We start from the raw sequence: 71,282 nt of genomic DNA, 5'->3' as shown, positions 1-71,282 counted from the left end.
GATATCTTCAATTAGAATCTTAAATATTAATTATATTAAAGTATTTAAAGAAATTTTTTGATCAAATAGAAACTCCTACCAACTCAAATAATATTGTGTTATGGACAATAATATTGGTCTTAGAAAAGAAAAAAAAAAAAAAAGTTTACCGATAACATAACAGGGTCCAAGACAGCCAATCAGAATTTAATAGTAAAGGAAACGTCCCCAGCAAGGAGAGTGGGTGCCACGACCCAATCACTACCCATCACACTGGGCCCTACTCCTCGTTGTTCTCTAGTACTAAAAATGCGCTTATTTCATTTGATAGTGACAGCGACGCTTTCTCCTACCGCATCGCACTGTGTTCCTCACCCTCCTTCCCCAGCGCGTCACGCTCTCCACGCAACTCACTTTTTCATTTATCTATTCCCGGCCTCGTTCCCCTGCGCCGCCACCCACGCACCATCCAATGCGCTCGTGATTCAGATTCTGCCACGTATGCTCCCCGTCCCGTTTCTATTTAGGATGAACGGGGAGTGCATCGGATAACGGTGGGTAGCATGCGTGCGAGCTAAATCCGTGCCTTTTTGTTGAATGCATCATCTCCTCGACTCGTTGTTGCATTAAATAACAGCTCCAGGGTGTTTTCTAGAGAGAGAAAGAGAGAAAAGGTTCAGAAGAATCAGATAGGTTAGATTTATATTTATATACATAAAGAATAGATACACTTGGAGTTGGAGTTACACATTATTCTCTCTCTCACTCACACTCAGAGTGGTAGCTAGACAACAACGAGAGAGAGAGAGATGGAGGATCTCGAGGAGGAAGAGAACGGAGCGGAGGAGGTGTTGGGGTCAAGCTTGACCATGGAGAAAGTGGCGGCTGCGAAGAAGTTCATTGAGAATCATTATAGGGCTCAGATGAAGAACATCCAAGAGAGGAAGGAGAGGTACCCAAATTTGTTCTATTCATTTTTCTTCAGCTATTTTTGGACGCTAGTGTTTAGGGAACTTGCTCCTTTGTCTTGAAATCGAGTACAATGCTAATTCAGGGTTAGATCTTATGATTTAATTACCTTTCTCAACTTCTCATGCCTTGCTGGCTGAGGTAATCTAGGTATGAATCACTGTGTTTGGGCTTCGTAGGCCCTGCAACTGACACTTGCTTAATTTAACTGATCCCGGTGTGAATCTGTTTGGTAACAATTTCGCAATTCACACTCCATATGCTTTGTTTGGAGTTTCTGATTCTTGAGTTTAACTGAAGGCATAGAGTATTTGAGACACGGTAATCAATCCATCTACATACCCGGTGTGAGACTCGATGGAAGGATGGGTTTTATTTGGTCGTCACAGTATAGAAACTTGTGTCTCTCAGTTTAAGTAAACGTCATGGTGTATGATCCAGGCTCTTAATGATAATCCTAACCTTAATTGCCCAATTCTTATCTTCATAAGTTGCAGAGAGTACGTCTAGATGATATGTTACATCTGTACTATTGGTCAGTGAGGAGAAGCCCGAGCGCATCTTTGAGTATCACATCACTCCTCAACTTGATATATGTATGCTTGCCTTGGTTGGATGTTTTTTCTCAAGCAGTAAATCTATAAATCAATTACATCCTCTTTTTATGGTTAGAGAAGGACCGAGCATGTTCTTTTTTACTTTTTACCATCTCTTGGTCATGAATCGTAATTTATATATTTGTTAATTTGTTAAAAATGTCTGAGTAAGATTTATACTATAAGCCCTGATCTACAAAATTATGGGCCAGATTATATTGATTGCATTGCTTAAAAGACTTAAGATAATTGATCCCATAATAATATAATATGATTAGAAAGAAGAATTAGAGTAAAAGGGAAAGAGAAATGAAGAATAGAAGTATGAATATTTTCTGCATGATTCCCAAAAACTACTTCTGGCATTACTCTTGATCCTTATTATTTTGTTTACACTGCACATCCTAACAAAATTTGTTACTAACGGTTACATTCCCCTGTAATCTCTAAATCTCATTGGCTTGCTAACTTCACGCCTTGCCCTGCTCTTAGCAATTGAAATCTCTTCCTTAGTTTATTGTCAAGTTCATGTGTTGGTCTGATCTGCCATGTCAGCATCTTGGTGAATGCTTGTATCATAATCATACAACCGTTTCATATATGTGTTAGGTTTGGCGTCTTCTCAGCCACTTTTTCCAAAATTCACATCCAATTCACTAGATTACGAGGAAGCAATTAATAGTTGCTTCAAGAATGACATGAATCCAGACCCTTGCAATGCGCATCCAAACACAGCGATAGTAGTTTTTATATTTTATTTCTACCAATAGGTGGCTTTTCATTTTAATGCCATTTGGTAAGCATAGCAAACATCCACACGAGCACCTGATATGGTAATTTGATGGCAAGGACCAAATTAAACGGGAACTAAAATTAAACATTGATGCAATGAAGAGACATGGCTATACTAAATAAGAAAACATATGTCTCAATTTACCTAGAATCATAAACAAGGACAATGATATCTTTATGCTATAGATTGAGTTTTCTGGTCTCTGTTAATAAATTAATTGCCTTCTCTTTTTAGAGTTAGACAACTTGAACCATGCATGTTGTTTATTGTTCTTTTTTAATTTTTGCCAACTCTTGGTCAACCCTGATCTACAAAAATATGGATCATATTAGATTGATTGCATTACTTAAAAAACTGAAGATAATTAATCCCATAATCATATAACCTTTTCATAGTAATTTTTATATTTATTTTTCTATCAACAGATGTGTTTCCATTTTCATGCCATTTAGTAAGAATAGGAAACAGCCACACAAGCACCTCTTGTGGTTTGATGCCAAGGACCAAGTTAAATGGGAACTAAAATTAAAGGACAACATTGATGCAATCAAAAGACTTGGAAGGGATAAACATATATCTCAACCTACTTAAAATCATAAACAAGGACGGTGATATGTTTATTCTATGGATTGAGTTTTCTTGTCTCTTTTAATGATTGAAGTTATTGCTTTGGAATTATCTTTAACACCATGGATGAAAAAATCATGTATCTCTTTCAATTTTCTCTCTGTTTTTTTTTTTTCATTGGGTGGTATGTCAGTATAACATGATGCTTGTGTAGCCATTAGTAAATGAAATCATAATATTTGCTGACTTGTTCATAAGAGGTATTTGTCACCTTGTTTGATATAGTTTGGGCTAACTAATCTGGTCACATTGAAACAACCTACCACATGTTCTTCCTTTTGTGAGTTTCATCTGAAAAAGAACCAGCTAAAGTTTATGTTGGCCTCTCTTCTAGTGGCCCTGCTTATGTCTTTTCCTAAAACAGTCTCTAGACTGGTGCAGATCTTTTGTTCACCTAGTGTTTTGGAGTTGCTGATGCTGACAATTTTTTTTTTATTCCAGGCGCTGGGTTTTAGAAAGAAAATTGGCATCATCAGATGTGCCAAATGAGGAGCGGATCAACCTCATCAAAGATTTAGAGAGGAAGGAGACTGAATATATGCGATTGAAAAGACACAAGATTTGTGTTAATGATTTTGAACTTTTGACCATCATTGGAAGGGGGGCTTTTGGGGAGGTCAGTACTGTCCCTGGCTTGCTTATTTGTGCATGAAAGAATCGTTGTTGGATACGACGCAATACATTATTATTGTGTTTGGAAATGGCAAATCTTCTTTCTGCTTACTATACAAGGTTTTTTTTCTAGTATTATTTTATGCCAACTTGTTCAATTACAGGTTAGACTGTGCCGGGAGAAGAAATCTGGAAATATTTATGCTATGAAAAAGCTGAAGAAATCTGAAATGCTTAGGAGAGGCCAGGTGAGAAATATAGACCATGCTGAGTAGAACAAATCTTAGAAATTACTAATTGATGCAAATAACAGACATGACATGTGAATGCAATTTACTATTCTTCATATTCCTTTAAAGTTTCGTTATGGCTGAAATGTATTATTCCAAACCCATTAATGAGTTATACATATACTGTCTCTATTGAGGATGGATCACCCATGTTATTGGATGACTGAATGTCTTGAAGAATGCTTAGTTGTTATTTTACTTACATGAGCTCTTTTTTCTTTACAGGTGGAACATGTTAGAGCTGAGAGGAATTTGCTGGCCGAAGTTGCCAGTCATTGCATTGTGAAACTTTACTACTCATTTCAGGATGCTGAGTACTTGTATTTAATTATGGAGTATCTGCCTGGGGGTGACGTTATGACTCTGCTGATGAGGGAAGACACCTTAAGTGAAAATGTTGCTAGATTTTACATTGCACAAAGTGTTCTGGCCATAGAATCTATTCACAAACACAATTACATTCACAGGTTCAGTTTGGCTGTACTTATAAAGTTGTTGGCTTAATTTGTTATGTCAGGGATGATGGTTTATTGGGTGCTGAAATGGATTGACTTTACATGCTAAACAATCATATTAATAATTGTCAATTATCATCTATTTTGCAGAGATATTAAACCTGATAACCTTCTTCTGGATAAAAATGGTCACATGAAGCTCTCTGATTTTGGTCTCTGTAAGCCTCTGGATTGTATAGCCTTGTCTACACTGCATGAAAATCAGACCATAGATGATGAAACTTTGGCAGAACCAATGGATGTTGATGATGCGGACAATCGAAGTAGCTGGAGAAGTCCACGTGAACAGCTTCAACATTGGCAGATGAACAGGAGGAAGTTGGTATGATTTTGTTATTTAAAATTAAGAACACATGTTCATAGAGATGGTCCAAGCTTTCTTATATCCTGTCTCTGTCATTGGTTTCGTAGCCTGGCTTCGCATTCTGCAATCTAAATCAAAACCTTCATTGATATTATAAGATTCCTTTTCTTTATTTGAATGATACAAAAGTAAACAGAGCTAGGACCTAAACATTTATTTATCTTATTTATTTTGTCTTTTGGGGGGTGAGGGGATAAAATGATTAAGAGTTCTTTAGGAAAAAATTACATCTTTGAAGGATCCAAACTCACACATGTTTATATTATGATTGTGGGGAAGTTTTAAAATTTTGAAACTTTGGTCCTGTCTCATTGTAGTTTGTCTCTGTCCCTATATGCAGACTTACTGTATGACAGTATGGTTCTGGATAGTGTAACTTGGGCTACAATACAAATAACCTCTTTTATATGACCTTAGTACTTGATCACGGCCATTATCGTATTCATTGCACATAAATTATGCTTTTCAATTGCATGGTCTACAATTACTACTGCACTTGTTATTCTAATATTGCCGAAATGAGAAAGCCTTTCAGTTCACTCAGTTCCCTTGTTTCTTGTTGCAAGGCATTTTCAACAGTGGGGACACCAGACTACATTGCTCCTGAAGTACTTTTGAAAAAAGGATATGGGATGGAATGTGATTGGTTAGTTCTTACCTTATGTTTTAGGCCATGTAAATCTATCAGCCGTGAAGCATGGTTTTTTGTTGTATTTAATGTGCAAGCAATAGTTCTGCTTAGTGTGGACTAACTCTTGGCTGATCATTTGAAATTTGTAACTCTTTTTTTTCCTGTTGTAAAAGAAATTTGTACAATTTTAATTAGCTTGACAAGTTTTATATTTAACCTACCCTATTCATAAAATTTCACGTGTAATATTTCATAAAGGATGGAATGTGATTGGTTAGCTCTTACCTTATGTTTTAGGCCATGTAAATCTATCAGCTGTGAAGGTTGCTGCACAGTTTTTTGTTGTATTTAATGTGCAAGCAATAGTTCTGCTTAGTGTGGATTAACTCTTGGCTGATCATTTGAAAGTTGTAACTCTTTTTTTCCTGTTGTAAAAGCAATTTGTACAATTTTAATTAGCTTGACAAGCTTTATATTTAACCTACCCTATTCATAAAATTTCATGTGCAATATTTCATATGGACAGGTGGTCACTGGGAGCAATAATGTATGAAATGCTGGTTGGTTACCCACCATTTTACTCCGATGATCCAATAACCACATGCAGAAAGGTACCATCCTTAATTGGCTTAATGGCTTCTCATAAAAAAATAATAATTTCTTGCATCTCATTTGTAGTTTAATCTGATGGTGACTTAACACTTAGTGCCATTTCCTATTGTTACTGCTTGTGTTCTTTCTGATACTCAAATATTCTACTCCTTTACCGTATCTTCTAATGAAATCCTGGAAAAACTAAAGGTAGACAGGCAGTTTAAGCTGATGTATGACTTGGCACTGTTTCCTGTTGTTAGTACACGTATTCTTTTCAACTCAAATATTTTATCCCCTCTCCCTATTCCCCCCAATAAAACTTGACAACTAATAAAATTGGGGAGAGGTGGGCAAAATCCTGGGGATAGTTGCTTCATTCCAAGGTCAGGGACACTGTTTGATCATTTCAGTTAAGCACTTGAGCCTACCCTCATTGGCACAATAATATTTAAATTAGACAACAACATGCAAAATTAAATAAAATGGATGAGTTTGGTGATGGAAGGGGATGCTTAATATTTTTTTTTAAATTGAGATTATTATAATATATTAATAAAAATTATAAGGGATGGTCGAAAGGTTACATGTTGGATGTAATAAAAATTCATTTTCCTTCACCTAATAACTCAAGCTTTTGGGAGATGTGATTTCTGACATGGTAAAAGATCTTTTGCACCAAAATGATCAAGATTTTGATCTTAAACAAGTTGTTGATCTTAGCCACCAGCATTCTTTTAAATAAAGAAACAAAATTGAAGTTAAGCTCCAGGTAATTGGACCTCTATCATCTGTGTTTCAAGCACATGGCGCTCTTGTATGAGGAGCATGTTAGAGAAGTAATTAAACCATTTGTGTCTGCACCTAATAGCTTAAGCTTTTGGGAGAGTTGGTTATTGACATTTCATGATAAAGATCAGTTTAATACTTCTTACTGATTTCCTAGACATTATTTGACCATCTTTATGACTTCTTACAACTACTGTTGATTATTTTTATCCACAACCATATTATTTTAGACCCAGTGTTCAAAGATTCTATTCTTTTTGGTTGACACTAAATTCACTGATTGTTTTCAGATTGTTCATTGGAGAAATCATTTAAGATTTCCAGATGATGCCCAGTTAACACTTGAGGCTAAGGATCTAATTTATAGGTTGCTCTGTGATGTTGATCATAGGTTAGGTACTCGAGGGGCCATTGAAATAAAGGTAAGGTGTTCATTTTTTTTTTATTATTATTATATTGCCGTGATGCTCTGTCAGCTTTCTTTTTGTCATATACTTTAATATACATTCTGTATATACCAGGCTCATCCTTGGTTCAAGGGTGTGGATTGGGATAAACTGTATGAAATGGAGGCAGCATTTAAACCTCAAGTCAATGGGGAACTGGATACCCAAAACTTCATGAAGTTTGATGAGGTATAAAATATGAACTCATCATGCTATCCCTATTATTATACCCTTCTATATTTTCTCATACAGCAGAACTGCTATTAACTGTTGGAACTTGGAACTTCAAATATCTATTTTTGCGTATAATCATTTGAAAAGTGTTGCTTCAATATTACCAGCAATGAATAGCATTAAGATTTTCTCATTGTATTCTTTTGTGAATTGTTAGGTTGATCCACCAACAGCAGCAAGAACCGGGTCTGGATCCTCACGAAAGGTACACATGATTGAATTGGTTTTGTTTGCATAATTTTCTTCATTAAAATATCTCCCTATCAAATGTTATATGTGAAGACATACTAAATTGTATTGCAATTATATCAAATTATTGTTCTTGTTTGGATCAGACTTTATTTAGGAATTTTTTTCTGAAGGCCTGGCACTTTAAGATTTTGGTTAGAAGTTGTTTTGAACTTTAAGCCAATTCCAAGACACGTGTGGGAAAGAAAATGATAAAATATATTATGCTAGTATCGAAGATTCTTTCTCCTTGGTTGTCATACTTTCCTTGATATTTGCTGTCATTGTGATTTGTGACACTTTTTCAATACCATTTCTGATAATTGATTACAATTTTTGAAAATTGTTTATTTATTGTTCTTTATATCAAAGATGATGAGTATTGTTTTCATAGAATTGTAAACTAAACTACCCTTTCAGCCTCTTCTTGAGATATATTTACTTTGGTTTGTGTGTAATGACTGAAAAATGAATTTGTTATATGGTTTCCTCCTATCCAGGGTAATATTGAACAATTGATACAAACTATGTTGCTTGTATTAAGCTTTATTTGTGCTAAGCTGCTAGTCCAAGAATTGTTTATTTTTTACTTTTCCTAAAACTGGGGAAATAAATGACAATTTTATTTGGAAATTGATGGGGCTCAACACAAATAAACAAGGCATTGAGTTCTCCAACTACCATTGCCAGCTTTTGTGGTGTGGTTCTCCCAAGATTTTTATCAGTAGGATTTGATCCCAAGTCCATCCGGTCACAACAAAAGACTTCACCAGTTGATTCTGCTGACATCTTATCAATTTGTTTTGCCCTGGTGTTTTACCATTTATGGACATGACTACAGAGTCAGAAGTCTTTATTTAATTGTTTTGGTTCATAGTAGGGGAGTGTTCTCTGATTTCAATAGACATGCACTATCAGTATGAGTTTTTATACTATTAATCAATAAAAAATTATCTTCGATATGATTTTTAAGGTAATTATCATAACAGTCAACAAACTTATCATACATGCTGGATTTTTTTATTAGATGGCAGTGTAAAAGGCCTTCCCACTGTCGGTGCATTAATTATATATCCTTATCCTGTCTCCTTTTCTTTTATGTAGGATATCCATTAAGGCTGTGTTTAGTTTAGGGTAGGAGGAGAGAAATGGGAGAGAATGTACTGTTCGTGTAGGACTCACACCTTTTACACTTTAATTTAAAATTTTCTCTTCTATTTCCATTCTCTAAACCAAACACACCCTAAGTATGTCATTCAAAAAATTGTTATCTTGAGTACTTATTGTTTTAAGGTATCTGTCATACATCTTTCTGTTATGGCTAGACAAAATGGCATGATTTGATGTTTCAACTTCCACCTAATTCCTGCAGATGCTAACTACCAAAGATCTAAGTTTCGTTGGTTATACTTACAAGAATTTCGATGCTGTAAAGGAAGGGCTCCGTCAATCTTTTGGTATGTAATGTAGACCAACTTTTTGTTTTGTGTACAAGACTTTAAGAATTTAGTGACTAGTGAGTACATTCTGTAGCCATAAGAACAATTCCTAGTTATTTTCCTTAAAGTTAGCATCCTTCTCTCCTTTTCAAACCAGTTGACTGTTGAACATGCTGGGTCAAACTAGTTGTAGTGTTCCTGAATAATAGTTGGCATAGGGATCAAACCCAAGGACCAGCACTAATGAAAATTTAAGTTTTGAAGAAGCACTAAATCGGGTCTAGCACGAAACCATTTGAACGAAACGTACAGAGGAGCTAGACCAACCCAACTGTAAATAAAAGTTGACTAAAGATCTAATAACTATTTGTAGGTGATTCCATGCAAGAGTATGCTTCTAAACGGGCAGCTGAAGAAACAAGTTTACAAATGCTTGCATCCTCTGGAGATCCAATGGTTCCATAACTTTGTGCAAATTGAAGTCCATCCTGTTGGGTTTTTGTGTACTTGCTTTGGCTTTAAATATTCGGCCAAGAACATGTATTATGGTGTACTCCAATTCCTATGCCATTTGCAAGAAAAATGTGTACAGCAAGCAGTTGACAGCATTGTCAAAGCTTGTAGGGCAACCCCGCGCGTCTGTATTTGAATTTTCAACTTAGGAACTGAGAGTTGTGCGACTGAGTGCTCCTGTCCTGGCTGCCCAGGTTGGCTGAGGAAGACTTGCCTTCTCTAGTGGCAGTTGCTGGTTAAATGTTAGTTATGGACAAAAATTGCTAAGGAACTATTAAAGCATCCTGAAAATTATTCGATGTGATGTGTACATTTATTGGAAGATAGCATAAATTAAACTATTAAAACAAACTATGCTTGGGGATGGAGTGTGGAATTGTCTTTAGCAGCTCAGTTGCTTGCCCTTTTTCCCTTTTTATCTATTTCATGTGGAAAAGTGCAATTAGTGACGTCAACCTCACTGTCCTGGTCACTAGCTAATGCTTGATTGAATACAAACAACTTTTTCTTAATTTTCCCAACACCCCCCATTTAGTCTTTATGTAACTTCCATATAATGAGGATTGAACTTGAAGCGGATGGCCAACCATTTTGTGGTCAGTTTATCCATCGTGATTACTTAAGATACAAAATGTTTGGTCGATATAGATTAAAGAAAAAAAAAATTATAGCTTACTTTACATTTTATTGGTGGTTAAGGAAGGAGATACAAAATGCTTGGTTGATATAGATTAAAGAAATAAGCATATCATCATTCCGCCTATAAAAATAAAATAAACTCGTCTACAAGGATTCTGATTGTGTCTATTCTAAATTTATAAACGTGAGTTACTTCAATTTTTCAATTTATTGTAATTCTTATTTAATTTTGTAAAAAGTCATTTTTGGTCTTAGGTTAGGGATCACGGTCGTCTCTTAATCTATTAGGTCAAAGATCAATGGTGTTTTCCTAGTTTATTAGATCGAAGATTAATCTTTATCGTAGTATGTGATTATCGTTGATTTAAGAAAATTTTACATAAAGTAGGAATTAGACATGAGTTTTCTTGTTAGATAGGTCGTTTTCAACCCTTTGGATTTTGTAAAAAGTCATTTATTTGGTAAAAAAAAATATTTTTAGTTGAATAATCAAATAACAAATGCTTCGAATTAGTTTTTCATTACCAACTTCCTCTTTTGGTACAGTACAATAGGCCATCCGGGTGAGAAGCCGAGGTCTGGTTTTCATCACCAGTTTTATACTGATTTTGAAATTAGGTATTAATTTTTTAGTGTTTATACTTTCATTTATTTTTAAATTCATTCAAGTTGTTTCTTGTTATAGAAATTGTACTATGAATATAAAATTATTATTAATATAAATATAGGGAGTAAATAAAAATATATGGCATGCTTTGTTTAATTTGTATATTATATTATAATTCAATAACTAAATAGTATATTATATTATAGTATACACGGAAAGAAACAATTTAAAATGATTAGACGTATAAAAATTAAATTAAAATAAGTGCGATATATGATTAAAAAAAACAGAATTAATTTTGACTAGCTGCCTGTGTATTTGTTCGTGGATGACTAATGTAATGGTGGGTTGTGGGACTCCCATTTCAATGGTGGGATATCCCTTTCAAATAACAAAATAAAGACAACGAAAAGTCTATTGTCTCATCCTATTATGATGGACACTTTCCAATGAAAATGCCGAAAGGTTATTTTTGTTGGTTAAAATCTTAAAATATACAGCAGGTGGTAAAAGTAACTATCAGCTCAATATGTGATCATACATTTTAACATTACGTATTTGCATAGCATTTTCTTTTATACGGAGTGCTGACTTCATTGAGCTGAAGATGGCAATACGTCACAAACAAGATCAATGATGGATCATCAACAGAGGCTTTTCCACACTGATCCTTAGGGCATGCGTTTTGTTTTTAGGTCAATCTGTTTGTGCATGCCAACTTCAAAATAAAATAGTCATTCGTTAAAGGCTAGACTTTAATTTTTTTTATTATTTTAATTTTAGTTTTAATGTTAAAATAATTTGTAATCGGATGAACCCGTGAACACTGATAAGAACATTACTAACACTCTTTTTAATATGATTTTTCAACAAATTTTTAATTATAATTTTATTAAAATTGAAAATTATTTTTTATATTAAAAATATATTATTTATTGCTATTTATATTTTCTATTATATTTTAACAAAAAAATATTTATTTATTATTATTTTTCTACCCTTAACTAAAATTAATCAAAATTCATGAAATGATGAGTCTTATTCATAATTTCGTGATTTTAAAAAAATAAAATATATATATATTGTTAATATTTCTCATACTAATATAGATAGAATTAAATTTACCACTTCAAAGACTTTGAATTCTGAAGTCTGAATTAAGACATAATTATTTTTTTTTGCAGTTTTATTCCCAAGTCCAACTAAATTTCTTCCCAATTGAAATTTTTTATAGAAAAATGTTTTTATTTAAGAAAAAAGATTTTTTAAAATATGTAAATTAAAATTACATTGTTTTTTCTCAACTAATAATGATTGTGGATCCATTCTTTTTGAATTTTGGTATAATTAATTTTGAAAAATAATAATTTTGGTAGAAATAACTTTATTTAGTTGATTAATAAGAATTTTTTTTAAAGAAGAAGAATTATTTTTAGAATATAAACAAAATATTTTGTGCCCTATACCTACAATCAATTCTATCCAATAAAAAAAAGTTAACTTTTTTTTCTAAAATTAATTCTACTCACATAAGAGATCTTGAAACGTGTAACTGTAGGAATCAATTCCAATGATTTCACCTAAATTCACATGGACACAAAATTAAAAGTGGGAGTGGGAGGAGAAAAGAAAAATTCAGAACAGGGAAGGAACTCCATTTTGGGAATGGTCATTCAAGTGAAGGGTTTCTTTGTCCTTGTTCCGTAGAAAGGCACACTTTTCTTTCCCTGATTTGAAGAGCAAAGTTAAGCAATAATAATAAAATACTTAATAATTTAACTATAAAGATAAAGAATCTCCTTATCTATAAATTACTGTATTAGGAATAACAAAACATGTGTTACATTAAAACCATGATTCCTTTTAGAGCAAAAAAGGAAAATTATAAAAATAGGTGAAGATTAGATTGGATGGCGAAAAGGAAAGGTAGGTTGGGAATGGATGGACGGGTGGAGATGCTTTAATATGCTCTTCAAGATTTGACATCTGTCCAACTCCATTCTTTTCTCTCACACAACACTCTACTCTTTCCTTTTTTCTATATTGCCCCTTTCTCTTTTCAACCCATTTTTCTTTCATTAAAAGTTTCTTTCTTTCTATTTTTATTTTTGGTCATTTTCTTCTCTTTCTTCTCCACTCCCTTTCTCGCGCTTCCAACACACACCCCAACACACTCAGGTATGCTTATTATTTCTATTTCTATATCACACCCTGCAAAGCTGTTAAATTTGTATTTAACTAATAAATGGTTATTAGGATTAAGGAAAGTTCATGTCTTTATTTCTTCTGTTGATTCTTTTTTCCTTCTCCAATGATGGGTCTCAGGTGTCACAATCAGAGGACAAGGCAGTGAGAAGAGAAAAGAAGGGAAGGGAAGGGAAGGAAGGAAGGAAGGAAGGAAGAAACGAGACTCTACATGGTTGACAAAATTTGGTACTTTCTTCTTTCTTTCTTTTACCTTTTTTCTTTCTTTCATTTTTATGATTATTATTATTAGTTATTATTAATTATTATTGGACGAGGTTGAGATGTGTTGCCTCAGATCCAGGCAACTCATGGTATAGTGTGAAAAAAGGGTGTTGTCTTTTGAGGTCTTCCTTGTGATTCTTGAGACTTTGCTTTTCCTGGGTTTCTTTCTCATGACCCTTTTTTTTAACTCATTCTTTCTTGTGTTTAGAGATAATGAGTGTTGGCTTTGTTTTTCCTCTCTCCTTTAATTTTTGTGGGTTTTATCCTTTTTTTTTTGTTTTTTGCAGATAAAGTTTGTTTCTTTCAAGTTTTGAGCTGTTTCTCTTTCACTAGAGTTGACGGAGGTAGACAGAGAAGAATATGATAATGGTTGAAAAAGGGTGTAGTCTAGCTAATTTTGCTTGAAATTTCCACAAATGGAAATTCGGATCCATTGTTGTTGACCAGATCTGACTACCCCAATTTCATTTTCACCACCTTTTAACTAGTCCATGATTTGCATAGGTTGAATTTGTTTCCTCCTTTGGGCTTCTCAGACATGGGAAATGGTTTTCTTAAATCCGTGCTTTGCATTCCGGGATCGTTTTCAATCAGAAAAGGTGATAAATTAGTTAAAACGTGACAGGCTGTGATATCAGTAGGGTGGGAGGGTAACTTTTTGTACTACATAGACAAGGATTTTGATGGAGGAGATGTCAACCACGGTTACAGTGCCATGGAGAGTAGGTAATTCAGTGTGTGATAAGCCAACCATAGCTACCCACATGGATGTATCCAGAATTAAGCTGATGGCAGATGCAGGGTTGTTATCCAATTCTATAACTAAGGTTTCCGATGAAACTTTTATAGGTTCAGATGAGAATCATGACAGTGGTTGTCATGAGGATGAAATTGGTATTACAGCAGTCACAGCTCCAGAACAGCAAAGAGAAGGGGAAATTCCGATGTTGGATATGATATCCCAAAATATAAGCTCTCTGGTTGTTGGTGATGAAGTTTTAACCCCAGAAATTGAGGAGGATGATTTGATATCACTGGAAGGTGATCCAATTATTGATAGCTCTTCACTTTCAGTAGCCAGTGAACATAGTAGTATTTGTGGAGATGAGTTCATCAGTTCTGAGGTTTCTTCAGATTTAGGGACAACAAGTTCCAAAGACATAGGAAAGAGCATCTCCACTGTCAAAATTGCAGCCAGGGCTACTGATTTGAGTATGTCAAATGTAGAGGCAGATGTGGCAGTGAGCCTTGAAGAGACAGGAGTTAGATCTGGCTCAAAGCCTACTACAGGTGTTTTTCACCAACTAACTCTGGAAAGATCTGTGAGTGGAACAGTAGGTAGAAGTGTTTTTGAATTAGATTGTACCCCACTATGGGGATTTACATCTGTGTGTGGAAAAAGGCCTGAGATGGAAGATGCAGTTGCAACTGTTCCTCGATTTTTGAAAATTCCTATTGAAATGCTAACTGGTGATAGGTTACCTGATGGAATAAACAAATGTTTCGGTCAGCAGACAATACATTTCTTTGGAGTCTATGATGGGCATGGTGGCTCTCAGGTAAAGTCTTATTTTGCTTTTTATGTGATTCTTTTGTCCAATGATTAAGCATTCTTCACATGGAGGTTGTTTACGTCACTCAGGTGGCAAAGTATTGCCGTGAGCGCATGCATTTGGCCTTGGCTGAGGAAATCGAATCTGTCAAGGAAGGTCTATTAGTTGAAAATACCAAGAATGATTGTAGAGATCTGTGGAAAAACACTTTCACCAATTGTTTTTTGAAGGTTGATGCTGAAGTTGGGGGGGAAGTTAATCGTGAGCCTGTTGCCCCAGAAACTGTTGGATCCACTTCTGTTGTTGCTATTATCTGTTCATCTCATATCATAGTTTCAAACTGTGGTGATTCAAGAGCGGTTCTGTGTCGTGGCAAAGAACCCATGGCGCTATCTGTTGATCATAAAGTAAGCTACCTCCAATATAGTTTTGCATCTCCTTTGAAAAAGAGTTTTAACTAATTAGAAGAAATTTATGTTTGTTTGTTGCATGGTAGCCAAATCGAGATGATGAATATGCAAGAATTGAGGCCACTGGAGGCAAGGTGATACAATGGAATGGTCACCGAGTATTTGGTGTTCTAGCAATGTCAAGGTCTATTGGTATGTACTTAATCACAAATTTTACTTTATTTCCTTTGATCTAATAATATGAGTTTCTTGGATGTCTTTTGGTGAGCATGGCTGATTACAAGGACTTTTTCTCAACACACTTGTTAGTATTTTAGTTTATGAATGTAAAAAGTGGACATTGGTTGCATTGTTTATATATGTACTCTAATCTCTGATAGAAATGATGTCCATATCAAGATTGTGAAAATTACTAATTTCTAGAATTTTCATTTCCATACTATGCATATCGCTTAGAGTAATGTTATATTTTCCTACTAACCCTCCTAATACTCTATAAATAAGTATTAAATGAAAAAGTGAATGCATTTAATATCTTAGAAATGTAAAATGCATTCATTTCTTTCTACATTCTATAAGTAGGAAGATGTTGTCGGAGGATCTACAATTATTCTATCACTTCTTTACACATGAATCATAATTCTTATAAGTTTCATTGCCATAATAGGATTCCTTAAATCTTGAAGGCTTTTGGTTTAGTTTTTATTTTTTTTCTTCACACCAGTTCTCTTTATTTCTTTTGGAAAGAAATATTATTAGGATTCAAGAGTACATTTTCTTTTGGTTTAGTCAACATTCAGTACACTTTCTTTTTCGAAAAAGATCCAAAATTTCCAAAGTTAAAAGCTTTGGCTTGAGTGGTAATTAGATAAAAATGTTTATTTCACCATTTTAATACCATAAAGCCAGAAGGTCTTGAAGTGAGTCCAAATACTCCAATATCCTTGCTTTTTACAACAACAATAGAAGCCTTAGCTCACTAGGTGAGGTCAGCTAACATGGATTACACAATGCTAGTCAGTTTGGTTAAAGACCAAATCTTTAGAGTTATTATTCACCATGAGATCTCTCTTAACAACTTTCTCCAAGTTCCTTTTTGGTATCCTTCTCCCCTTTTCCATGGGACTAAAAACTGTGCAATTTATTCTTCTCACTGGTGCTTCTAGTGGGCCTTCTTTGTACGTGTTCTAACCATCTTAACCAATTTTGTCATCGTTTTTGTCAATCAGTGTCACACTACTATCTTGTATGTTATCATTGTGTATCCTGTTCTTTCTTATGTGGTCACGCATCTGTCTTAACATTCTCATTTCAGCTACTCCTACCTTTTTCTTTCGATATTTCTTTAAAGCTCAACATTCACTACCATAGGGTACAGTCGGATGTATAACAGTACAATAAAACTTTCCTTTGATCTTGAAAGGTACATTGCAATAACAAATAACCCCTGATATCTTTCTTCATTTTAGCCATATCGTTTGTATCCTTTGTGTGACACGACATCTGCATTAATTTCTCCATCATTTTGTAATATTAATCCCTGATATTTAAAATTAGAAACTTGCGGTATAACATCTTATCCCATTTTTACTTCTAAATCATATTCTTTGACTTTTGCTAATGTTGTAATGCATATATTCTATCTTACTCCTACTTGAGCAAAGAAAACTCTATGTTTTCAAACTATATTTCTAAAGCTCAAGTTTGAAGTTAATTGCTTTCCTTGACTCCTTGATTAAAACTACATTATTCTATCTTACTCTTTGTTTATATTGTCCGTTTGACTTTTAGAATATCTGTTGTTGGGTTTGGTTCAGCTAATCCTGACGACATGCAAGGGGAGCAATTCAAATGAATAGTGTGTTTAGCTATCCAATTGATTTAATTGCGAGTATCTGCAGGGTAGCTACTATAATAAAACTAGTGTATGATTTTGAATAATGCTGGTTGTGGAAACTATGAATGGTTGTTGCTTTGTTTATGATATTTCTCTTCGTTGCATTCTTTCTGCCTGTAGTTTGGTCATCTGTTTCATCCTGTAGGCGTGTACTTGTGCACGATGTTAGGTTGCATGTCCTTGAAAAGTTGCTCCTAAGACCTGTGCTACTTGCACGGTTAGTTTGTCCAAAACTGTTTTTGTTTATTGTTGCCTTAATTTATACAGGTGATAGGTATTTGAAGCCATGGATTATTCCAGACCCCGAGGTGACGTTTCTTCCTCGTGCGAAAGATGATGAATGCCTCATTCTGGCCAGTGATGGCCTGTGGGATGTCATGACCAACGAAGAGGTGTGTGACATTGCTCGGCGGCGCATACTTCTCTGGCACAAGAAAAATGGCTTGGCATTGCCCTCAGAAAGGGGAGAGGGAATTGATCCTGCTGCACAAGCAGCTGCAGAGTACCTATCGAACCGTGCTCTTCAGAAAGGAAGCAAAGACAACATCACTGTAATTGTGGTGGATTTGAAAGCTCAAAGAAAATTTAAGAGCAAGACTTGACTGTTTCTTCAACTGCACCTGGGTGTTGGAAGATAATGGAAAGCTGAATATGATCCAATATAGTTTTTTTGCCCATAAATTTTTCATGTGGGCATCAGAATAGCACCCTGTACAATACATCCACCTCTCCCTAGAACTCTCCAACTGATTAAGAGTCTCCTTGTACACTGCCACATTGGGGCCATGTAAATCTTTGCTGCTTTTGTCGGTAGGTATAGGAGGTCAGTTCCATGCCTATCTGTCACCACCATATTGTATTCATTATTATGCCTCCGAGAACAAAGGCTCTGTGAGGTATTTACTTCATATTGCTTTAACATGTGTTGTTTATAAAAAAAGTAGTAGCTAATTGGCATTGTGGTTTACAAGTTGTGATCCACCCCTTCTAATAATGTAGCAAAGCAATTCTCTATTTGAAGCTTACTCTTGAAATTTATGTCGGTGGTGGATTGATATCATTGGTTATGACTCAATTCCAGTGGTTGTACTGCAATAATGATGGTAGGGACAATTATGGACAAGGTTGCTTAAGAAAAATCTCAGCTATCTTTTTTGTTTGTTTTGGTTTGGGATGGTTTTGTTTAACTGTGTTTATCATGGTTCAGAGACAATGTGGCTAATCAAACACTGTTGAACCTTGTCACATTTCTTCTTTTTAAAAAGATCACTGCAGATTGATTAACTTTTTAAAGATATTTTCATTCATTCAACCATTCAGGTTGCCAAATTTTTTTAAAAAAGGAAGTTTTTTATTCCATCCGATTGGACTATTTTTCCTTTTCATAGCCACGATTTATGATACATAAATATCCACACATTTTCAGTTCTGATTCTGATTGCCGCAAGCTTTAAGACAAGCTAAAAGGTCCTACGTGTCTGGCTGTGTCAAGCTTTAAGACAAGCATTCTTATTATGATTTTTATATATAATCGGTAAATATATCATTTTGAAAATCAGAAAATAGTTTTTGTTTGGAATATTATGTATCTTTAATAATAAAAAAACTAAATACTATTGTACAGCTATACTTCATGTTTTTTTAATTAAGGTTTTTAGTTCATTTTTCCTATGCTTAAGAAATTAAGTTAAATTGGTAAAAAAATTAAGTAAAAGGTTTTTATTATAATGCATAACATTTAATAAAATACCATAATAAAAAAGGTTGAAAAATTATTTAATGCTTCATATTTAATTACATAAAAACAATACATTTTGTTTTTTTTATAAAAAAAAAAGCCCTATCTATATGTGCCTTGTAAGTTGTAAAGAGGAAGAGAACCATATTATCTCTGTAAAATATTTTTGTTACTACATCCTTAAAAACATAAAATAGTTATTGAACTCATCCTTGTGTTGCAACAACTTTAGTCTTCAACTCTTCTAGTCTTTCACAAACAAACGCATATAATTTTTTTCCAGTGTATAAATAAGATATTCAGTTAACTTCTAGATCTTTTTAGAGGTTTTAAATAAATTAAAATATAAGATTAAGTGTGAAACAGATTACTTCATGGCTGGTAATTTACTAAGATGTTTTTTTTTTTGGATCGGCGACTTACTAAGATATGTTAACTGATACAAACAAGCCACATGGCATCGAAATTTTGCCACATCTCCTCGATAAAAAAATTTAAACACTGCTCCTGCCCTTCCTCTTCTTGTTATCCCACGAGACACGATGGGGCAGTGAATGATTAATGCAATGTGAGGTGTATAAAAACTTGCAACATCTTAACAAAAAAAAACATGGCAACAAATATATTTGTCGCATTTATTATGTTAATTAGAGGTAGAGGGGCCAAAATTGGTCACTTGAAAATAACAAAACCACAAGCGAAACCCACGTTTAAAAAGGACACACACAAAAAAATGATATATTTAAACTCCGAAGAAATGGCATATTATGACTATTTTTATTCCTAGGTCAGGTAAGTCGCAAGATCCATGTTCAGCAAAGACAGTATCATTGAAAGACTGAAGAAAGTCGTAATTATATGCATCTTCATTGTTCTATATGAATTTTTATATCCTAAAAACAATTGATGATTTTCTCATTTTAAATATTAGAAAATTCTCACTCTATCAAAGTAACTAAACAATCATTCAAATATTTATATCTGATTTTTTATGATATTCAGAAGGATAACAATCAAGGAGAAAAGAAACATGGCATATCGGACGAACCACAATACACGCACACTACGCGAATAGTTTTCAAATTTCAGTGCAATAAGCTTTCAAATTCACGGTCCTCCTTCGAATATGATTCTCAGAAACCAAGGGTAATTGGGATTGAAAAGCATAAAAAAAAGTTGTTCGGAGAGAAAAAAGTGAATGCGTGTTTTTTTTTAAAGCAAAAAACATTTTGCAATGATAAGCTTTCAAATTTTGAAATATATTTTTTATTAAGCAAAAAGGAGATATCCACTACACAATCCTTTGTTTGGATGGATACTTCAACGAAATAATTCAATGAGACATTGAATATATGTTATTTTAAAATTTAAGTTTGGATAATAATTTTAAAAAAATTAAACATCTAAAATTTTAACAAGAAATTTCAATTAACAAAAAATAAATCATATAAAATTCTCTTAAAAAGAGAAAGAATTGCAATTTCCTCACTCTTTATCCATCGCTCACTCTCGTGTCTCTCTACCGATACTCACCCCTCTCTCCATACCAGCACTCACTCCTCTCTCTTGGTCTTTCCTCAGAGATTCCGAGAACTCCTCTCTCTAGTAACAACGCTCACTCATCCCTTTGCGTGTACTCACTCCTCTCTCTCGATCTTTTCTCGAAGGTTCCGATAACTCTGATCTCGACCCACAGTTTCATTCCCTTGCGATTTCGATCCACACTCTCGTTGTACCACTGTGTGTATTCATTTTTTTTTTTAATTTGTGATTTATTTTTTATTTAGTTGTTTGATTTCATTAGTTTTGTACTGTGGGTATTTTTGTAAATTTGTTAGGAAGAGACCCTCCATTTGTTGTGGGCCATCTGTGTTCCCCAGTCCAAGCCCAACTATCACAACCCAAATTATTATATAAAACGCGGCAAGAAAGAAAGTAGGGCTCTATTTCTCGTCACTCCTAAATTTCAGCGTTGAAGTGCGATTAGAACTTAGAAGCATCAATTCAAGCTCCAATCTTCGACTCTGGTACGTTCAATGTTCTTTTACTCATCACTTTCTACGATACAAGCTACATATTACCGAGATATTGAAATTTTTTGTTCTATCGATGACGTAAACCTTTTTTTTTACGAATTTATCAAATACAGTGCGTAATTGTTCGAACTGATTGAAAAGGCTTTTTGAATTAGTTAATTGTGTTGTAGTCACTTAATACATTGAAAGCAGAGTATGCCGAGTAGGAATAGTGCCAAAACTCCAAAGAATGATGGAAACAACTCAAATTCCAGTCTTGCTTCTCTAGAAAATAAGTATGCACACCCTCCACTTTTTTTGTGTATGTATATATGTGAATGATTTCCTATTGTATATGGTTCTACCTTTAAGTTGTTAATGGTTTGTGGCTTTTATTCAGTGTTCTGTTATTATTGCTATTGTTTCTTTTTTAATACTATAATGATGATCATTATTTAGTCTTAGTTTCTATCTGCAGTTGCTATGAAGGAGAACGTCTCACCAATCTGCTCCAATCAATCCGTAGGTACAGTGCATGTTTTTCACATGTGATGCTTCATGCTTCCTGTTTTTATTATTCTTCCAACGTGATTTGATGATTTGATCCACAAGGCCATTGCTTATTGAAGCTGAAGTGGTGGCCAGAGAGAATTTTTAACAGTTTAAAGAGTGAACTACTAATCAACTGCCTTCAATTTTATGGTGCAAGTTCCAACCTGATCTTACTAATGCTTATTCTTTTGAACAGGGGGATCCAATCTGCTAGACATTTGGATGGAAGTTCCTTGCCAGAGAAGATATGGTTAAAGGTTAAACTTCTACGTGGCTTAGGCAACTACTATAAAACATTTTGGATAAATTTATCAAGAAGCATACACAATCGTGTAACATTTGTGTGGTTCCTTGCAGCAACAATTTTCTATTGGGGTCAACGATGTAACTCGTGTCCTTGAGCGCATGAAACCATGCACGGAGTTAGAAAGCTCTACTGAACTCATCTCTTTGAGAAGCAACCATACAGCATCTTCAGTTAAGCTTCAGGTTGATTTCCTCTGTTTGTCTAATGTAGAATATGTAAATCTTTTGTTAATCACTTATTTAGTACCTTCACCTTTTCTTATTAAGTAAATCATTCAATAACAATCATTTTTATTCTCAAATAATATTAGAAGGTTTTGTTGTCGTCGTGGAGATTCTATTTTCTCTACAATTTTGTATATCTTCCTTGAGGGAATTCGAAATCGTAAAATCTTATAATAATTTGCGATCAATTCATTCCATTTTTCCCTTTTTCAAAGATAAACTGATATATTTAAATCATGAGTCAGATATACGAATACCCTATCCTATCCACCTGGAAATCTTGGTTCAAATCCTTCGATATTGGATAAAAGATGTCTCTTTCTTTCATTTATTAAGGTTTTTTTTTATTATTATTATAATTGGAATAGTATTCTTACTCCAAAAAAATGGATTTCTACTTTTTTTTCAAAAAGTAATCCAAGATTTTTTTTGTTCCTATATAATTTATATGTATGGGAATATGAATCTTACAACTTACAAGGTATGTGGCAACCTCCTTATTGTTTTTTCTTACATTGCTCAAACTCGATTAGTTTTTCTTAGTAATAAATGATCAAGTTGCATTAGTAGTATATGCCTCTTTCTGGTGTCAGGTGTGGGTAAAGACTAAAGAAGGCATTATTGACGTTTTACGTTAAGCAGGTAAAGACTAAAGAAGACATTATTGACGTTTTACGTTATGCAGGCTGTGCTTGTAGCTTCTGACTGTAACCCACGTTGGCTGACGAAACATCTCCTAAGTTTGGCTTCATCAAGGAATGTGCCCCTGGTATTTGTTAGAGATACTAAACAAGGTTCTTTGAGACTAGGTGAACTTGTGCAATTAAAAACGGCCATTGCTATCGGAATTAAGGTCAGGTCCTGGCATCACACTAGATCTAATATCATGTCTGGTTCTGCTATTTTTAGATCAAATATTATTTAAAAGTTCTAAAACAGTTTTTTTTAAGAAATTCTAAAACAGTTAGAAAGTATTATTTCTTCAAGACAGGTTAATATAAACATGCTATTTTTTCACGATATGAGTTTTTTGGGGAAACTACAAGTGCCTCTCTCGACGAATGACCATGGATTTTTCTTCAAAATTTCAATATTACAATAAAACCCCTTTGTTACTCTTTTTTTGTTTTTTACAGATTCCTTGCTGTAATACAATCATACTTATAAAAAAAAATTAACGCCATTATTGTTAAGAGAACTCTTTGCATTGTTTGGAACGGCTACTTTATGCTTACTAATTTTACATCCCTAAATTTTTATAATATGTCTTTTTGGATCTTGGTTTATCGAGTTGTTCATTATGTTTCAATGAATTCAGGTTAAAGGAAGCACCATAAATAAAATTATTCAGCAAGTTATTCAAGGCGATAGATTTGAACTTTCACCTGAAGGGCAAAATTCAGCAAGAATATTTGATGCGCAAAGTAACTTTCAGGACCCTGACAAAAAAATGCTATCAAATGTAATTTAATCAATATTTCTTGTTTATAAAATTATTGACCTTGCATTCTAAGGTGCAGTTCTTTTTTTCCCTTGGGAGAGGGGTTAAAAATCTATTTGTAAATTTTTTTCGTTTGAGCATCATAATTTTTATTTTACCATAAATTACGACTTGCATGAAGGATTAATTGAAGCTTTTTAAGCTTTTCTAGCTTGTTATACATTTGTAAATTTGTACAACTTGTTAACCCAAATTTTAAATTTGAATGTTTTGCCGAATAGAGATATAGGAAGATAACTGGGAATTGATATTTTAAATAGTGATCAAATATTCAGTTGGTTTAAGTATTTAGCAAAGCAGAATATCGTTTTGGCTCGATGTTTAAACAGTTTTTGATAATTTATATTGATATTGTAAACTATAAATTAAAAATTGAAAAAATAAGGCTATTGAATATCTATCGCAGCCTGATTTTATCGTTTTCACCTATTTCAAAATTCAAACACTCTGGAGTAGTTTGAGGATCCATAGTCAGATTGGCAGATTTCCGCTTTTGATGTTTTCTTTTGATTATTTTAGAATCGTGTTGAAAGTTAGCCGAATTGGAATTTGGCTAATCATTTGATATTCAGGTGACAACTTTTGACCATTTGACAATCTCTACAAATAAGATGCTACAAACATGGAGGATCAACTTAATGGGTGCGCGCGCATGTATTTGTGGGAGAAAAAAACTCGTTTGAGCATCATAATTTCTATTTTACCATAAATTGCGACATGCATGGAGGATTAACAGAAGCTTTTTACAGCTTGTAATACATTTGTAAATATTTACAACATTTGATCATATGCAATCTCTATAATAAATTGCTACAAACATGGAGGATCAACTGAAGCTTTCTACTTCTCGTTCAATATGTTGGAACTCCAGATACATATTAGTCTTGAGTGCTATATTAGGAAGTAGTACTTGACGTTGAAGGCTCGACAGTGCCAACTGGATCAGGGTTTGGATTAACCTGAGTGCGTGCATTACGTTTTCCTGATTTCCGATTCTCTGTTTTGTCCTGATCTTGCTCTACCAGGACAGGTTCAAACTGCCAAAAGTCCGAAAGAAAGGGTTACGCAGTTATAATTATAATAACTGATAAGGTGAAAGCCTAGTAGCCTAAAAATCTACATTAAGAGCAAACCTGATACACAGAATACATGACATTTCTTCTTATTTGTGCCATCATATCCAAGAAAAGGTTATAGCCTTCAAGCTTATACTCAATAAGAGGATCCCGCTGCGCATATCCCCGTAACCCCACGGCTTGCTGAACAAATTTTAGTGCCTGCAGATGTTCTTTCCACAGGCGATCGATATTGCTTAAGATTAGGAACCGCTCTGCCTCTTTCATCAAGCCTGCTGCTTGTTGCTCCACAATATCCTATGGGGCATGCCTACAGTTTTTCAATTATTCACTGTGATTTTTGCTGCTAGAGTCGTTTCTCTGTGGTATCCAAACACGCATTTAAAAAGTGATTGCAGCTCATTTTTCTACGTAAGCATGACATAGTACGCATCTCAGCAGACCAAGTTTTTTTGTACACATTATCATTATTCCATCTTCTCAAATAAGGATCTGAAAGTGACTTATAGATGCCAAAACTCAGAGACAGGGCTATAAATGAAAACAATAAAGCCAATTACTTAAATAGCCTTTTCGCCATGAGAAGTTCAGGTGCCTAAACTCTAATTTCATTGATATTAAGGTCTTTCTAAATATTCCATCCCTTTCTTATTCTTAGTCTTGGTTTTTAATAAACCAAGTTTAAACGATTTTTAATTTTTAATTGCTTTTGTTGAATTGTTAGGGACCTGAACTTCTAAGTAAATTATATACTGAGCTTGCGGTTTGGACATTGGTTCATCGAGCAAGGCCGTGTGTACTGTACACGTACATTTTATACTCTTTTTTCTAGCTTCATGGTTCATTCTTCCTAAGAATGTTGGTTAACATTTGTTCAAATAAAAAAAAAAGAATGTTGGTTAACACTAATATTTTATCATGGCAATCAAATGATTTTGGCACCTTCTTTGATTGAAAGGTTGCTCTAGATACAACAAAAACTGGCTAATTGACGTAAACAGAAACAGAGATTCTTCACTCCAATTTTGATAACTGGTGTGACTGTCGAATTAGAAGAGACAAAAGTTGCCAAAATGAATATTAAGTTAAGAAACAGCAGAAGTAAAATTGATTACGGTGCATTTTACCATAATCTTGGTTGTAATTCTGTAAAGGAGTACCAGCAGCCACATAAGGACTAAATTGCAATTTTCAATCTACACATTCCAAATCCATCCAACAGGTTTCCAATAAAACATCAAAACCGTTTATTATGATATAAGCATATCAGTAGGTAACAAATGATGCATCACCAGTGTGCCATGTTAGTTGGACTTCACCGTAGCTTCCTTCATCTGCAGTTATAACTTTCTCATTAATGAGTGTGAAGTTACCTATTCATTGAGTACTAACAAAACAAAATACAATAAATTTGGTAAAGGGCAGTGGCACTTTAAAGGGAAGAAAGCACCACCTGAAACCAGAAGGGGAAAGTGCTCCTAGCATTAGATTAGACCCTCTACCATGTTCCTCTGCCTCTGAAGTCTGAACCTCCCCAGGAATGGCAATGGAGAAGACAACATTGTTTGTGTTGTTGTTGAATGTGCTTCTTGTGTTCAGTGCCTCTCTTGTGTCCGCAGAGCAACAAAGTCATGCCTCAGCTGTAGGGGACCCAGGAATGCAAAGAGATGGTTTAAGGGTGGCCTTTGAAGCTTGGAACTTCTGCAATGAAGTTGGTCAAGAAGCTCCTCACATGGGTAGTCTAAGAGCTGCTGATTGTTTTGATCTTTCAGGTAAGCCAAAAACCACTTGACACAAAAACATATATAGTCCTCTAAATTTTTATATTAGTCCAGTTTATCTCATATTTAGTCCTCAATGTCAGGTTACATATTATATGTTACATAGATATAAGGTTGGTCTAGTGGTTGAAGGGAGGGAGGAGAGGTCACGGGTTTGAATCCATTCAATTGACGTTTCTAATAATAACTAACAAACTCTCATTTGGTGATAAAAAAACATTATATATGTTATGTCCACTCCATATTCTATAATTTCCTACAAATTTTAGTTTTTTTTTAAAAATTGGCATTGTGTTTTTTTTTTGTTGAGAGTTGTTGTGATGACCAGGTTCTCTGACTCACAAGGTCACACAAGCTGATAACAGACTTGGGGTGGGGGACTCATTTCCTGGTATAAATCCAGAAAATATCAACAACACTGACCTTTATGCAATTGAAAAGGAATTGTATTTGGGTTCTCTATGTGAAGTTGCAGACACCCCAAGGCCTTGGCTGTTTTGGATGGTAATGCTGAAAAATGGAAACTATGACACCAGGTCTGGGTTATGTCCTCAGGACGGGAAAAAGGTACCCCCTTTTAGCCCGGGAAGGTTTCCTTGTTTTGGACAAGGGTGCATGAACCAACCCATCGTGTGTCATCAATGGACACAGCTCAAAGATGGCTCAATGCAAGGGGGGTTCAGTGGTACTTATGATTTGGATTCTGGTTGTGGAGGTGAACAGGATGGTGTGTCTTACTATGAGGTAGTTTGGGAGAAGAAAGTTAATGTTGGGAGTTGGATGTTCAAACACAAATTAAGGACTTCAAAGAAGTACCCTTGGTTGATGTTGTACCTTAGAGCTGATGCAACCAAAGGATTCTCTGGAGGTTACCATTATGACACAAGGGGAATGCTAAAAACTGAGTCCAAGTCCAAAACTTCCATTTCTGTTTAATTAATAGTTAAATTAGTGAGCCACACATACATATGGCTTAATTTCCTTCAGTGCACTAGTTTGATTTGCCATAATAAACCATTTGGGGTGATTCATGATTCATTGATTCAGCTTCCAGAATCACCAAATTTCAAAAAGTTGAGCTTGGACATCAAGAAGGGGGGAGGTGGCAAGAGCCAATTCTACCCTTTAGACATTGGAAGCTGTTGGAAGAACAATGGTACTCCTTGTGATGGAGATGTACTGACTGATGTCGCTAGATATAGTGAGATGATCATAAACCCTGAAAACCCAGCTTGGTGCAGCCCCAAAGGCTTGGCTAACTGTCCAACATTTCATATCACTCCAGACAACAAAAAAATCTTCAGAAATGGCACAGCCAATTTCCCCTACTCAGCATATCACTATTACTGTGCTCCTGGGAATGCTCAACACTTGGAGCAACCAGTGAGCACTTGTGATCCTTATAGTAATCCTCAAGCACAAGAGATAGTTCAGTTGCTTCCTCACCCTATTTGGGGTCAGTATGGCTATCCCACCAAAAAAGGTGATGGTTGGGTGGGGGATGCAAGGACTTGGGAGCTTGATGTTGGAAGGCTATCAAGTAGACTGTACTTTTATTAGGTCAATAATTGAACCACTACTACTGTACTATTGGAATCTCATGATGAGTCATCACACATTTTAATTTAGGCAAATGATAAATAGGGATGTGTAAATTATACTCTTCATGATGTTTTTTTACGCTCTTATGATTTTTACTATAAATATTTTTTTTAATTATGCAACGCTCGTTAGGACAATCCTTTAATTTATCTTGTGATGTGGTGCAGGATCCAAGGCACTTCTCCTGCCAAGAGAATATGGACATCTATTGATTCTGGTACTAAGATATTTGTTAGTGACAAAGATGAAGTAAGTGTAACCATTTTTCATATTGTTAGCCTAAAAAATTAAAATAATACCACAATATTTGATTAGAAAATAACGTAGCTGAGAGTAATCCGAGTAATCCCCTCAATCATGTCATGCTGACATTGATGTGTGAATGTAATTAAAATACTTGAGAAATCAAAATTCTTCTTATTTTTAATTTCTAATAATTTTAAGTTTTTAATAAATGAATAATTTTTATTTTGAGTTTCTAATAATTCTTTTATTATATTATATTCTTGATATATTAAAGTTTTTATTTTGAGTTTATGTTATCGGCAAAGTTATACTTACACCTTATATACATAGGTTAAATTTTAAAACATAAAAAATAAGATATTTGAAGGTTGTATCTAATATTTGTTATGTGCAGGGGTTAAATAAGTGGCATTAACTTCAATGGAGTCATCTAATGAAAAATTTACGGGCAAAAAGATAAGTTTAATAATCAGGAAATAAGAAGTTATTTTACATGGAAGTTGGAGATGAAACGTGTATTGACTGACACATGATCATAATTGAGAATGAAAATGCTTGGAATGAATATTACACTATAAGTATTCTTTAATATGTTACTATTTGTTATTCAAAGTAGATTGAATTTGACTTTTTCTTTTTTCCAGTCGCATAAATCTGCTAAAAAAAAGATAAGGTTCAACTTTTTCGGACACACATCCTCACAAGAGAAAAGATGAGAGAAAAATTTGGATAAAATGACCAACTTTTTTAACCTCTTTTAACCGAATGGTAGAAAAAATGAATGGTAAAGTTAATGATGAAGATATTCAAGAAGGATTACGTGAAGCTGCTTTGATACCAAATCTTAATAGACAACAATGGGTTAAAACTATTAAATGGCTGATGATAAAAAAAAGTTGGCTATTGTGAAAGTCCTCCCAATTTACGAAAATACAAATTATGTTTTAACACATGTTGTTAAATGAATCTTTGTGAGTAACCTTTTGTTTACATTTTCAATTTCAACTTAGTTATAAAATTGTGTCTTTTGTATGTCTAGTTGAAGTGATATTTTCACTTTGTCTTTCCTTTGACTTATATTATCTTAATTTCTTCTTCTATGTCAGGTTATTGTGAGCAAGGAAGAGAGGAATTGCATTCTTACAAAGCAAGAAAAAAAGTTTATTATTCTAAAATTGTTTGATTATGTTGTTTGTTTTGGATCCTTTAATTTGCAAAATAACTCGTGAATTATTGAATATTATAAGTGATGATACATGATTTTAGGTCTTGATATGGATTGAAGTATTTTCATCCCTTACAAACGATAAATTAATATCATTTGAATTTTGTATGAGATAATTATCCTTAAATTACATAATTATTTAATTTTAATATGTCTTTTAAAATTATTGTGAGACTAGGTAATTAATTTTTTTTAATAGGAATAAAGAATTACATATCATTCATCTTTTAATTTTACACTTTTGTTTAGTCCAAGTTTTTTTGTGTGTTACTACAAAAATATTGTGTAAGATTCAAAATTGTTTAACATTAAAATTATTTTGATTATTTAATTATTAAATATTAAAAAAATTATTATTATATATTATATAACATTAAATTTATTTTAAATATTTAACTATTTAAAAAATGACTCATGTTTATTTTCATTCAATATTAAAATTTTAATTTTTAAATAAATATTTAAAAATAAAAATTTAAATTTCATTAAAATTGAATTATTTTGTCCAAACAAAGAAATTAAAATACAAGAAATTGAATTGCCTCATCCAAACAAAATATTTATAAAATGAAAGGAATTTAAATTAAGTCAATCAAAATGATGTGTATTTAAATTTTCTAGAAATTTTTAAATTCTCCATCCAAACACATGTTACATTCTGCACAAAAAGGACAAAATTTGTATTAAACAATTAAGAATCACATATAATAACTATAAAATCGTTATATTATGAGGGCAAAATACTACTATATTTATATTATTTGTAATAGACGATAGCCTAGTATTTTCTGTATGCCAATTCCTTCACAGCATCACCAAGCTCATTTTCATTTTGAACACTCTGAACCCAGTTTGCATTGATATTAACCCGCTCAAGGCTCTGCCTTAACGTTCTAGCAATGCAGGGCATAGCGTGGGTAGCAAAGAATTCCTCTACCTCCTTGGCATTCTCAAACGAAGCAAACTGCACCAACAACAAAAAAAACAGTGAAGAGTTATAATTGAACATTACAGAGACAAAATGGGACAAAGCATGTCGAGGGGCATGAGACAAACCGGCGAGACAACTGCACTGACAAACCAAGTTATCATAAGTCCTGAACCATATGTTTTTTTGAGGTGTTCCCAGTTTTCCTGTATATCATTAGAGAACGGTGAGAAGATGATAATAAAATGGTAAAAAGGTTTAAAAGAAAAGTGTATGTGTGTGTCATGAACTCGTGATTTCTACAAGAGTTTTTTCTTAAAAATCAAGGCCTCATACAATAGTTGATGCATCAATGGACTAAAAATGGCATTGCTATAGACAACGAAAAAGCACCAGGTAAATTTAGCATGCTCTCTCAAGTGTTATAGAAATAAAGCTGTGGCATGAAAATGAATTAACGAGATACATGACAATTGACAAGTATTGTTAGCAAAAAAGGCCAATTCTTAAATCAGACTCTACAACCAGGTATTCTCCGAATATAACAAAAATGAAAGTTTTTCCAATGAATCTTAGCTAAGTCTCAAAACATTGATCCATTTACATAATTGTTATGTAACAATTTTGGGTTGGGTATTTAGTATGTTTGGCTTGGGTCACCTATAAACTCATTGTTGTTGTTGTTATCCATAAGATTGGTTAGTGAGGGCAACACATTATACTTACACGCGATCGTTTTAACTCACACGATAAAGATTAAGAAACTTTCATGAGGTCTTATGCATTTGCATTTTTTTATTCAAAGGGAGAAATCAAATTCTACTACTAAGACATTTACAACAACTCATACACGATGTTCATATGCATAGGAATAAGAATGATAAGAATAACAAGTAATATCCTCAAATACATTTTAATTAGAGATTTAGCCAATTGTAATAATTTATTTTAATAATATAAATCAAATATAAACAACATATATATTAAAAAATATTTTAAAATTTTGAAAATTCATTAAGTTGATTAAAAATTATTATACTAGAAATTTCTAAAGATTTTAAAAAATTACCAAATAATTTATAATTATATTTTAATTGTAATATTTATATAATAATGTATCAGAGAGTTTAAGTGGGAAAATAGATTTAAAAAGTATTTAAATTGCAATTAAGTGTATAATAATATACATAATTGTTTTAATGGAACATGAAATTGAAATGGCTTGTTGGTAGAATCGTTGGTAAATTATGTATGTGGGGGATTTGAGGTTTGAATCCTAGATGGTTAGTTGTTCTTTTTTTATCAAAAGGTTTAATTACTTATTTGGTTCTTATAGTTTCATAATTTATATATTTTAGATCTTATAGTTTAAAAGTAGTTTTTTTAGTTCTTATAGTTCATATTTTAATTCTCTTTTAATCCTTGTAGTGTAAAAGTGATCTTTTTAATCCTTATAATTTATATTTTAATTTTCTTGTAGTCTTTATAGTTTAAAAGTGATATTTTTAATCATATACTTTATATTTTAATTCTCTTTTAGTCCTTACCATTAAAATATGAGTAATATTATAATTAACTACAAAAATATTAACAATTAATTTATAACTAATTTCTAACAAAATAATTTGTAATAAAAAATATTTGATAATTTATATTTAATTTGTAGCTAATTATTTTTATATATTTTTTTGTGTCAAGGACTAAAACATAATTAAAATAAAAAATATAAGAACTAAAAAAATCAATTTCAAACTATATGGACTAAATGATAATTAAAATACAAGCTATAAAGACTAAAAATATCACTTTTAAATTATACGGACTAAAAGAGAATTAAAATAAAAATTATAGGAATTAAAAAGAACACTTTCAAACTATAGGGACTAAAAGGTAGAAACTATAAAGACTAAATGAGTAATTAAACCTAACCAAAATAATTGAACTTAAAAACAGAAAAAGAAAAAGAAACCTAAAAGTATCATTGAGTGGGATCGAAAGCAACACCAGTGTTAAACGTTTTTTACTTTAACTTCACGAGTACCATACTTGTTAACATTTGCCCTACTATAAAAGTCTGTTTTAACTTTTAATGGTTGAGTTTTGGGTAAAATATTTTTTATTCTTCAACATTTTCAAACGGTAATTTTAATCCTATAAATCTTTATGGGTCCAATTGATGGTTAAGATAAATAGAACATGATAAATATTAATTGTTTTTATCCTATGATATTAGCATTAGCATGTTTCTTATCCTAAGAGAAAACGTGAATTATAAACCCACAATATAAAACAAGTTCTCTTTTCATATATGTAATATAATATTAAATATTATAATAACTATAACTATATATAATACACATACTATATACTACTAATATATTAAAAATGTGTTAAATTATATACAACTACTAGTATAATAATATATTTTAAAATTTTGAATATTCATTATAATTTTTAAAAAGTTATATATATTTTTATAACTTTAAAAATCTCCCAAAAATTCAACAATTAAAAAGGAATGAATGGAATATATACATTAACTAGGAAGTACTGACGGATAACGGAAGGGTATTTTTAGTTCCTACTTTTTTTTATTTTAAAATAATATGTATCATTTACTAAATATAATCTTGAGTCAAATAAGATTATGGACCACAAAACTAAATAATTCAATTTCATAAGTGTAAACCAAAGTTAATAAGATACATACTTAAATCTCACAAGTCCTTAGTTAAACAAAGACATTTATGTAATTTTATTATAATGAATATGTACGAAACAAGTACTCTAATATTTGTCTTCATCATCCATGAACACTCATTTAAGTATTTATCTTCTATCCGTTACGAAATTTTGTCCGCAAATATCCAAGAGTGAGGGTATTTTTGTCATCTCAAACCAAAATCGCACGACTGCAGATTTAAAAAGGGCACACACATTATTCCCATGTCAGGCAACTCGCAAGGTCCATGCTTAGCAAAAGACGGTAACATTGACAGACAGAAGAAAGTTGAAATTACCACCACACTTCTTTTTTTTATTTATGGAAAAGCGCTCTAGACAAGAGCCTAGTAAACTCTGTATGCCAATTCCTTCATAGCATCACCAAGCCTATTTTCGTTCTGAACACTCTGAACCCAATTTGCATTGATTTTGACCCGCTCAAGGCTCTGCCTTAACGTTCTAGCAATGGATGGCATAGCGTGGGTAGCAAAGAATTCCTCTACCTCCTTGGCCTTCTCAAAGGAAGCAAACTGCACCAACAAAGAAAAATTAAGAATTACAGTTGAACATTACAGAGAGGAAAATTAGAGTGTGCTAAGAAAACCAATGGGACAAAGCATGTAGAGGGGCATGAGACAAACCGGTGAGACAACTGCACCGACAAACCGAGTTATCAAAAATCCTGAACCATATGTTTTTATGAGGTGTTCCCAATTTTCCTGTATAACATTAGAGAACGGTGAGAAGATGTGTGTCATGAACTCATGATCACAATCAGTTTTTTCTTCAAAATGAAGGCCTCATAAAGAGATAAAGCAGTGTGCTAAGAAATCGCTATAGAATGGGGAAAAAGCACAAGGTGAATTTTAGCATGCACTCTCCAGGCTTAAAGAGATAAAGCAGTAGCATACTAGCATGTAAATGGATTAACGAGACATCACAATTGACAAACAATGTTTGCAAAGAAGGCCAATTCCTAAATCAGACAACGGCCAAGTGTTCTCCAAATATAAAAAATGAAACTTTTTCTGATGAATCTTTACACAGTCTCAACATTGATCAATCTGCAAAGCCTTGATGGAAACTGAACTAAAATAAAATAAAAACTGAGGCTGGCACAAAACTTAATTTCAATTTAATGTGTTCCACACTTCATATATGACTACTCACTACTGGTTCTGGGTTGTTTATACCTTAAGCCATGCCCAAGCTACATCTCGTCCTTCCCGGGTAACAGCAAGTCCAAAAACAGCATCCTGACTACGAACCTTAACAATATATAGCAAGTTAACAACATATGAATATCCATTATGCATAAATAAAAAAATAATATGCTAATAATGTATGTATGTGCATTCTGACTTATAAAATATCTGAAGAAAGGTTACCTCAGATGACAACATGAAGTTTAGAGCTTCAAGAATTAGATCTGGATCACGTGAAGATGCCAGAGAGCCTACAATCATAGAAAATATTAGTATACAGACCCAGAAAAAAGTATGATATGCTCTCATACAAGACATTTCATTACCCAGAATACGTGTTTTCTCCTGACTTAGGTCAGCTTCCTTATATACTTTCAAAAGGGATTCATAACCCGATCTGTTAGATTTGCTTGCCCGTTGCATTACAGCTACATATGCCGCCTGCCAACATTTCACAATAATAATCAACAGAAGAATCTATAGGGAGATTTCATGCATTAAAATGACGCTGCACCCAACCTTTCTTATATCAGGTGGAAGAAGTGGTGTATTTCTGTTTTCTAAGAATGCCTGAAAACGCTTGCTTGCTTCATCCAGTGTTAAATCGTGACCAAACATAGCAAGGGCAGTCAAAATTTCTCCTCTCAACATTGCATCTACATGACTCTCTCCTGGTTTAGGCTCCCAACCAAGCCTCCTGCAAGGCAATGCCAATATGGGGTAAGAAGTAGAACCCAAGATGTTAAAAAGACCACTATAAAAAGAGCATAGTAGGCATCTTTTTTAGGCTATCCAAAATCCAGATTTTCCAATATCTTTATCCCCAGTCCTACTATCAGATACATTACAACAGACAAACATGACTCCTAGCATATACCTTTCCAATCATTATGCAAAGCAATAGAAATGTCAGTAGTTTCTACAAAATTTTATTAACAGAAACACAATCTTCCCAGGATTGTGCATTCAACAACTTACTCAGCAGAGTACTGAAAAAGGTTAATAAAGAACTGCTTGAAATATTCTAGTAAGTCTGGTACTGCATCAGCTGCAATACGTTGAACTTTAAGACTTATCTGCCAAACAAAAGAATTGGAATTATGTCCAACATATATAACCCAAGTAATGAATGAACAAGATTTGAAAAATAACATTACAGTTATCAGGTTAGACAACACGGTATAATCAACTTCCTCCCTGTAAGATCCCATCAAGTTAATCAAGGAGGTCAATGATTCCTGGCAAGCCATACAAAGTGCAAATGAATCATCCAAAATGCCTGTCAATGTAAATAAGTTGCAAGTTATTAGTATTTTCCTTTTCTACCATTGGAAATGAATTTTCAAGAGATTATCCAATTTACCAAATCGGTCTGATGCAGATAAGAGTTGTTTCTCTACTGCATATCTAAGTCTAGCAGCAAGCAGCTCATCATACTTCACCCTGTAGAAACCAGCCTGATCCACATTAAGTTTAATCCAACAATTTAAACCTTTGTGTGTGGAACCAAGGAAATCTTTGACATCATGTGTTTCAGATTTTGATTGCAAGAGGAAACTCTTGTGGACATCATAAGAGCCAAAGCATAATGTTATTGGAACAATCCAATGGCCTTCTCCTTGAGCACCACTTGACAAGAATTGCGACTGTCAATAAACATACAAAGCTTACACTCGAGATGTGATGGATTTTGTCTCTGAACATAATCATACAAAAATCAAATGAAAAGTCAGATGCAATGGAACCTGATTAAATTCCAATTTCTGATCATTGATTTTAACAGATACAACAGGATATCCCTTCTGCTTTGTCCATGAGGTCATTAACTTGTTCACAGGTTCACCAGATCCTTCCTCAAGTGCAGCCCATAGATCCTCAGTCTTAGCATTTGAGCAAGCATGTCTTTTTATATATGAAGCCAGCGACCTCTGGTTGCATGAAAAAGCAATGTATAATTTGATCACAAATAGCATGATATACAACTCAGCCATATTTTATATGTAATTTAATACACACTTCTTAAAAGCATTCATATACTATTAAGTACATATTGCTGTAACTCATTGAACTCAATATAAATACCTTTAACTATTTCATCCCTTCAAATTTGGCAATGAAAATATAGTTTATTATGGAACCAGAAAGGGGCCATGGCCAAGTACTAACCTGAAAGCATTCGGCACCAAGATAGCTTTGCAGCATCCTAATTACAGATGCACCTTTTCTATAACTTATTGCATCAAATATTTCATCAATCTCACAAGCATGATTGATCTCTACCTGTAAATATAATTTACATAGATTAAAACTTTAAAATACACTTTAAACGAATAAGAGAGCCTATGAACATTTTAACCAAAGAAAAAATAAATGTACAATTTATATATATACTTTAATTAAAAAACAAATATATATACAAATTGATATTATATAACAAATAATTTATAGATTTGAATTACATATAATTAATTAGCATAAAATCCCCAAATCAGATAAAATTAGCCAAATCCATTATCTGAGACAAACTAAACACATGAAAAACGTAGATTAAACAATACCTCAATTGGGTGGGACTCCGCAAGTCCATCCAGCTTAAGACCCTCAGTAGATTCATGAAGAAATTGAGACCATATTTTCCACTCAGGAAAACAGCTATCAGTGGCTAAATAGCTCACCTGACCATGCCAAAAGAAGAGAAGAGGAAGAAAAACATAAACTAGGTTAAATTTAAAAAAGTTAAAGTAAAAGCAACAAAACCAACCAACATCTCTGCAATGGCCTATGAAGCACGGACACCCCAGCCCCTTGCCGTGTCCGGTGTCTGACACGCGTCCGTGTGAGTGTCCGACACCGACACGATACCCGTACTACATTCTATATTTTGGATATTACAGGTGCCCACGTGTCCGTGTCGTGTCCGGTGTCGGTGCTTCATAGGCAATGGCATCAATTTGAGGGTGTATGAGCTACACAACTTACCCATGTTGCAAACCCCTCATTCAGCCACAAATGTGTCCACCACTCCATTGTAACAAGGTTGCCAAACCACTGGTGTGCTAGTTCATGAGCTACTACAGTTGCAACCTAAACAGTAACCAAAGAAATATATTTTGTCCTTCAGTTAGTAACAAAATTATTAGTTCTTAAAATTTAGAATGGAAACTCAAGTAGCTGATACCAAATCAACTTTATGGATAAGCAGAGTACCCTCTGTTTATTTGCAGCAGCAGAATGCTGGTCATCATATAGCAAAGCAGTCTCCCGATATGTAACTAAACCATAGTTCTCCATGGCTCCAGCAGCGAAATCAGGGATTGCAATCATATCCAATTTTGGCAGCGAGTAGGGAGTGGCAAAGTAACTGTTACATTATCATAGTTAAATGATGAATAAATGATCAACAATGCAGAATATCTATACATATAGTCAAGCAAATAGACTAACTTGAAGTTAACATATATTTAATAAATTATTAGCCCCATATAATGAATATTTCTAATGGTTTGCAGCCATGAGATGGATAAATCGAATTGAAAAGAAATGAGATCATGGATTATATCTGATAAATTTCCTGCCTAAGAAGCACAATATTGTATATAGTTACATACTTACCCCTTGTATAGTTCCAAAGTTTTCACAGCTACATCAAGTGCAAATTTCCCCTGGTTTGCCTTACCAACTTGACAATACACCCGGACTTTGACCCCTGTAGAGATGTTAAATTCAATTAAGAAAAACAAGAAGGTTGGTACTAACAAACAACCAATGCCTAAAATGTACAGAGCAAACATGCTTTTACCATCTGAGGTATGATCTTCCACATAATCAAATAAACCAACAACAACCGCAACCAAATATGTAGACATAATTGGTGATTCTTGATACGAGACTGTTTTCAGATCTCCGTCTGTTATTTCTTCAACAATTGGCATGTTGGAAAGAGCAACGAGCTCTGAAGGCACATCCAATGTGATCTTGAAAGTAGCCTGCAAGATCAACCTCATGAGAAAAGTGGGCCCAACCTCAAAATCCATTCAGATCTGTCTCACCCTCATAGGCCTTAGCACCCAAGCCATGAACCCAAAAGAAGCTTATTATTGGAAGTATTAAGCTTGCGTCATTGTAACAATAATATTCTAGCTTTGCTAATGCTTACAAAAGGTTCATTTAGAAGGGAAGAGAGGGAGACAAGTAAACCTTGCAAGCAGGTTCATCCCAACAAGGAAAGCATCGCCTGGCATCAGCTGGTTCAAACTGTGTAACTGCCATAGTCTTCTTCTCACCATTGTGCTCATAGGTACTGCACATAAAAAATAGCCATATAAATTAATTTTAAAACAAAAAACTGGAATTAGCCATCCATCTATTTCCTCAGAAAAAATAGCAAGGCAAGGGGAAAAAAAACTTATATTATAGTCTTGTTTGGATAAACTTCTCCACAAGGACTTAAAGGGGAAAAAAATAAGAAGGTAAAATGAATTGAGTTTCTCAAATAAGTTAAAATCAACTTACGCATCTTGGGTTTATCCAGTCACGGCCTTATGTTATTTAGATACCAGTAGGGTTTTGAAATGAACAATTTACATAAAATCTATAGCCGCAAGAAAATTAATAATAAAGAATCGGTGATGAAAATGCAGCCTCAAGCAGAATTAAGGTAAACTATTTAGCATGTAATATGAAGCAAAGAAAAACAAAACAAGAGTCACCTTCGGTAGAAGCCTTTCATTCTATCATTCAAGATTCCTTCAAAGCGAATGGACAAGACACCGAAGCCAATAGGTAATTCCTCTGGGAACTCCAAAACCAGAATCTCATCATTTTCAAACAACTCAACTCGAGAAGGTTTAATAACCTGCATACCATAGACATCCATTAATTGGTTATACTTATATGAGCAACAACACTCCACACATAAGGATGCGAGAACTTCATAGTTATGAATCTCGAATGTTCTACTAGAGAAATATCAGCAACCAGTAGAGAGTACCTTGGAGGAATCTTGGTTGGTGAATGAAACGGCGTCGTTGCTAACGTCGAGTTCGGCGGCATTGAGAACGATGAAAGAGGTGGCGGCGACGATGTCGAGGTTGACGGCGACGGAACCTGCAAAACGGTGCGCGACGAGGTCGGGCTTGAGCCTAATGTCATAGCGTTTCGGAACGACGAATTTCGGAAGGCGAGGCTGTCCTTTGAACTGATCCATCTGTTTATTGTGTTTGCACAAATTCACACGGAACGAAACAAGTTGAGAGTTAAATCTGAGGTTGGATGGGTATTTACTACTATTTATAGAGATTGTTCCTCCTCTGTTGACCCTCACTATCACCTGGTTTGGATTATAGGTAAAATTGTAAAGGATGTAAAATAAAAGAGAAGAGAAATGGGTTAAAATATTTTTTTTTATTGTTTGTGTTTTCTTATTTAATTTGTTTGATTTTTTTTTATGATCTTTTTAATGTGTTTTAACCTCTAAATTGGATTAAAATGTACCTTTTTTTAAAATAAGTAATTAATTGGAATGCTATAAAATATAATATCACTATAAGAAGATATGTGATTAAAATGTGAGACCTCTTAAATTGACATTTGGTGATTATTGATTCTAATAAAAATTTACATTTGATTATACCTCTCTTTCTTTGTTACGTCTGCAAATGAAATTCGAGGAAGCAAAGGGCTAGCAAAGGCAATTTGATGACAACATGACACGAGATTTTTTGAAATTGAAAGATTAAAAATTGCAAGATTTTATTTTGGGAACTAAAAAAACACATGCCCCTTAATTTGAACTTTCAGAGGACAAAAAGCATTAAAAAAAATCTTTAGAAAAATGAAGTATTGTTTTTTGTTACAGTTTGTAGTCGTTATTATGTTAAAAATATTAATGACATTAAATTTAAATTGATAGGATGACTATTTTAACTCACTTTAAATATATAAAAAAAATTAAATTTAACTTTTTAAAACATAAAATACTAAATTGAATATAATAAAAAAACATTAAAAAAACTAAAATATATTTTAATTTTTTTATGGGAAATCAAATGAAACTAATGTAACATAACTTATCATTATATTATTTAATAATTTTTAATTGAATAATTTTATTTTAGGACTTACTATTACATCGAATAATGATACTTTCATGTAAATCATATTTATCAATTTTTATTTTAATGGTAAATCGTTTAATACGTGTTTTATATAAATCAAAATTAATTTAATATTTTTTTTTCAAACTATGCTAAAATAAATCATTTGATAATCTTATTATTGATGTTTAATTTTCATCAAAATTGAGATAAATAATCAAGATAATGTATATTAATATATTATAATTCAACGATTAGATTAATTAAATTATGATGTGATATAAAGTTATTTAATTGTATAATAATTGATATAGATTATATTGGTGTCCTTTTTTAAATTCATAAAAATTTAACTCGATATTAGTGAATTAAGAATAACTAATATAAATTGTTTAATTAATTGAATTATATTCCTTAAAATATTAGCATAATTTTTTTTATCATGAAAAAAACTACAATAAGGAGTTTGAAGTGTCAAACTCAATACACCTTTACAATAATACAAATGCTCCAATGCCAACGTAGACATTGAAATTTGGATTGATTATTGGCATTATCGTATGATCCTATCATTACTTTTCTTGTGGGAAAAACCATGTTAAGTTTGTCGCATACATATTGTTTTATCTGTCTCTTTTGTTCTCTGCCGCTTACTCTCTTTTATTTTATTTTAAAAAAAATAAATCACTCAACTTGAATTTTAAATAGGATAAAGTATGCTTTTTCTATCCCTAAAGTATATAAAATTCAGAATTAGTCCTTTCAAACGTTTTTGTTTCATTTCAGTTCTTTAGAAATTTTAACAAGTCATCTAGTATGTTAATTCTTTTAATAAATTTAGTATGTTCAACTTTGTTTGTCACTTAAATAGATTAACTAATAGAATTAACATACTAAATAAACAATAGCATATTAAAATTTTAGAAGGATTAGTTAATCTACTTGTAGTTCTTATTGGAGACTACAATGATTACAGATTAAGGACTAGAATTACGAGACTAAAAAATCTAAAATAATCACATTTTAATTTAATGATAAAAATTTGAAAAAATATATTTAAGCTTTATTATAATTATTAAATACACTTTTATTTAAATGATATTCATAATTTTTATATTTTAGAATCTTTCTTAAATTAAGGGTGTTTAAAAAGTAAAAAATTGAACTACCAAATGCATTAATGAATTAATGTGGGATTGTTTCAATTTAATTAGTGATTTTGGATTTGAATCTTATAAAACTTATTTGAAATAAGTTCATAAGGATCTTATTCGGATGACCTCTAGAAGAAACAAAAGATAAAAAAAAACTTTAATTGAATAAATTTCAATGAAAAAATGTTGATAACAATTAAATTTTATAAAATAAATACAAGTGAATGAAAAATTAAGAATTTCTCTCTCCGAACTCAAATATTAACATTAATTTTACGAGTCTAATAATTATGTTTAAGTGTAAAATGATTTTACATCATTATTTAATCATAAAATACTATTAAGATAATTTTTAATGTAATTATTATAAAAGTTGACAAATTTATTATATACGATAAATTATAAGTAGATAACATTATAAAATTGATAAAAAATTTTACTATAATTATCACAAATTATTTAATACCGTAGAGTACTACCTATTTTTTATATTTTATTAATCACATTTAAACAAAAATAAGCCTGCTCAATTTTTTATTTTCTTTTAAAAATCATTAACCGTTTTCAAATAACTTAGCTATACTAGTTTAATTTGAAAGGAGTATTTATATTTAAACAATAAAAAAATTCAAATATTATATCAATAATTCTTTTTTTTTCTTTATTTCTCTTCCTATCACATTACATCATCTGTTTTTTTTCTCTCTCAAGTTACACACTGGTAGACGAAATTTTTTAATTTCTCATGAATGTTAAAATGAGAAACTATAATTTCAATGTTTGATACACAATTAATAAAAAAATATTATCAAAAAATAATGATTTTAGAAATTAATTTTAACTTATTTTTCTACGAAAATATTAATTTTAACCTGAAAAATAATGACAATAATCATGTCGCTTTTGTGTTTGCTTATTTTTGTTGCATGATCTAGTGGTTGCCTTCTAGTTCCATTCTTGCCCTCATTGTAGAATGGATTCATGTTTGTCTCTTACAAGTTTCTGGACTTTGAACCGATAAAAGTAGTCACAGAAATAAAATCATTTATGGTAGGGGCCTCAATTGATCATTTCATGGGTATAATTTGGGCATTTTTCTCATGATCCCTTTTTTTAGATAGAAAACAATGTTAAATCATAGAGAAAAAAATGGGAAATGCAAATAGGGGGAAGCAAAGACTTCCTCTAAAATTGAAGCCAAAAACAATAAACTAGAAAAGCTGTAGTATACAGCAAAGTCAGAAAAGGCAAATCCCTTGAAACAGCCATGCACCCTTGAAGTGGTGAGCATTGTGCTCCAACTAACTGCAATTATGCACCAGAGTTGAAAAGGCCACTCACCACAACAATTTTTTGTCTCCTCATGTGTGCAACAAATTTCTTTCCAAAATGTTGTGGGTTATATAACAAGTGAGGGTTGACAACCATTTTCTTTCCTATCATTAGGCATCTATGAAAGTTTACATACCACGTTTAATTAAACTATTTGTTGAAGGCCAGTAACCTGCCTTCCCTTAATAGCAGAAATTCAGCAAACCTGACTTTGAAAAAAGAACGAATCATTTAGAACTGTTTGAGAATCGTGAAATACTTTAGATTTTTTAAAATGATAGAGAAGGAATGGGGAAAGGAGAGATTAGAGTGAGAAAGAGTGTTGAACTCTTTTTTGGGAGCTTTTCTGATGACTGAATGGAAGTAGGGGGTGCAGTTGGGGTAAGTGAAGGAATAGGGTTATTTTTCATATTTTCTCCACATTCTGTTATCTTACCCCATAGTATGTCATACACATCCAAAGTTTCAACATAGTTGGATGGAATAAGAAATATATATCTACTTATCAAAGCAATCATTACTCAACCCATCATAAACCCAAAGTCTTATATGAATCTGTTGTGAATGCCAAGTCTATTATGAAATGAATCTGTTGTTAGCACTCCCATCGTTAACCCATTGTGAACTCCAGGTCTATTCCAAACTTGTATTCTGTATGTGTTCTGTTCTTTCAATTTCAAACCTGTTATGTTTTTTAAGTTTGAACTTCTTGTATTCTGTTCTTATCACGTGTCTTGTAATTTGTGAATTATTGGCTCTTGATTCATTGATTGCCTCTAGCTTATTTTAAGTTATCCACATTACAGGACAGTTGGTTTTTGGATTAAATATATGTTTGGATACACTATGATAGGTTTTTTAAATATTATTTTTTGCGTAAGGTAAACTGCTATCGGTTGAGTTTAAACTTTACAGACACTTCATGAGTTTCAGGTAGACTCTGGAGTTTGACAACATAGTCATAGATAATGAGTGATGGGATGCAGAGCCCTAGACGATATTAGGCAGTCTTTCAACTGCATTCTGGATCTCTGAATTAACACTGTTGTTTTGGGCCGGGGAGGATATTAAGCTGTCTTGCACAGTTCAGTTATTCATAAACTTACTATTTTGAACGATTTCATGTGAGTCCACCCAAGTCTTTGAAGAAATGAGTTTTATGCTAGTCTAATTGATTTTCTTACGTGGTACAATTGTAAACACACGATTCCACGAGCTAATTTTTGAGTTTCATGAACACCATCACAGCTGTATCCTAGCGTGAACAAACCCACAACAACTATATCTCTGGCTCCTAGTTTGAATGAACCCATAACCCATTACAGTTTTCTGCGACAAACCCAGTGATCAAGCCATTCCAATTCATCGTGAATGAACCCATCATTATCATAGCTCATTGTCCCAGGGTGAATCATCGATCAAGCATCAATGAGGTGAACCTAGCATCCACCCACCATTATCTTAATTTTTTAAGTAATTCTGAACATTGTTTGTATCTCGGGGGCTTTTAACTCATCTTGTGATTTGTTAATTTGTCCATTAATTTTGAATTTGTTATGTTTCAGTATGCATTCTGAGATATCAACACATCTTGTGATTTGTAAATTATTGATTTGTGGTTTGCTTTATATTCTAAACTTTTCCCATTACAGATCTGTGAAACTGGTGGTATTAGATTATTTTGGATACTATGATAGTTTTTTAAATATTATTATCATATTATGTATAAGGTAAATTCTTACAAGTTTATGATGCTCCACAAATTCATGTAAACTCTTCAAGTTTGGCAATCTTGCTAGAAACATCTTTCTTGTCATATTTCCTTGTAGTAGGTTGGGCCTAATTATGACTTTGTATTTTTTGTTCAGGTAACTAACTACGAAGCTTATTCATGTGACGACCACTGTTGATGTGGTATTTAAAGTAGTTGTATCTTTGTTTGAACAGTACAAGCTTTGTATCTCCGTCAGAAATCTTGGTGGTTTTAAACCATGGTCTATTGCAATGGGTTGAAATGGACATTTGTTGAGGGTGAATTATGGTAACTTGGTAAGTGACAATTTTTTAATGTTATCTTTCAAGAAATTCAAAAGAGTGGGGAATGTTGAACTAATCCGCCAGTGAAGTATAATGAAAGATTTGTAGAAGAGATTTCCAGGACGAAGGTGAAGTTTAAACATCCTCTCTAAAAAAAAAGGGTTTAATCAAGTCCCTGATTTTTTTCTTCTTTTAAGTAGGTCCGGAACTTTTTTTAATACAGTTTTGCAATCAAATTTATATGCCTGGTCGTTGAATGGCGCATGCGTTCACTGAAAATGTTAGGGGTATTTGAACTTTATCTGTTTGTGTAATTTCACAAAATTTTAGGGGTGATTAGTATTTACATTTTTTTTACCGCCGCATCTATTTGTAAAAACATAGTTATTCGTGTAAAAATTACAAAAGGAGTCAATAACGGTAAAAATTACAAAGGATACGGTTTTGCAGTCAAATTCTTTTTTAACAGTTGAATGGAATGATGGTTGTATTTCTTTATTTAAATTTAATTTTTATTCATTAAAAATGTACTACTTCCTTTGATCTTTGTTATAAGATCCAAACTAATCCTTATTATAGGACAATGCAATTAAAAGGGGATCATTTAAACCATTTAATTCTAATGGTATTTTCATAATAAACTAAATAATGTAAATAAATATATGGGATATTTCAATTAAATTAAAAAATTATATTTTAAATGACTAATTTTTTGTGCGAATATATCAACCAGTGCAACGTGTAACAGTTAACTTTTATTTAAAAATAAATTTACCAATAAATTAAAATCAATATAATATTATTATATTTTTTTAATATAGCCCACAATTGCATAAATGAAATGGTTACTTTTTTAAGCAATTCAACGCAAATGGTATTCACTAAATTGCTTTTCAATGAGAAGAGAAACTCCGTAAATTGTTACCTGCTCGTTAAATGGGAAGAGAAACTCATTAAAATTGCTCTAAGAACATGACATCCACGGACCATTGTATATTAACTAAAATCATTTAATGAATACCGCTCAATTAGCACAAAAATAATTTATTTTAGAATTTGAATTAGTGATCAACTCAACTTTCTAAAAATAATTTATAAAGTGAAAATTATTTATCACTTATATACTTTAATTTAATCCTATCACTTGTTTAACTAGGGTTTTCAACAAAATTAGAGTAATATGGTTTCAACAATCGCATCCCTTGAACTTTTCTTCTTACGAAAGTTGAGTGTGAACTATAGCAACTACTGGAGCAAGATCTTCCAACTTGCCTGTGAAATTAAACCTGAAAGTGACTCTATCTATCTAATCCACAAACAATGTTTCGGTTGAGAGTGTTGTGCGTGTGAAAGAGACTTGTTTTTACCATCAACTAGTTGATTAATACAATAGGTGTGCGCACCGACGATACTCACATCACAAAGGTGTCCCTTGATTAGTCTTTCTGCTAAGTTTTCTAAATAATGTTGTGGTCCAATCACCACACACCTTGCTATTCCATTTTTGTGTTTTCTGTTCCCTTTCGGGCGCTACACAACGTCAAGTTAATGTGAATGCAAAGAGCTTTCCATCCCTATAATAGCGCCTAGCCCACTATCAATATCTCGCGACAAAAATATATAATTTATACTAATGAACCTGGCTTCGTGTCAACTATGAATTAAATATGCAAAACCAACGTGTATGCCATGCGCTTCTTTTCTCCACAATCACACTATTTCTTCCATCTGCGCCTTCTATTATTCATAATTCCATGTTTCTTTCAAGTTCCACTCACTACATATACATGTACACCAACGATATTTTTAACTAAAGAATCTTTACAGGCTTGAGTACAAAGGCACTTATTTAACAGTTTATTCAATTCTGCCACTCTAGTCTAGGAATTTGGACCTATAGCACTTTGCCTAAAGTAATAATTACTAAATTAATGGGTTTTCAGGAATTAATTAATCTCTGAATAAGTAAGTAGAAACACACACAAGCAAAGATGGATTAGGACTAGTAGAGCATCAAACAAGTACTATTAGCTACTAGCATCACTTGGTACAAGCAAAAACTGTTCTGTATTTATACCGGGTCTTTTTCTTTACAATGTCAAGATAAGCATACAAAAAAGTGGAGCTACTGCGAAAATGATTCTAATTTAAGCATAAGCACCTGGAAGGTGTGTATGTTTTGTTTGCTCCCGAAATTAATGTAAAAGGCGCATTCATTTTGTTTTAAGTAAAGGGATGCTTCAATATAACAAGAGAATATTCTGATTTGGTTAACCACTGTCCTCACTGACATAAATTATACAACTGAAGGATCGTTATAAAAGAATGATATGATTTTATCAACTAACATTAACAATCTCTCATTTGGATAGTTAAGGAAAATATGATTCTTAGATACCTTTTAGGTGTAAACACTTCTAGAAAGATAGATAGAAAGAGAGAAAAATTAAGTTATTAATTTTATTGGTGATATAATGCAATAAGAAAAAAAAATTAAAAGTATTAATAGGATGTTTGTAATTTATAAATGTCTAAATATCATCACGTGAATAGTTAAAGGAACTAGAATATTACAATTCCCAGAATGTTTACATAAAACCTGACACCGACGACTATTACAATTAACCACATAATCGTCGGAGGGGCGAATATACCTTTTAGTTACAAAGCCCCTTCAACAAACAATGATGAATGCCTTGACTGAATACTATCACCATATGTCTAGAAATAAAAACAAGCAAAAGAATTAATTATACATAATCCCAACCTTCAATTTTCAATTCCATATTCCAATCAAACAAAAGAAGTGCCAGCTAGTCCATGGTGCAAGAGGTTATGCGCAATTGCATCCCTAGCCTTCAAGGAGCTAACAGATCTGAAGGCAACCTCTGGCTCCATCACCTCAGCATAATCACCATCATCATCAATATTCTCCAACAACTCAGGATCCATTTCCTCATTCTTCAACTCACATATATTATGCAACACACAACAAGCCCCAAGCACAAAAGGCAAATCTTGGAGCTTCACCTCAGTCCTCTTCTGCAAGCACCCCCACCTTCCTTTCAACCTCCCAAACGCACCCTTAGCAACCCTCCGAACCTCTCCAATCTTCTCATTGAAAGCATGCTGCGTCCAAGTGAGGTTCTGCTGAGTATAAGGCACCAAAACCCAATCCAACAAAGGATACCCACAACCCCCAACAACCCAAACCCCACTTAGATTAAGCCCCGCATTATTAGCCCTATGAAAAAGCGCTGACTTTTCCAAAACCTGATCATCACCCATTGAACCAGGCCACCCAATGCACACATCAGTGAAAACCCCTCTATGGTCAACAACACCTTGAACAGTAACGGAATACGAAGTCTTGTGGTTCCTCTCAGTCTGCCTCTTGTTGAAGTAAGCAGAAACGTTCATCTTAGGAGCTATGATGGGAACATGCGAAGTGAGCATGGACCCTACAACGTTGGGAATCCCAGAAATGTTCTCAAACTCACCCTTGATGTCCCGTAAGGCAACGACATTAGGCCATTGCAAGTACTTTGGCATAAGCACTGTCTTTATGGCAGTGCAGACCTCTAGAACCAGTTTGTGGCAAGTGGATATCCCCAAACCGAATCTTCTGGAAACCACGCTCAGAGGGTCGCCGGTGGCCAACCGCCACAAGCAAACCGCCACCCTTTGCTTCACCGGAATGGCGCTTCTCAAAGTCGTGTCTTCCTTCGCAATCACCGAATTCAGCTCCTCGCAAATTGCTTCAAAAGTGAGCCTTCGCATTCTGAAGGCTTTTTTGAATTCTTGTTCCGGAAATTCGGGTTTGTTACACTCCTCCCACCACGCTCCGGAACGTTCCTTCACCCAGACTCGCCGGAGACTCCCCGAGTCACCGCCGGCGAGTTTCTTTCTCTTTTTCGGGTAATTGGATTCTTCCACCTCGCTGTAGTAACCGTCCATCAAGTCCTCCTTTTTCTTGTGTTGTTCTTCATTTTTCTCTCCTGCATCCACGAACAAGAGCGAAGTGAGGATGCTCTTTAGTTCTTTCTTCTTGTTATTCTTCTGGGTTGATCTTGATCCTTCTTCGTTCTTCTTGCGGTATTTTCTCGTGGGTTCGTTCATTTTCGCGGTAACGAATTGGAACTGACGAAGACTCACGGGTCTCTGAACAGTGTTGTTTATTGGATTGGGTTTGCCCTTGGCTTCGTGTAAACAATGAAGCTACATACTTTTTGCTACTCTTTTCCGACCACGCGTTTTTAATGTGGGATAAACCCCGGTGTGAACGGGTATTTGAAAATTTTCATAAATCGTTTTCGATCGAATTTAATATTGTGTACTAGGTGGTAATTGACCCCAATTCAATCATGTCGATGATACCTTAATTGCAAGAAGGTTTATATATTAAGATTTTAATGTGTTCCACGTATGTTACGGTGGCTTATGCGTTCATACTTCATACTAAGCTATATGCTTAAAATTTCAATAATTGTCGTTCTCGTTATTTTGTTTTCAGTTTGATTTTAATACCTGATATTATAAAGATTTTACACTTCAATCCATTTAAATACACATTAGACCTTTAAACAAATGCACATTATTGCAAAAATTAATAATTTAACTATATTTTTAGTAGAAACTACGTGTATTTTTTACTGTAGACAAAATTTTGTTTTAATCAGGAGAATCATTATACATATCAAAGTTCTCCCTTTAAATATTTTAATTAATTTCTATTATATATATATATATATATATATAATCTATTTTTAAGTCTTTATCGTGTAATTTATATTTTTATAACTTTTTTCTTTCTTTTCTTTTTTCATTTTTCTTTTTTATAGTAAACGATATTAGAAAGAAGGTTTTGTAAAACTAATGTTATCTTATAAAATTTCCTTCGTTAGAAATTAGTTTTATATTAATATATGAAGATATGAAGATATATAATGGCCAAAGAATGATACTAAGTTACAATAAAAGTCTTTAACTAACCATATTTTGTTTTAATTTTCTTATTTTGAGTTTAGAATAATTTTAAAATTGTGAGAAATTCAACTTGAAAGAAAAATAATTGCGAATTAGTTTGTAGATATATAAAGGAAATGGTAAATTAGTGAGTTAGTCTCGAGGAACGACAATGACAGGGGAGGAGCAAGTATGAACACGATTTAGAATAAGATCATCTTTTTAGATTGGATTGGCAGTTGCTATTTGGCTTTGGCGGGGTTAGGTACCGGATGTTTACGGTCATTTTGTGAGTTGGGTTTTAGAAAAGAGGAAAAATACATTTTTATACTCCTATAATTTTCTTTTATGAATAAGATATTAAATTTAATATTTTTTAACAAAATCAAAAGTATTCAATACTTATTATACACAAAAGGTAAGAAGATTAATAGAAAAATGTGTAAGAATATTTAAAATTATTTTTTTAGAAAAAGAATAGAAACGATAGAGGATATTCTTAAAAATTTTAATTTAAAAGAATTATATAATGTTTATAAAAATGACATTGAATTTTGTTAATTTATCATTTTATTTAAATATTTTATGATGGTCATTTTATTTTTTTCATCTTGAAAACATTTATCAAATTAAATATTTCAGAAAAAATAGAGAAGCAATTGTTAGAACAAAGGACATTTTTATACCCCTCATAAGTTTTTAATTTGACAAACAAAATAAATAATCGGTTTGGGTGGTTGCAAGTTTTTTATTTTTTATTTTAAATATAACTCTTAAATCAAAAGACATTCAACAAAAATAAAATTAAAATCATTTTTATTTCATTTTTAAAATACTTTTTTTATTGATATTGTAGCTATGTGATTCTTTTTGTTACCATCATATCCTTCTCTGCGTGCGTGCGTATGGTTATTTTTTAGGACTTTAAAGTCATTAATGAATTTTTTTTTATGAAGTCCTAAATTATTTATTTTACGACTTTAATTTTTTTGCATATATATTTTTTCAAAATTGTAAATATTTTTATTTCAATTATTTAATGAATTAATGCATATTTTCTTTTTTTAGTTTCATTTGATATTTTTTATATTTTTTTATATTTTTGTATATTATTTTATTTAATATATTTTCTATATTTAATATTTTCTATATTTTTCTAAAATGATTATTATTTGTTTTTTAAATTAAAAAAATATTTGTGTGGGTGTGTGTTTAAAGTTATTTTTTCAGGACTTTAAAGTCATTAATGAATTTTTTTATTTAAGTCCTAAATTATTTTACGACTTTAATTTTTTTGCATATATTTTTTTCAAAATTGTAAATATTTTTATTTCAATTATTTAATGAATTAATGCATATTTTGTTTTTTTAGTTTCATTTGATATTTTTTATATTTTTTTATATTTTTGTATATTATTTTATTTAATATATTTTCTATATTTAATATTTTCTATATTTTTCTAAAATGATTATTATTTGTTTTATAAATTAAAAAAATATTACAAAATATTTAAATTTAAATAAAAATATTAAAATGTACTACATATTTATTTAACAAGCATATTAAAATGTTATGTTACTAGTATTAAAATATAATATTAACTTATAATTTATCAAATAATATTATTTTTTTAAAAAAATAATTAATTTTTACAATTATCATTAAGTAAATTAATAATTTCGTACAATAATATTAACTAATTTTATTTTATAAATTATTTTAATATTGATAATAGAAAATAATATAGTAATTGTTAAAATAAAAAAAACATAATCATTAATATAAAATGAGCAATACAAATTAAACAAAAACATAAAATTAAAAAGTAAAAATAATATTAGCTATCAACTTGTTTGTATGGATAATTACTATCATTATGTCTTTCACTTTTATACAATGAGTATTTTTTAGGCCTATTTAGTATTGGTCCGTCCATCTTATTATGTATAGGACTAGCTAGCGACTGACCTTCCTACTTTGTCTCGTCTTTTTGAAAGAAAAAAACATAAAATATAGAATATTGAGGTCATTTATCTTTGCAAGGGAATGAAACTAATGCTGATCAACTTGTATACAAGGTCAACAAAGTCATCATAATTTAGATTGTAAGAAGCATATATTGTAATTACATGCGAGTGAGGACATCATTCCACTATTAATATTTTTGTTAAAATATGTAGTACATTTTAATATTTTTATTTAAATTTAAGTTTTTTGTATTATTTTTTAATTTTAAAAAATAATAATCCTTAAAATTAATAATTTTTTTTAAAACATTAAATGAAACTAAAAAAAGAAAACATACATTAATTCATTAAATAATTAAAACAAATATTTATGATTTAAAAAAAAGAATACATGCAAAAAAAGTTGAAATCGTAAAATAATTTACAACTTCAATAAAAAAATAAAAATAAAAATTTCCATAATTACTCTAAAGTTATGAAATAAAAAACTCTCATGACTCTAAAATCGTGTTTAAAAAAAATAAAAAATTGAAATTGTAAATCTTTTTTACGACTTTAATGTAAAAAAAAATTGTAACACATGTTATGACTTTTAATTTAAGAATATTAATTTAAATTTTACCCCTAAATAATAAATTTGCAAAAAAAAAATTACCCTTGATTCGTTTGGCCGTTAAATCAGCATATCTCTTTCATGTTATTATTTTAAATTTAAGTAGACGCTTCATATTTAGTATTTATTTATCGGCTAAATTATTCTTTTAGTTAATTTTTATTTGATTTGTTTAATTTACTCATTTTATTATTAAAAATTTAATTTTGTCTCTTAATTTTTAAGATTGAATCAATGTTGCCTTTTTATCCCATTCGCAGTGACACCATTAACGAAGTTGGGCACGTGTCCATTAATTCACAAATTCTGACAATTAATAGTATTACTATAAATTGATGGAAATGATAACATTGACTTGATTTTAAAAATTATGATATTTTCTGTCAATAAAAAGAAAAATATGATATTTAATCAAACTTTTTAATAATGAAAAAAATTAAATTATTCAAATTAAATAAATGAAGGAACTAAAATAATAATTTAACCTTTATTTTATTAGCTAGACTAAACATGAATAATGTTTAATGTTTTGAGTTTTGCCAAAATGTGTTACTTCTTTTAGCCTTCTCATGTCTATTAAGCCATTGCATGGGACTTGGACTTTGGAGCATGCATGCATGTTTAGATGGTCCATTGGGTCCCATCTTGATACGCTAATTCAACAATAATAAACACTAACTTTGACTATTTGTCTCTCCAACTATACCATAGAAAAGCAACCAAAATGTACCCCAAATCATGGATCACTTAATTTCAGGAAGAAAAAAAAAAGAGCAAATAGAGAACGAAGGAAAGGAAGAGAAATACAACATACATTGCTTCAATGGTCAGATCAAGCGCACTTAATGACCGTGTAAATTTGATTTGAAACTTTATTTGCGTTTACTTGACTCATATATTGTGCTTTTTTACACTTTATATATGTAGCGAGCAACATCAATCATAGCATAAAAAGAATACTACTATTAAGGTATAGCTTGTGGATTGTGGAAAAAGAGGAACATATTTTGACAAAGTTAAATATAGTGTTAGTCTTATTTTGAGGTAACAAAGTAAATTGAATTAGTTGGATCCATCCAAACCTGTTGGATGAAATATAGAATTTAAATTTAATTTTTTTATTCTAAATTAAATACGAACTCTGATCAAATCACAGTTCAATATGGACTAAGTTTGCAAAATCCATTAAAAGCCTACAACAATCAGACTTTTATGAGATTTGAACTTTATTATTTAAGTTGGAATTAAATTCAATTTTTTTGTTCTGACCCATGACCCATTATAATCCTTCCTGTATTGAGTCAACCCGCATTGGGCCGGATAGCACGTCATTGTAAAGACGTTTACTTTCTTCGCAAGTTTTATTCTATTCCTCACCAAGTAACCATTTTACAGGGCATGGTATTGCTATGTTTGAGAGTGGACTTTTCAAGAAAAAACGCATGAAGAGAATTATTATTTTTTAATTTAAAGATTTATGCATTATTAATAAAAATAAACAAAAAATTTAATTTCATGTATTATTGTAAAATTTTTTACAGTATTATTAATAAAAAAAATATTATTTTGTTTAAATATAAATTTTAAAATAATTATTATAACAGACAACAAACATATTATAAATCATAATTTTTTTATCGATCAATATGTTGATTTTTGTTATTAAAAAAAATTCAAACCCACAATTTTTAACATTTTTTAGTTGTGAAATCAATTTTATAATATCATCCTTAATTTATTATACTTAATTGTTTAGGGTAAACTAACTCATCCACTTAACTAGAATTTTCTTGAGAATATACCTTTGGTTATATATACATTTTTTAAAAATTATTCTTAATTTTAAATTAAACAAACCCGTGCTATATTAAACAAAAATCCAGGTAAGGTTTGGTTATTTTCCATTTGGGGTTGGTCAACGTGATGGCTAAATTAAACAAAAACGAACGAACGGTGGAGGAAGAGAGATGGGAAAGGTTAGTTCCGGTTCCATCTTCAGAGGAGCGAGCGAGAGCGAGAGCGAGAGCGAGAGCGAGGCTTTTGTTCTCCCTCCTTTCCTTGTTCCTCTTCCGTCCTCCTTCGTTTCTGGTGGACGTGGACCCCACACCGGCGGCGGCACTCCCACGTTAACATACATTAATCATGTCTGTTCAACAGCCGCCATGTGCCGCCCCGCTGCAAAACACCACAATGGTGGCTGTTGACAAAGACAAAAACAGTGTTCATGCTTTCCGCTGGGCCGTTAATCACCTCGACAACCCCATCATCATTGCCGTCCATGTCAAGCACAAAAACTTTTCTCATCGTAGGTACCCTCTTAATTATCTTCAACCGCTGATTAATTATATATATGCATTACATCATATCATATCATATATATAATCCATCGGTCTGTGAATTAATTGACTGAAAGTTAATAGAGACTCGACTAGGACTATTTCCTGTAAAAGATACTTATCATCTGTACCAAAAAATATATCATACAATATATACAATATACTTGTGGTGATATATATATGTCATCATGCATGGGAATTAACCTTAGCTGCTTATTCATTAATTTGATGTGTGTATATATACACACAGTTTGAGATTTCTATTTATTTATTGGTGATTAATGATATGTTACATGTGCATGCAGATGTCACCAATGTGTTTCCACCGGACGAAGAGGATGTAGCCAATATTTTCAATACCTTGCGTGGAATGTGTACCCGCAAAGCTGTATGCATTAATTTCATGAGATTTTTCAGTTATATGTATATATCGTGCTTGAAACATGCACGCACTCACTAGTACGGATTTGGCGCATTCAGGTCAAGATGAAAGAAGCCGTAATCGATGATAGTGATGTTGTGAGAGGACTTTTAGAGTATGCAAACAGGAATGCCATACATAGTATCGTGGTCGGTGCATCCACAAAAAACCCTTTGATAAGGTCTCTTTAATTTTCTACATTTTGCTATATATGCTTATGTTTATTCCCTTTGCATATATATATTGTCTAACGAAATTAATATTCCACAATTATGTTGACAGCCTCAAAAAATTTAAAACCTATCAGTATCAGGATATACCAACAGCCATGATCAAATCAGCCCCAGATTACTGCTCTGTGTACATAATTTCCAAATTGAAGATTGTGTCAGCTCGATCAGCGGTACGGTCAATGTCAAAAGGTTTTATGGCACCGAAACAACTTCCTGTGCAGGCATGCCCACCTAGTGAACCAGAAGGTGGATCAGTAAGGTGCCAAATTATGAATGAAAGTTACTTAGCTAGCAACTTAATTAATCAAATTATATATCTGTTGAAAACTAAAAGTGGTGCAACTTAATTTGTTTTTGATTTGTTAATCATGCATTTTGGTTTGGGTACAAAATAGGGGACAACCACCAAGAAGTAGGAGTACTTACGAAGGACCAGTAGAACCAATGAGAATACAGGCACGTGAGAGGCCAAGGAGTGCGGGTAGTATGTCAATAGACATTAACATTGATGTACACACTCATCCACGACATTGGTCAATGGATGAAAGAGAAATTGCAGGGCTTGTGACAATGGATGTGACTAAGCAAGATTCTATTCCTGATGTATCAGATTCCTTCGGGACATCAGGTCCTCAGTCCTCAGTAAGTGTAACAGAAAAGGTTATCGTGGCCAAGTAATTGTTGTAGTGGATTCTGATTTGAATTGTTTTTGTTGTGAACGAGAACCGTTCTTTGACCAAATGAAGATGGTGAGATTAAGAGCCTAACTATAGAGTCTTTTTACTTCATTTCAGAAAGAGCTTGAAGCCGAGATGAAAAGATTGAGGCTTGAACTGAAGCAAACTATGGACATGTACAGCTCAGCTTGCAAGCAAGCAATCTCAGCCAAAAATCAGGTCATGTTTAATCATGCTATATATATAGGAAAAAATGATGGGAGCAAGTAAGCAAAATCTGAATTCACTAAATTATAAATTATTGCTATGATTGTTGACTACTATAATAGAATTTAATTAAGAAGAACGAAAAGTATAAATGATTTTTATATTGTTATCCAATAATAAATTATAATGTATGATAAGATTAACTTAAGTAATAATTAACTCACAAGTTTTACCTAAGATGATATCTAATTTGTTCCCAGTATAAAAATCTGTGTACTGTTTAACAATACATAAAATTTAAATTCTTGTAATAATTACTTTAATAATTCAAATTTAGGGTGATTTAGAAATTATTAATTGATCGTATAAAGAGATTGGATGAAAATTAAACTCTTGGAAAATTTCTATATATAAGTTTTGCTAAACACATTGACTAATTTCTAAAGAAAAAGTTTTATCGTTGACCATGATTCTCCACAGTAAGGTGAAGTCAGTAGAGAAAGTTGTTCTGGTTTTAACTCTCAAGTCTTAACTAAGAGTGTCAAATGAAAATCATGAAATGACTCTAGAATATGTGGATTGGTTAACAGGCAGAACAAATTCGTCAATGGAAAATGGAAGAGGACCGTAAGGTTGAGGTAGTTAGGTTGTCTCAAGAGGCAGCTCTTGCACTGGCAGAAAGGGAGAAGATTAGAGCCAAAGCTGCATTGGAAGCAGCTGAGGAGGCCAGGAGGAGGGCAGAACAGGATGCACAGAGAAGAAAGGATGCAGAGATGAAAGCCAGGTTAGAGGCAGAAGAGAAGGAACGTGCATTATCTGCGTTGGCTCATAACGATAACCGGTATAGAAAATACACTATAGTGGAGATTGAAGCAGCCACAGAAAAGTTCTACCCATTAAACAAAATTGGTGAAGGTGGATATGGACCTGTGTATAAAGGCCACCTTGATCACACCCCAGTTGCAATCAAAATTTTAAGGCCTGATGCTGTTCATGGCATGAAGCAGTTCCAACAAGAGGTAATGACAATTTTTTTTATATAAATATGTGACTTATAAATATTTTTCCAAGAAAATCCTGGCATGATATTGCTGTTGAATTTACCATGCACCATATGGCTAGTAAGTCCGTTTGCATGTTCTACCTAGTATCATTTAATTCGGAATATGAAGTGGCTTTATATTCCAATTTTCAAATATCTTTTGATACAATAGTAGCATATGAAATTCTGATAATCAGTGTCCTTAATCATTATAAAGTTACAGCAGTAGGAAAGAAAAGATTTTATTGGTAAAGAAAACGTTTGGTGTATTAGAAATATAAAAGTTATTTCATACTTGATTTTCAATTAATTAAAAGCATTTAGTAGAGTGCACTCTAGGAGGACCCTTAAACTTTTGACCATCTTTCATGACTTTGTTATCAAGATACAACCATTTATGTAACTATAACAATATATGTTTTTTCCTTCTTCATTACATGCATAGATTGAGGTACTAAGCTGCATTAGACATCCGCATATGGTCCTCCTCCTCGGTGCATGTCCTGAGCATGGGTGCTTGGTGTATGAATACATGGATAATGGAAGCTTAGAAGATAGATTATACCGAAAAAATAACAGCAGGCCAATTTCATGGAGGAAACGGTTCCAAATAGCTGCTGAGATTGCAACTGCACTCCTCTTCTTACACCAAAACAAGCCAGAGCCTATTGTGCACAGAGACCTTAAACCATCAAACATTCTCTTGGACAGGAATTACGTGAGTAAAATCAGTGACGTTGGTCTGGCACGGTTAGTCCCCGCTTCTGTAGCTGATACTATGACACAATATTACATGACTTCCGCTGCTGGAACCTTTTGTTACATTGATCCTGAGTATCAACAAACGGGAATACTAACAACAAAGTCAGATGTATATTCTCTGGGGATAATGCTACTGCAGATAATCACAGCCAAGCCTCCCATGGGACTTGCTCACATAGTTAAGAAGGCAATTGAAAAGGGTAGGTTTGAAGAGATTCTTGACCCTGTGGTCACTGATTGGCCAGTGGAAGAGGCTCTATCATTTGCCAAATTAGCATTGAAGTGCTCAGAACTCAGCAAGAAGGACAGGCCAAACCTTGCAACAGTTGTGTTGCCAGAGCTTAATAGGTTAAGCGAACTTGAATTGACTTTACACAATGATCAAGTTTTTTACAGTAGTGAAGGTGTGATCAATAGCTATGCCGCTTGCCCTCCCACACCTCCAAGAAGTCATTACTCTGACTCAGAGACGTTATATACGATCTAGCCATCTAAGTTCGTGTATGGACTTACTCATCATGTACAAAACAATCATAATGTAATCCATGCAATTCAAATTGTTCAAGAATTTTCAACTGAAAGGAGTCAAAATCAAGACACCAATACATGGTTTCTAGAATTCTTTCCAGTTGGAAATCTTTTTTTCCCTTAACAATTGTAATTTTTCATATGATTTTGAGTAACTAGCTAGGAGGTAATATCTAAGGATGGTGTTGGGGAATTTAAAGCTACTCCAAGAAAGGAATATTGCAGCTGTTAAAGATGGAAGATGACAGACTAAGAGCACCAAAATTCAGAAAACGAATCCATGAAGCAAAAAGAAATCAAATTATAAATTATTCAACTTGGAAAATGAAGCATGTCTATTGTATAAATTCTCTATCAATTTTCTTTCACAAACAATGATGTGTGGGAAGTTCGTTCATGTGTTGTCATAATGTCGCACCTTACATCATACTCAACTTTGTAAGAATTTGCAAGAACTTTAAGTGAAAAGAAAGCTCAGAATTTCCGCTTGCAAAGAAAAGTATAAGAAGATCAAGATAAAGAGATGAATTATGCTTGGAGCTTGGTATAAGAAAAAGAGAGAGATTACTAAAGAAGCGTTGCTTTGGATTCCCTTACCATGAAAATGAAAAGGGTGCAAATCTCATTGTCCAAAGTCCTAACTCCGCTGATACAGTAAGTTTTTTAATTTATCACTTCGGCTGGTGTATTTTTGTCATTATCCTATGGTAATGAGTTATGACTTATGGGTCCCCTTATCCTCTCATTATATTCATGGTATCTAAATATGAAATTGATTATAATAGTAACTCCAGAGGTAAGGAGGTCCAAAAGGTGACAATTATGAAGTCAAAATTGGTTGAATTTTTTAACAAGCATGATTTCTTTGAGGTGGAGGATTCAGAAAATTGTGGACTTTTGACTTCGTGATTTTATCATGATGTCGTGTCTCTGTGTTTGTTATCAGATTAAAATATAAAGAAGAATAATCATTTTGAGTTTAGTTTCAATGTAATATCAATATACAACTAAAATTTCTTTTCATTTTGTGCTAACAAGTGCACTCAGAGAATCAATAGTGGCTGAACGAGTATTTTTCTTATTCATTTATATAAGTCGGGTCCATTTTTGTCACTTTAAGCAACCAGTTCTTATATTTTGGCAGAAAAAAGTGAGTGTTCTGATGATAAAATACCTAACTAAACGTTACTTACCATTAATAAGCTTGTCTTATAGATAATTTTAGAATAATGATTAAAGAATTAAAAGAAGAAAAGTTTGTACAAGAAAATATATAATATTTTCTTTTACTGAAATTTCTAGTATATCTCTCTTGTTATTTGTAATAAAAAAAATTGTTTACTAATTTCTTAGTTAGTGTTCTTATCACACTCGTTAATAAGACTCTATACTATGAAGAATGCCAACAAGTGCACGCCTTAAAAATATAGGCTAAGTAATTAAAAATAAATTTCTTTTATAAGTATAATAAATGCTGCCTTATGAAAAATGTTAATGAGCACGCTTTCTTAGAGTATTAGTCAAGCAATTAAAATGAAAAAAGTTTTATTAGAAAACGTTCTTATAAACCTACACCACAATTTTAATACATTTATCACATCTAAGATTCTGCAATCAAGCTTCCAGGAAAAAACTAGATTCCGAACTACAGGAAGTAGCCACCTGGTCCTCACCTTTGTTAGTTCCACAAGTCACTTGATTCCTCAAAAAGTTGCACTAGTTTCCACATCACAAAATTCGCCACTAGTATACTACCCTATGAACATACATATCTTCTGGGTTTCTCCGAGCTCCTCCCACTTCAGTCCAAATGAATCACACCAAATTTATTAAAATCTTGTTTTCATGGATCTTAAAAGCTTGTTTCATGGGGCTAGCTTTGTTTGCCACGGTGACACCATCGGAGGAAAAAGTAGAAGACCCTTCAAGTGGTCTTTTCTGCATCAGTGATTGTGCCAAATGTCCTGTAATATGCTCACCCCCTCCTCCAATGCTAATAACACCACCACATCCTCCAACATCACCTTCCGTTCCACATTCTCCACCACTATCTTATTTGTCACCACCTCCTCCAAAATCACAATTACCACCACCTCCACCACCATCAAGGATTGCTCCACCACCACCTTTCAAGTCCTACAACACGCCACCTTCAGGTTTGACACAGCCACAACCTACGGTGATCTCAGCGCCACATGACTTTTCCTATCCCTATTACTATTTTTACGCTTCCGGTGCTGCTTCTCTCTCATTTCATCCACCCTTTTTTGGTCTTGTTATTGTTCTTAATTGGGTATTCTGTTGTTGGTGAAATGTGTTAATTATTTGAGAAAAAGCAGGGCTTCTCATCAATGTATTTGTTTTCCTACGTACGTATTTGTGTATCTTTTAGTGCAGCAATCAAATATATTAAAAGTTAATTTCCTCTTGCGATAACCGTGTGGAGTGTTTGTGTTTCCACCCTTACGATAATTTTGTGGCAAACAATTTGTGCTACAAATGCTTGCATGGGAAATATTTAGGCTATGCTTGTTTGCTGTTTCTTAAAAACAGTTTTCTGTTTTTAAAAATTCAAAAACTTGTTTGATGAACGAAAAGAGTTGGAAGTCACTTTTATTTGCTAAACAAAACTCCAGCGAAAGTATTGTAGCATGGCAACTAAACTATACATAATTTTTCTAGCGGCAACAATTTTGTCTCTGCATTCACTTCTCACTTCTCCTGCATTCATCTTCTCACTTTCATTTTTTTTCCTTTAAACAGAGTACTTAAAGAAAACGAGAGAAAAGAAATTGGAAATATCACCAAGCTGTTTCAGTTTTTTAATTTTTAAAACACTTGTTTTAAAAATAGTTTTCAAGAAATATTAAATTTTATATTAGAATTGAGTTTTAAACACTGTAAATTGTCTTTCAAAACTGTTTTTAAAATCAAAATTTGAGAAGAGAAACAAACAGGCCCTTAATTTTGGTTCTGTCCCTGCCTCTCTTATATTAGAAATTACTTTGAGGAATAGGCATATGTTTTCGGAAAGTAAAATTTTTGTAACATTAACAGAATTCACATATAGTATTGATAAACAAATGCAATGCAATGACATACCTTCAGATAAAGTAATTATCGCAGTGACTTATTAACAAAAACGAAATGCATGGTATTACATATAGAGATGATGAAATATGAACAACTTCACATAATACATTGAAGGAATAATGAAGATGAAGTGCAAATTAGAGTTTAAAGAATAATCAAAAGATGGGTGCAAAATTAAGGTTTAAACAATAATGAAGATGGAGGGTGTAAAAATAAGGTTTTAAGAATAATGAACGTAGATACAAAAGGATTTTTTTTTATAATAAAAAATATATAAAAATAGAGAAGAGCCTTTTGTATTTTCTTTTATTGAAGGTGTAAATAGGAAAAGTCTTTTTGTATTTCTTTTTTTCCTAATTTTTCACTTCTGCTATCTTTTCTGAGAAATACTCCTTTGGACTCATTCAATTCCTGAAAGATATATTTTGTTCAGGCCCAAATTACAAAGGAATAAAAAATAATTAAACCATTAAAATTATTTTGAGTTTAACCATTAAATTTAAAAACTAAAACTAAACAACAAAATGGTATCCACTATTGTTACAACTTATATGCAAATGTCAACAATGAGTTACAAGTAAAAAAAATAAATTACCATAATACAACAAGATAGTAATTAGACTCAATAAACATCGCAATCCAAAATAAACGGAGATTACGCTATCATCAAAAAACAATAAAGCAATTCAATACAAAATGAAGGTTTCTAGTAGAATTAATCCTTTCCGGTAGAATCAAGAACCGTATCTAGCATTGCATTCGGCTTCACAATAAAGATCTAAAAATTGGTTGATACTCAACATTATCCGTAACAAATTAGATTAGTCATTTTGAGCCTAAGTTTCAAATGATTCTAATTTTTTTAGCCCATTTAATGAGAGGGCTTTTACACAGCCCACTTAATAAGGAGTTAGGCTAATGAGTAATGCCTAAAGAGGATCAGTCCACAAGTTATCATTATTTTGAAAATGTTTTATTTTCCTCAATTGTATACAAAAAATGTTTTCAACTTAGACTAGACTTGGCTCACCTATTGGCAGGTTTGGGAGCTAGAAGACAACAACTTTCTCAGATTTGGATGATTCCCCCTATGTTTGTGCGTGATGTTTATCTGAAGCTGTTTGTCTCTTAGTGTAGTTTTGTTTCTTTTTATTATTCTTAATGTATCAAAAAAAAAACCTTAGGAAACACCGGTGTATCTTTAACTCAGTCTTATCCAAAGGAATTTCAACTTGGATTCAACATAAGTATTTTTAACTGGACATCAATTAAAATAATTTAACTTAGAGTAATTTACAGACTCATGTTATGCACGAGTTCCTTTAAATTACATATTTTTTATAATTTTTTAATAATATTTAAGATTTAAATAAAATTAAATTAAAAAATAAAAAATTAATATATACATATAATAATTTATTATTAGATAAATTATATAGGTCCTTTTAAAATTATTAGTGTTTGAATTTAGTTCTGCTAAAAATTTCATGTTATTTTGGTCCCTCCAAAATAATTCGTAAGAAGAACACTGGAGTATGTGATCACTTTAGACATGGCGTATGCACAAGCTACTCTCGGGTGTCTTACTGCCGCTACTCATTGCGGCATAAGCAAAGAAAATTACAAAGAAAAATAATTTGGTTTAATTTTCACAAATTAAGAGGAGCGGTTTCATTATTTCAATTTCATTGAACCCTACATTTGTGTAGTTTCTTCCTTTCTCTCATTCTTCCATAGCAATAATAGAGAAATTATATTACATCAAATTTTAACATTTTCTTTTTAACAAATAAGAGATATATAATGTGAAGAGATAAAAAATGTGGGGCATGTTGAGTGGCGTAATGGACAGAGAGATAATTAAAAAAGAAATAATGAATATAAAAAATATTATAAGACTAATATATTTCAAAATAGTAATAGAATAACCACTTGGAAAATATATATTATCTCCCCACCCCACCCCTTTCCTTTTGTTTTTAGCATGGCATGACTTAGTGGAGTGCAAGGAATTAAGGAGACAGCATGTTAACGTTAATGGTGAAATTTGTCCAATAAATTAATTGATTAATTAAACCAGTCGAACCCACCTACTTTCATACATCCGAAGCCTCTCAAACAAGGACCACCCTAGCAACAGACTCTACTGAATCCGTCCCTCAAATTGAAGACTTTAATTCAAATTTTTTTTATTCTTGTCATAGAAAACCTAGAAAGAATCCTTAAGAAATATGGTCATGGCATGGTCCATAACTCCATATATCCGCAGCATTGTATATTTGCAGCGGGGTACAGATTACTGCATTTAGTATTTATCTTTACAGTAGCGTGTGAAGGACTAATCTTTAATGACAAGCATAAAATTCTTTTCCTTCAAATAATATAATACTAAAAAGTTTGATCTTATAAAGAAATGCACAAAACTTAGATTAAATATTCCTTATATCATTATTGTTAGTTCTCAAATCAAATGATGACATCCAATTGTTTTGTTTATAAATGTCATTCAGCAGGTCATCTAAGTTAGTTATAATTTTTTCTATTAATCCAAAATTTTGTTTGATTATTTAATAAATAATTTTTTAAAATAACTTTAAGTTTTTTTTAGTAATTTTCACATTTTAAAACACTACTTCAAGTGACATCTTTTTAAAACGTTAATTTTTAGTTTTTTATATTTTTTTTATTCTTAAAATATTTATTCAATTTTCTTATTATTCTTTTTAAATATATCATTTATTAGAAGAATTATTAAATTATACTTTTTAGTTATTAGTTATCAATTATTTTTTCAGTTTTCAACTACCTTTCCAATTACTTTCATAAAAAATAATCTAAATAACATGCCTTATGTATATACATAGGTGTTGAGATTTTAAAAAAAAAATATTACATATTATTTAATTTGAGAACTTTGTCCTTCAAAAAAATTTGAGAACTTGATGGTAATTATGTAGGAAAAACCTGACATAAGTTCGATCTGCCTTATATTAATTAGCAACTACATGTGTATGTTGTTTTATGTTGTTAGAGTTTAATGGACGTTTGCATTCGGTTCAATGCACAAAAAACTTATCCATTCACGTTTTGTCTCTCATAACGTGCTATGGCTTCCCAACAGCCATCCAAACACAACCTAAGTGATTGAGAAATCGATCTTGGTGATAGTTCCTCATACATCTAATCAAATAATTCTTTTTTATTTTTTGGGGTGCATGATGGCAGGCTGGGTATGGATTGGGACCATTTGATGCATGCCTTTTTCCATGTTTTCCAATATATATAGTAATATATAATAAAATAAATTTTCATCTTTTTTTTTCTCTGCTTAGCAAAAATGCTAGGAAACTTGTTTAATAATTTGATTAAATTCTTGCTTAAGGTGAATATCAAAATATTGTAAATGGAATCAATCAGATTTTTAAGAATTGAGAATGTGTACAGTTTTTAAAGTGTTAACATTTTAGATATCATTTTTATTAGAACTTAAGATAATTATTATCAAACAATATTATTTTGAAAATGGTGGAAAGTTTGTTATTTAGATAATTTGCACGAAGATCTCATGATGATATGCAAGATCGGACTGCATGCCATGTAAATTTCTTTCACTATTTTTATTTGTAATTGTTTTTGTTTTTGCATTTGCATTTGTTAATTTATTTTTGAAGCTTCCTATTTTTGGAAAAGAAAGTTTATAAATTATTTTGATAAAAGTGAAAGAAAAAAACAATAAAACGACACAAGCTAGCCAAAGTTGTCGATAATGTATACATCAAACTGACATCAAATCTTGATAAATCATGAGCTTGTTCTCCCTCTTTCATTTTCAATCAATGATCACAAATCTTACACAATTGATGATCGATTGCGCAAATTAGTTATTGAGAATCGTTTTAATTTAATTAAGGTTTTCCATGGAATTCAAGTATTTGAGGTATCACATATGGTAATTGTTCTCAAATTGATCCACATTAGTTGAATACTCAATAGTACTACATCCTAATGAAGGTAATCTCAAAAACCCCTACACAATTGGTATCAATCTTATGCCAGTTTAATTTGCACAGCTGCAACAAACATAGACAAAAACATTTATACATCCATGTCATCTCATCAGTACTCATTTCTTTCCCACGAAAACGAACTCTTCAAAGCCCAAAGAAAATACAACATCAGGCGCTTTCTGAGCTTCCCTTTAATTCTAAACACAATGAAAATAGAACATCATTGATTCTGTATCGCACCGTTCAATATGTATCCGTAGCAAACCGGCAGGATTTTCAAAACCTGAAAGTGTGTGAAAAATTACAGTTTAGCAAACTAGAGTGAAGTTGGCAGATGAAAGCTTGTATATCTCAGAACCCTAGAGTGTATAGAAAGGAGGCAATATGTAGTTTTTAACTTTTTATTTCCATTCCTCTCCATAACTTTAGAATGGCTGTTTTTTTATTAGCAAAAAAGATAAATTTACGAATGGGAGTAAAAAGGATTCCTCGACTGTTACATCAAATTACTTTGTCCTGCTACATTGATGAATCTTATTAAAACAAATTAAAACTAATGGATCGCGTAACCAATTAATATAAAAGATTTTTAAAAAATCCTCTCAATTAATCTTGCTTATTTCCGGCCGTGTCCATGTTCTATTTAATTTTGCTTAATTCCAGCTTCATTTCAACATCCAAATTAAACATTCCTACTCAGATTGGCTGTGTTACAAAAATAAATTAACTCAGTATAGAAATTAAGTATTTAATGAAGCTCAAATCAGAATGCAATCTGTGATCTGAAGGAGAATGAAATTTCAGGAAATCGCTTAATTTGCTGATTAATTTTATTCTTAATCAATTAACCTTGCAAAATTAAAAACCCTAAGGATAAGATATATATATTTTCATAAATACCCGACCTGATCTTCCATTATCTCTTTTAAAGATGGATGGTATATATATATAAGAAAAAACATTTTCTTGACTGTCTGAATTGAATCAAAAGACGAGTTAGGTTTTCCAGATGCTATAATTAATTAATCAGCCACACTCATCAGTCTCTTACTCATCATAACAGTATGTTGACTGAGAATAACGTACAACATTGATCAAACAATTAGAGTTAGATAATTGTAATTGTTAAAATAGATTCTTTATCCAAGCACATGCATGTCTGCCTCGGAGGCAGGTGTTAAGCTTTTGATGAAGTAGCTAGGTACTGCAGGTCAGCATGCTAAGAAGAGCAAGAACTAATTAAGAAGAACCTAAATACTAATTAAGAACAATCTGAAAAACGCCCATACCTGTGATATGTATGAGATCGATGTGGTGTGAATATTTATTATTTTGCTGATAGTGAGGTCCCTGGCTGCTACTTAGGGTTAGTACAAGCACCAAAAGGGAAAGCAAGAAAATAAATAAACAGAAAACAAGTATATAAATAGAAAGTGAAAAGGGTAGAGACTAGAGAGGGTGGTGAGAGATGGTGGTGGGGTGACAGATAGAGAGTGAGCACACATAACTTCAAGCATGAATCTTTATCTTACAAGAAAGTATTATGTGTGCTCACTCTCTTCTGTCACCTCCCTTACCCTTTGACTTTTATAGAATAAATGAAAGTTGATATGTAATTGAGTGGTTCTCCCCCTTAAATTCATTTCTGAAAGGGTCAGGAGGGTTATAAGGAGACAATCAACTAACCATTCTTCCTAATCTATATTTAACACGAAAGCTGTTTCATTTGATTTGAAGTTTTGAATATATATGAAAGGAAGAAATAAGAAACTTGAGATGTTGTGTGAAGAGGTGAAGGGTGATAAAGGGGTTTATATAGAGCCTGAAAGAGAATTTGCTTGCATCACGTATGTGAGGAATAAATGTGGGTTTATCTTCCACTGGCCATTGTCAAATATTTTAAACATTTTACAGAAGAGAAAAAAGAGAAAGCATAAAAAAGAAGTGTTGAAACTTTATCTTTATGATCTCTCCGGCCACCCATATGCAACTAGCCCAAAACCCATTTATTCATTGTTGTTACCAACGCATCTTGTAATTCTAAATCTATTAACCCTCCAATCCTTGCTATTCAACATCCCTTAATTGATGCCCTATCTTCAATTCTCTACATGCATCTAGAAGAAATTTAAATTCTTGTGTTTTCAGTTAAAGATAAATCTTTTGTTTTTTATCATAAATTGTCTCCTGTGACTGTGACTGTGAGTGAGTGCTTATAAAAAAAATACTTTGTAAACATCAAAAGCTATTCTACACCATGAAAGAGAAAGAATGACAAGAGAGATAAGTGATAATGTAATGAAAAAGAAATAAAAAAATGAGCTGTATTAAATTAATATTTATATTACTCCTTCCATTCCTAATTATAATTTTTTTTAGAAATTTATTTGTTATTTTTTAAAAAAAAATTAGGTGCATTAATTATTTTTTCATTCATATCCTTAATTATTCTTTCTCCAAATATTTATGAGCAGTAATTAAGTGGATAAAAAAAATTAAAATAATAATACAAATAATTGATAAATTTAACAAAATTAACAAAATTAATTTTTTTAAGGCACATGAATTAATTTAAAAATTATAATTAGAGATAGAAAGTAATTAAGTGTTCATGTATTGTTACCGTAAAAAGGGCATAGAGAACAAAAATAAGTTATATACTGATTTGTATCATCTAATTACAAATAATTAGTATTATAAATTTATTGATTTTTATAATAATATTTTTTTAAGAGATACAATGACTACTTTAAAAATCATACTAGCAGGTTAAATTATGATAAATTAGCCGTATAACATTAAAATCGTTTTTATACTGTGTCTATTTTTATATATTTTTCTCTTTCGTATCACAATACAAAGGTAAAAAGTGGACCACTATATGGTGCATGTGTCTCTATACCGCATCTCTAACAGTTGTTAAAAGCATTTCCCTATGAATAAACATGACCAAAAAATAAACTCAATTTGACCGAATTCAAAGGGTTAGAATCAAGTTTTCTCCTCATATAAAAACAATAATGATAGGGATTATTTAGAGATATAAATACTCATTTTAAATTTAGAAAAGGCTAATAGTACATTTTTTTAATCGATTAAAACTTATTTAAAATCATAAATTTTGGTAAGTGTAACTTGTTTAATAAATCTTTTTATAATTTTATAATTTTTGATAAATTTTAATCATTTTTAGTGAAATATTTCTTTCAATTATGTTTTTGTCATCTAATTACAACACTCGAACCTAAAATATTTCTTAACAGATTTGAGTTTAATTTCTCTTTGACCAACAAGTTGTTAGTATATATTATCATTTAATTATAATTTATCATATTAGTTTATTGATGTTTATAATAAATAATTTAAAACTTTAATCTAATATAATTTCTGATAAATTTTTTAAGCTAGAGTTATGTCTTTCTTTGGTTTCTTACTTTTTTTTTAAGCTCTTCACATTTATATGTATATATTATTACATTCATTTCAATATATAAGGCTTTCTTGAGAAAACATTTAGTCTCTTTACGAGACTTTTTTTTTCATTATCTTTTGTATTAATTATTTTTTATCAAAATATCCTTAATTATTTTGCAAGTATTGTAGTCAATAAATAAAAAATGCTATAAAAAATTATATAAGTTAATAAAATCAATTACTTATTCTCTCTTTTATGAGAATCTGGAAGGATGACTACCATATTAATTAATTAGGTGGAAAGAGAAATGGTAAGCCTCTATAGGAACAAAACTGTCAATATAACTAATTACATTAACTGACATAGGGATGATTTTGAGTCTTTTTTTACAAATTATTAACAATTATAATATTACCAACCACAATAAAAGAAAGACAAAACTCATGCAATTTCGTAAGTACTTTTTGTGTTGTTCTGTTTAGAATTAAAATTTCATCTTGATAATCAATGTTAATATGAAAACTTTTATTATGCATATTAGCGAGATGATACTCAATTTATTATTGGAGAATAATATCGAAGGTATATATAAATGAGAATACATTTAAGTAGTATTTGATTTTATATATATTTAATGCATAATTTATTATTGGAGAATAATATCGAAGGTATAAATGATTTTTTATTTTTTCAATAAATAAATCTTATGTACTTATTAAAAAATAGTTATAAAAAATATTTATTTTAAAATTATTTTTTTAAGTTTAAACATAATTGATCCTATATTTGCATGTGTAAGGGATTGAGTAGAGTGGGGACTAATTTTCGAGTCCTTACTGAGGGAGGAGGTGAAAGATTAGTTTTCATCTAATTTTTTAAGATGGGTGTTGGAATTCAAAACTCTTATATATTGTCTGAACTTGGTCTACAATTTCATATCGGTTCAAAACTTTTCAAATCAACAGTACTACAATTTTTTGTGACTGATTAAGCATATGTTTAAAAAAATATTATCTTTTTAGATAACAATAATAATATGTCCAGTGATTCTTGTAAACGGAGAAAGTCGTTCAGTGAGATAGATCATGGTTCTTGCTGTGAAGTATCCCCAACAAAAATTGTACCTATGCTGGAGGAGCCAGATAATTAACTTTCTTTATTGTATAAGTCTTTTGAATGATCTCCTTTATTCGTTAATAGTATTTGACAGGACAGAGGATAGAGTATATGTATAAGATACTCTAACATTCATTCAAGTTCTTCATTGAAAACAATAAATGTGAATAATAAATAAAAATCAACTATATCTTATCTCAATATTTATATAACTATTTATACATATTTTAGTGGGCATTGGATATATGAGTCCTTCCCCAATATTATCTTTGTTAGGAAATGTATTTTTAATTAGGGGTGAGAAAGTGGGTCAATTAAGCCCGTTTTGGTCCTCTCCACAGGTAGTCCTCCAAAAATGGATTGGGCAGACTAACTCACCTTGTAATGACAAGTTGAAAATTCTAGTCTGTCTCATGTAGGGATGGGTCGGTGGACTGATTTGTCAAAAATAAAAAAAAAATTAATATCTTATTTCATAAAATTAATCCAAATGAATGAATTTAGGCTTTTTTTTTAAGAGGAACAAATTTATTTAGAAAACATAAAATATATCAATTTTTATCCTAAATTTAATTTTAATATAAATTTTCGTATAAGTATTGAAGAAATTGAACTTATAAAATAATATAACAACAATAACAAACATATATTGATTTTTTAATCACTATAAACTTTTTAAAAAAATACAAAGTGACAAACCCAAAGCCTACACATCAACTACTATTTACAATTTTTAAAAAAAATATGTATGACAGAAAGACAAGCCAACACATTCCACCCCACTATTGGCCAACCAGACTAGCAGGTTAAGAGGGGCAAACCATGATGGGCTAGCAGGTTGGGTTCTTCATCCCATCCTATCAAATTGATAACGAGCTGGTGGGTCAGCTAACTCGATTCATTTTGTCATCCCTATATGTAATTATCATTAGGCAATATTTATTTTAAGTAAATAATTATAGGCAA

At 32.0% G+C, this 71,282-nt stretch overlaps 7 protein-coding genes, 1 long non-coding RNA gene and 1 pseudogene across 11 annotated transcripts; 6 read left to right on the top strand and 3 right to left on the bottom strand.

Annotated features, from left to right (window-relative positions):
* The first annotated feature begins 596 nt into the window (after positions 1-596).
* LOC114408844 (serine/threonine-protein kinase tricorner-like) lies at positions 597-10,128 on the top strand. The gene is made up of 12 exons (XM_028372026.1): positions 597-931; positions 3,406-3,580; positions 3,741-3,824; positions 4,092-4,333; positions 4,472-4,703; positions 5,312-5,391; positions 5,903-5,987; positions 7,047-7,178; positions 7,278-7,391; positions 7,594-7,641; positions 9,037-9,121; positions 9,477-10,128. Exons 1-12 carry the CDS (start codon positions 789-791, stop codon positions 9,566-9,568), a joined length of 1,512 nt encoding a protein of 503 aa, XP_028227827.1. The 5' UTR covers positions 597-788; the 3' UTR covers positions 9,569-10,128.
* Positions 10,129-12,888: 2,760 nt separating this feature from the next.
* LOC114408843 (protein phosphatase 2C 77-like) lies at positions 12,889-18,355 on the top strand. Its single transcript, XM_028372025.1, has 6 exons — positions 12,889-13,040; positions 13,188-13,295; positions 13,619-14,890; positions 14,974-15,291; positions 15,381-15,486; positions 17,459-18,355. The coding sequence occupies exons 3-6, from the start codon at positions 14,015-14,017 to the stop codon at positions 17,791-17,793; spliced, it is 1,635 nt and encodes a 544-aa protein (XP_028227826.1). The 5' UTR covers positions 12,889-13,040; positions 13,188-13,295; positions 13,619-14,014; the 3' UTR covers positions 17,794-18,355.
* Positions 18,356-20,538: 2,183 nt separating this feature from the next.
* Positions 20,539-23,690, top strand: LOC114408840 (annotated as a pseudogene).
* Positions 23,691-24,158: 468 nt separating this feature from the next.
* On the bottom strand, positions 24,159-24,944 carry LOC114408841 (protein translocase subunit SecA, chloroplastic-like). Its single transcript, XM_028372024.1, has 2 exons — positions 24,662-24,944; positions 24,159-24,565 (listed from the first exon to the last, which is right to left on the bottom strand). Exons 1-2 carry the CDS (start codon positions 24,869-24,871, stop codon positions 24,425-24,427), a joined length of 351 nt encoding a protein of 116 aa, XP_028227825.1. The 5' UTR covers positions 24,872-24,944; the 3' UTR covers positions 24,159-24,424.
* Positions 24,945-25,888: 944 nt separating this feature from the next.
* On the top strand, positions 25,889-27,960 carry LOC114408839. The gene is made up of 3 exons (XM_028372023.1): positions 25,889-26,376; positions 26,714-27,288; positions 27,433-27,960. Exons 1-3 carry the CDS (start codon positions 26,145-26,147, stop codon positions 27,943-27,945), a joined length of 1,320 nt encoding a protein of 439 aa, XP_028227824.1. The 5' UTR covers positions 25,889-26,144; the 3' UTR covers positions 27,946-27,960.
* A 5,074-nt stretch (positions 27,961-33,034) lies between these two features.
* On the bottom strand, positions 33,035-39,629 carry LOC114408838 (aminopeptidase M1-like). 3 transcript variants are annotated; one of them, XM_028372020.1, is made up of 20 exons: positions 39,306-39,627; positions 39,025-39,170; positions 38,513-38,615; positions 38,115-38,301; positions 37,928-38,021; positions 37,523-37,676; positions 37,295-37,399; positions 36,874-36,990; positions 36,482-36,595; positions 36,061-36,243; positions 35,679-35,961; positions 35,473-35,594; positions 35,294-35,391; positions 34,835-35,012; positions 34,642-34,756; positions 34,499-34,566; positions 34,304-34,378; positions 33,752-33,829; positions 33,407-33,640; positions 33,035-33,298 (listed from the first exon to the last, which is right to left on the bottom strand). In XM_028372020.1, the coding sequence occupies exons 1-19, from the start codon at positions 39,519-39,521 to the stop codon at positions 33,455-33,457; spliced, it is 2,622 nt and encodes an 873-aa protein (XP_028227821.1). In that variant the 5' UTR covers positions 39,522-39,627; the 3' UTR covers positions 33,035-33,298; positions 33,407-33,454. The 3 variants fall into 3 exon arrangements, with proteins under 3 accessions (XP_028227821.1, XP_028227820.1, XP_028227819.1); XM_028372019.1 differs by having other exon boundaries at positions 33,035-33,640; XM_028372018.1 differs by having other exon boundaries at positions 33,035-33,640; positions 35,294-35,594; positions 39,306-39,629.
* A 4,168-nt stretch (positions 39,630-43,797) lies between these two features.
* On the top strand, positions 43,798-45,120 carry LOC114408072. Its single transcript, XR_003665801.1, has 2 exons — positions 43,798-44,329; positions 44,765-45,120. It is a non-coding gene; the product is annotated as an uncharacterized LOC114408072 (long non-coding RNA).
* A 2,306-nt stretch (positions 45,121-47,426) lies between these two features.
* LOC114408837 (protein ANTAGONIST OF LIKE HETEROCHROMATIN PROTEIN 1-like) lies at positions 47,427-49,224 on the bottom strand. Its single transcript, XM_028372017.1, has one exon. The coding sequence runs from the start codon at positions 49,050-49,052 to the stop codon at positions 47,727-47,729; it is 1,326 nt and encodes a 441-aa protein (XP_028227818.1). The 5' UTR covers positions 49,053-49,224; the 3' UTR covers positions 47,427-47,726.
* Positions 49,225-54,394: 5,170 nt separating this feature from the next.
* On the top strand, positions 54,395-59,010 carry LOC114408836 (U-box domain-containing protein 35-like). Of its 2 annotated transcripts, none has more exons than XM_028372014.1 (8): positions 54,395-54,784; positions 55,121-55,203; positions 55,296-55,417; positions 55,519-55,728; positions 55,865-56,111; positions 56,264-56,365; positions 56,944-57,372; positions 57,841-59,010. In XM_028372014.1, exons 1-8 carry the CDS (start codon positions 54,622-54,624, stop codon positions 58,642-58,644), a joined length of 2,160 nt encoding a protein of 719 aa, XP_028227815.1. In that variant the 5' UTR covers positions 54,395-54,621; the 3' UTR covers positions 58,645-59,010. The 2 variants fall into 2 exon arrangements, with proteins under 2 accessions (XP_028227815.1, XP_028227816.1); XM_028372015.1 differs by having other exon boundaries at positions 54,655-54,788.
* The last annotated feature ends 12,272 nt before the right edge of the window (positions 59,011-71,282 follow it).

Source organism: Glycine soja, chromosome 4 (genome assembly GCF_004193775.1).
Source record: "Glycine soja cultivar W05 chromosome 4, ASM419377v2, whole genome shotgun sequence".
In the NCBI taxonomy this organism is placed as follows: domain Eukaryota; kingdom Viridiplantae; phylum Streptophyta; class Magnoliopsida; order Fabales; family Fabaceae; genus Glycine; species Glycine soja.
This window is presented reverse-complemented; position numbering and strand designations above follow the sequence as displayed.

Coding starts and splice junctions, on each gene's coding strand:
- LOC114408841 (XM_028372024.1), bottom strand. CDS start 24,871: ATGAAAGAGGCAGAGCGGTTCCTAATCTTAAGCAATATCGATCGCCTG. Junction 24,566..24,661: donor TCATGTATTCTGTGTATCAG/GTTTGCTCTTAA, acceptor GACTTTTGGCAG/TTTGAACCTGTCCTGGTAGA.
- LOC114408843 (XM_028372025.1), top strand. CDS start 14,015: ATGGAGGAGATGTCAACCACGGTTACAGTGCCATGGAGAGTAGGTAAT. Junction 14,891..14,973: donor ATGGGCATGGTGGCTCTCAG/GTAAAGTCTTAT, acceptor TACGTCACTCAG/GTGGCAAAGTATTGCCGTGA. Junction 15,292..15,380: donor CGCTATCTGTTGATCATAAA/GTAAGCTACCTC, acceptor GTTGCATGGTAG/CCAAATCGAGATGATGAATA.
- LOC114408837 (XM_028372017.1), bottom strand. CDS start 49,052: ATGAACGAACCCACGAGAAAATACCGCAAGAAGAACGAAGAAGGATCA.
- LOC114408838 (XM_028372018.1), bottom strand. CDS start 39,521: ATGGATCAGTTCAAAGGACAGCCTCGCCTTCCGAAATTCGTCGTTCCG. Junction 38,022..38,114: donor GGAAGATCATACCTCAGATG/GTAAAAGCATGT, acceptor ACATCTCTACAG/GGGTCAAAGTCCGGGTGTAT. Junction 33,830..34,303: donor TAGCTTGGGCATGGCTTAAG/GTATAAACAACC, acceptor AATGTTATACAG/GAAAATTGGGAACACCTCAT.
- LOC114408836 (XM_028372014.1), top strand. CDS start 54,622: ATGTCTGTTCAACAGCCGCCATGTGCCGCCCCGCTGCAAAACACCACA. Junction 54,785..55,120: donor GCACAAAAACTTTTCTCATC/GTAGGTACCCTC, acceptor ATGTGCATGCAG/ATGTCACCAATGTGTTTCCA. Junction 56,366..56,943: donor CAATCTCAGCCAAAAATCAG/GTCATGTTTAAT, acceptor ATTGGTTAACAG/GCAGAACAAATTCGTCAATG.
- LOC114408839 (XM_028372023.1), top strand. CDS start 26,145: ATGGCAATGGAGAAGACAACATTGTTTGTGTTGTTGTTGAATGTGCTT. Junction 26,377..26,713: donor TGATTGTTTTGATCTTTCAG/GTAAGCCAAAAA, acceptor TGTGATGACCAG/GTTCTCTGACTCACAAGGTC. Junction 27,289..27,432: donor CAAGGGGAATGCTAAAAACT/GAGTCCAAGTCC, acceptor TCATTGATTCAG/CTTCCAGAATCACCAAATTT.
- LOC114408844 (XM_028372026.1), top strand. CDS start 789: ATGGAGGATCTCGAGGAGGAAGAGAACGGAGCGGAGGAGGTGTTGGGG. Junction 5,988..7,046: donor CAATAACCACATGCAGAAAG/GTACCATCCTTA, acceptor GATTGTTTTCAG/ATTGTTCATTGGAGAAATCA. Junction 9,122..9,476: donor AGGGCTCCGTCAATCTTTTG/GTATGTAATGTA, acceptor AACTATTTGTAG/GTGATTCCATGCAAGAGTAT.